This window comes from Salvelinus namaycush, chromosome 27 (assembly GCF_016432855.1).
Source record: "Salvelinus namaycush isolate Seneca chromosome 27, SaNama_1.0, whole genome shotgun sequence".
Lineage (NCBI taxonomy): Eukaryota > Metazoa > Chordata > Actinopteri > Salmoniformes > Salmonidae > Salvelinus > Salvelinus namaycush.
The window spans coordinates 31,610,162-31,671,109 of NC_052333.1; the positions used below are offsets into that span (position 1 = coordinate 31,610,162).

Consider the following 60,948-nt stretch of genomic DNA (forward strand, 5'->3'; position numbering starts at 1 on the left):
TAGCTAGCAAGCTAGCCAACGTTAGCCAGTTAGCTTGGGTGCCCGACTGCTGTTGTTGGACAGAACGCTCGGATCAACCCTTAAAGAGATGGGTGGGGCTAAAGCTTGAGAGGGTGTGAATGATGCTGAATAGGTGTAAACAAAGAAGAGCTCTTCAATAGGTGCACCAAAACAGTCAAAGGCCATTTTCTCAAAAGTGAGGTTACAAGTTTATCAACTTTCAAAGCAGAATTACATTCCCATTGTTCCTCAACTGTAGTGTATGATAAACCATTTTCTAGCTCAGAGACCTGTATCCAATGTAAAAATAAAAAAGAACACAATTTCAAATTTGCTACATAAGACTGAACCGAACCAGTCGGTCACAATTGTCCTCTTTGGCATTCGCTGGTCTCACGTAGCCAAACCTTCAAAATCAAGTCATTGTCACGCATGGTTCTCGACAAGACTAGTTTCTCGCAGATGACAATAGGGGAAAAATGCTAATGTTTGATCATGTTAGATAAGCAGCTCTTGAAATGTGCCTTTTTTTCTCCTGACTGTCTGCCACTGCCCACTGGATGTCCTCTAAATGCACTCCAGGTTGCACTGTGTCGAACCGTGTCTTTCATGGTTGAGCTGCTCATCAGCTGCACAACACACACACTCTTGTACACACACCTGCACACGCACGTATGTGCACATAAATGCGCGTGCACACACAAATGGGGAAATATGTAAACACACTGAGCCAAACACAGTGATCCACCCACACACCCACACCTACCCACACCCACCCACACACACACACACACCCACACCCACACACACACTGAGGCATTCATCTGACCCCACCAAACCCTGGAAAGACACTGATCCCCCCATCACCTCTCCCCCTCCCCACACACATCTAGACCTCCCCTTACCCTCCAGACAGCAGATCCTCCAAAGGCCAGAGTGGGTGAGGGCACCAGGGTCTTTCTTGTCCTTGTTGTTGGGGTCATCCTGGGAGGAGTTGGCCGTGCTGTTGCAGATGAAGGCCCGTGCGTACAGCCAGTAGTCCGTCCCAATGGCCACCGCCATCAGGGAAAAGGCTGCAAACGCCCCCAAAGTGGTGAGGACAACCTGGATCCCCTTCTCCCACCACACCATGACTGGGCCGGAGAGAGGGAGGAGAGAGAGGGATTGAGAAAGAGAAGAACTGGTGAAATGGAAAAGACGCCTGAAAAGCTACAAATCAAGAGTATCCTCTTGAACGGTGTGGGTTTGTCTGTGTTTCAAAGGAAACAAACCGATATACCGCAATTGACCCGTTATTGACCTGGATGTCCAAAACCTGGTGTGTCGATTTCAATTCAATAAGACTTCATTAATCCCAGAGGGACAATTACAAAAGCATTGTCAGTGCTTTGTCTCTCTGATGACTTGTAATTGTTTTAATACAAAAGCCCTTTGAGAAGGGCAAAAACCGAAAACTTCAGTATAACTGTCTAGTCTAGTTACAGAATAATTACTTGGGTAAATCATATTGTTTCCTTTTGAATCCAGGCATCTGTTAAGCGTGTCTTTGGTTAAGTGTTAACGTTAAGTGTGTGTGTGCGCGCGTGTGTGTGTGTTTGGTGAAGTGTGTTTCCAGTGAAATGTGTGTTACCTTGGGGCATGCCTCTGCCTTTTGCCTCCATGTCTGCAGCTTGCTGTTCCTCGTCAGTGAAGAGTGCGCATTCAGAGTCCCCTCTGTCCAAGCCGCATCCATAGACCGCTCTTCCTCTCTCGTTTCCTCTCTTCTCTTCTCGTTCCCCTGTCTCTCTCTCTCTCTGCTCCCGTGTTCCTCCCCTTCTCACTACCTCCGTCTCTATGTGAACGTGGATCCACAACTCGAGGTTCCGTCCCTCTTCTCAGTAAGTGGCCGTGGCATGGGTCTCAGCGTTGCTCCTGTGGGGTGAAGAATAAGAAGAAAAAAGAAAAGGATTTAATAAATTCATGTGATGTGAGAGGGAAGCCAAGTAAAATGGTCTTTCTTAACCTTACAAAAAGATGAATCATTAATACAACTTGGTTTGTACATTATGCGATGGACCAACCCGAAAGGAAAGCGGCTGATCCGTTTCCACATTTCACCTAGAGAGAGACAGAGGGATATATAAAGCAAGAGGGAACAGGAAAGAAGCGAGAGAGTGTGCTCTATTCCATTGCCATGGCAACAGTAAATTCCAAAGTCTAGGATGGAACAGAACACGGCGAGTGAGAAGCGAGTGGGGGGTGAGGGGCAGCTGGAACAGCTGAGGGGATTTTGCCGCGATTAAACCGAATATAAATACTGATGCTGAAGACCTCAATATAATATATATTTTTTAAAAGAGTGAGTCATTTCAAAGCCATGATAAAACACGTAGAATCCTAGTGTACTGTTCAATTAAGGAAGTAATCAAGCGCATTCAGATGATGACAAGCACTTCAGTATCATTATGTAGTTGAGCTAACATATGCTGTGTGTGAGCATCTTCGGTACACATCATGGGCATTAATATGGAGTTGTTCCCCCCTTTGCTGCTATAACAGCCTCCACTCTTCTGGGAAGGCTTTCCACTAGATGTTTGAACATTACTGCGGGGACTTGATCCCATTCAGCAACAAGAGCATTAGTGAGGTCGGGCACTGATATTGGGTGATTAGGCCTGGTTCGGCGTTCCAATTGATCCCAAATATGGTTTCAATGGGGTTGAGGTCAAGGCTCTGTGCAGGCCAGTTACAATTGACCGGGGCACCTCTAGCAGGGCAGAAACTTGACAAACGTATTTGTTGGAAAGTCACTGAGCTTTTCAGTATGGGCCATTCTACTGCCAATGTTCGTCTATGGAGATTGCATGGCTGTGTGCTCAATTTTATACACCTGTCAGCAATGGTGTGGCTGAAATAGCCGTATCCATTAATTTGAAGAGGTGTCCACATACTTTTCGTTCATCATAAGATGCAAACGTACATACAGAATGATTCATGAGCAGCAAATACAGTTATTTTTACAGTAATTACCTAAAATGCTACTTTTTTCTATATTAAATTATGTGATGGATGCATCATTAATCAAATGATTCAGTGTACTGCAGTAGGAACCTTGTAATGATAAAATCACAGCCCAAAAGTTAGGTGATAGTCATCAAACAGTGGTTTATGACTCACGATTTCTACCCGTTTCAAGAAGAAAAGTTAGTTCAATCCATAACTGAACCTACTGAAACGGGTTTAAATTACACACAAAGATGATTTTCCTCCATATCAAAACCATTAGAAGGTTTTTGTTTCTATAGTTGTTTGGGTACGTACTGTTCAGAAAGCAAGTAACCTAGATGGACAGATATGGAGGAGTTTTGCCATCGGCAACACATCAACACAGAATTATGATAAAGGAAGAGATCGAGTTCACGGACAAACCAGAACCACATACTGAAATGCATGAATGTACAGCTTTGGGGTACATTCATGGCATTAAATGATGGGTGATTGGGGAGATTCTGTAAGACTATAACAATGCAGAGTGAACAGAAAGTATGGGTTAAACAACAAGAGGATAACCTCGATATTAGTTGCACTTCTCCACATTGTGCACACAGAGACACACATACACGCAGAAGCACACACAGAGATACACACTTTCCTTATCTTTGGTCTGAATCCTGAAATGTCCCCTGATTTGCACACTGTATGTAAAGTGTATTGTCAGTAAAGAAGAACTGTGCGGCAAAAGTTGAGGAGAGGCAAGTAGCTCGGGAATACTTACTGTGTGTATGCGCGTGTGTGCATGAGTGCGTATTTGCGTGTGTGCATGAAATCATAAAGCAGAACTATTGCATTGATAAGGCTATCGCTATCTGCAAAAGTTAATGCACAACACCCTGGTTAAGCAAACTACCTTCATGGTCATTAACCAATTGCTGCTGAAGGGCTAAGAAAATGTGTTGTATACTGAAGCATCATAGAAAGCAGAAGCAAAACCATTGAATTTATTAACTGATGAATGTACATGGACAAAGACAACCTACAAGTGGAGGTCTGTCTAAATGTACCGCTTCCTCTGTCTTCTAGGCTGAGATCAATTCCATCTATTTATTATCATCTACAACTTGTGAGACCAGCAGCGAGAGAGAGAGAGAGAGATGCCAGGTTAAGAAACCTGACAAAATCTGATTTAAAAAAATCTGATTTAAAATAAGATGTTGAGTTATTAACAGCATAGCTGGCATTGTACCGAGTAGCCTACATTTCTGTGTAAACATGAAATAAATAACTAATTTCAATGCAATATTGTTTTTTTTAAAACATGTAGGATAATTACAGTATGTGCATTTCGATATGTAGGCTAATATTGCGAAAATGAATACTAGGCTAATTATGTACCTGGACCTGCTCTGCAGACTTAAAACGCACATCCCTCTTTTCATCATGCAAATATAAAATAACTTTCGGGAAGCATATCATATACATATTGCATACAATCTTTATTCTGCTTAATGTCTTACCTGTAATTCTTGAACTTCTGCAGTGGTTACGGTGGACGGACTCTGTATGCGAGGCATGTGCAAGACGTGAGAATGAATGGTAAATATTGCTAGGATGAACGTCGAGGGATGTGGTGGGAGTTGGAGGGGGGTGTGAGGGGGGGGGGGGGGGGGGGGGGCAGTGAGAGAAAAGGGTGTTTTTGAATAAAAGGTCAAATCAGACGTTTAATTCCTTAATTATGTCATCCATTATAATAAACATTATTGCATAAATGAATAGGCTATGATTTTTAAAATTATTATTGGATAATTTATCAAGGTTTATTAGGGAGGGGTTATAGCCTATGAATGTAATCTCAAGTGGCTTTATTAGGCCTACATGAACCATCTTATGACGGTATAAATGTCAGCCATTTTGGTCCTGGAGCTGTTACGCCATGCCTTGCAATGCTGTGATAAGATACTGTCTAAAATAATGAATTTGAAGAATTTATCTGCACTGTATGCCTATGTTTGTTAGCTAGCCTGACAGTTTTAGAGATATAACTTTTTCTAATTAACTGCCAATATGCCAACATTCCAATAAAACAATGCAGTCAATCCACAGCCATACACTGGATGAAATGAGTTGATGATAGGATTTAGACAAGTTGTAACTGCAACAAGTATTATATTGTATCATATAATAGCACTCACAGTTTTACAAGAAAATATAAATTGAGACATTTATGGTCTGTTTGCATATATGTTACAGGCTATTTATACAGAAAATTGGTAAAAACCTGTATAAACTGTATCTATAAGTATATGAAAATATTGTAGGTTAACAATCATTCTATTACACAATATCTGATATATCACATGCCTTACTTTGATGTTCCTGCATAAGTAAATTTAGGATTATGCCTCTACTGCCATTCATTCCAATTAGAACAATGGCTGCCATTTCTGGCCGCTCTAGTAATATAATAGGATATCTATGTATCCACCTCATTTACGAACATTGCTATGGGCAAAGCCAAACAACGGAAGTGACGGATTCGACTTCTGCTTTACTTCCCTACTGCAGCGCTGGTGGCAAACTTGCCAGAGTAAATCATTTGAAAGAGTCCATTTATAGAGTATACAAGTCAAGTAAACAAATATAAATGTGAGTGTACAGGTGTAATTTTCTATGTATTTCGTTCAAGTTCGCTAACGTCAGCTAGACTTACTAGTAGGCTAGTTCTGTTGTGTCAGAGTTAAGGCCTGAGCCATCCACCAAGTCAATAACTACAACGATAACTCTAATGATAACCTATAGGCTACATAACTATAAAACGTTGGTGAGCATCCACACTGGAGGAAAGTTTCTCATGTAGCTACAGTCCTACATATGTCAATCAACTGATCAAACGCACAGCTTCTCTAACACACAGATACTGAGATACTGGTTCAGACCGTTCAGTGCTTTCAGGGTGTATTCATTGTCATAGTGACAACTGCAAATAATAGTTAAATGTACATGTAGGCCTAATGAAAATATAGTAACTCGTATTTAAATGGCGCAATTCAACAACAAACGCCCATTAGCCCGCGCATCTTTTACAGCATGTATTTGCCTCGTTGCTCAAGTGGTTTGCAAGTCATTTCCGACATGCATTTTCTATGCTGTAGGCCTGTTATAAATTCAGCAATTAGCAAGAGCAAGCCTGCTTCTTTCCCCGAATAGGCTATTAGCTATTTATTAAAACATATTTTAATAAATGTCCTATATCGTTTGTAGCCGATAGCTTTTCCTGGGATTTCACGAGAAGAGGAATTGCCTATTGTGGAGAGGCTTGCGTAGTCTATAGCCTGTTGCGCACGGTAGCAGCTGGAAGAGAGAGGCTAATGATGTGACCCCGAAGTAAAAAGCGAAATATTAGCTATATATTAGGCTATTCATTAGTTAAATATTAGGACTATAGGCTAAATATTTACCTGGCAAAGTGCAAGAAAAATAAATTAACAGATTATGAAATGAAATTCCTCCAGGCTGCCCTCTGCCTGGGCACGCAAAGCTCCACTATTGATAAGGCCTATGTTTTTAGACAATTATTATCAAGTGAATACACAATTACTGTTCATAGGCTGTAAACTGCAGTGATGTATTGGGTACTTTTAATAACCACGCACACATCCTGTTTTGTTTCATGATGAAAAAGTGCATAGGCCTCATTATGCAACTATTTGGATCAGTTTGGGTCTATTCTCGTTAGTTTAGAAGGTCCAGGAAGGTACATTAGCAGGCCACTCATGGGGAAGGTCTATTTTGTCAGGATGTAACCCGGTGTTAAGATAGGCCTACTATAGGAACATATAGGTTTCTCCTCTCCAACTCTCAGCCCGTTAATGCTGTAGCCTATTTTACATTCAGCAAGCAAGAACAAGCTTGCATCTCTCCTCCTATAGGCTAGTAGGCTAAAGAAATCGAAATAAGTGTCCAACAAGCTTTTGTAGTGTGCCTTTTCCTGGAACTCCACACGATTTAAAAGGGATAACCATGGCAGCGGGGAGGCCAGGTGCATAATTGCACTACAGAACAATGAAGACAGACAGGCTGGAGATGTAACATATAGCCTATGTTAGAAGCGTATGCATATTAGCCCATTATTCATAAACTCAATGTTAGGCTTCATACCGCAGTGAATATATCCAGTCAATTTACAAAGAGAAAGAAGTTAAGTTGATCATAGGTAGTTCATGTGAGTACAAAACTCTAGGCTGTAAACTGCAGTGCCTATGTTGTTTGAATAACCGCTCAAAAGCCTGGCGTTTTGAATGCATGTTCATTTCGAATTAACTGCATCTAGCCTGCCTGATTGGGCAACCATTTGCATCAGCAGTGGAGTACAGTACTCAAGTAAAAATACTTTAAAGTACTAATTTAAGTCGTTTTGGAGGGGTATCTGTACTTCACTTTACTATTTATATTTTTTACAACTTTTACTTTCATTTCACTACATTCCTAAAGAAAATAATGTACATTTTACTCCATACATTTCCCTTGACACCCAAAAGTACTCATTACATTTTGAATTCTTAGCAGGACAGGAAATTGGTCTAATTCGCGCACTTATCAACAGAACAAATGGTCATCCCTACTGCCTCTGATCTGGCAACTAACTAAACACAAATGCATAGTTTTGGAGTGTGCCCCTGGCTATCCATACATTTTCAAAACAAGAAAATTGTGCCTTCTGCTTTGCTTTATTTAAGGAATTTGAAATGATTTATACTTTTAATACTTAAGTATATTTAGAACCAAATACTTTTAGACTTTACTCAAGTAGTATTTTACTGGGTGACTTTCACTTTCAGTTGCAGCGATGAGACAAGACTGTAACTAGTACCAATTGGATACCATGAAATTAGGGGATAAAAATAATAATGTTTTTTCTTTATCCTTGTTATAGTTAAGGAAACTAAGCAGCACATTCTCCCATTAAAAAAATTAAGTCATCAATAATATTAACAATTATAAAACTATGAATATCTTTCCATAATTTCTATACAGGTAGACAATGCCAAAATAAATGCAAAACTGTTTCTGGATGCTCAACACAAAAAGTACAGTTAATATTCATGTATTTTTTTAGTTTCTTCAGGTAATGATTCGCAGGGTAATACGTCATGGATCATTCTGAAAGAGACCTCTTTGACCTTGTTAACAAGCAGGTATTTGTGTGGTAATATAACCAGACTTTTCCCCAACAAATATCATTGATGAATGTATTCCAGTAAGTTGTGACATAAGGAATGGAAACAATGTCCCTTTGAAATAAAGTATGTATAGATCTGTTGTTCTGAGGGAGCAAGAAGAAACACATTTTTCCTATTGGAGTGTCAACTGGACTAAGCGAGGGTAGGTCAGGAAGGTGAGGTCTGGTTACACCTCTAAACAACATGAGAGTTCCAGATGGAATAGCATCAAAGACTATGGTGAACTCTAGGTGTAACAGGGCTATTGTAGAGATAAAAATTCCTCATAATTGAGTATGTCACGCCCTGACCGTAGAGATCCTTTTTATGTCTCTATTTTGGTTGGTCAGGGCGTGAGTTTGGGTGGGCAGTCTATGTCTGGTGTTCTATGTTGTCCTTGTTTTGTATTTCTATGTGTTTGGCCTGGTATGGTTCCTAATCAGAGGCAGCTGTCTATCGTTGTCTCTGATTGAGAACCATACTTAGGTAGCCTGTTCCCACCTGTGTTTGTGGGTGGTTATTTTCTGTTTAGTGTTTGTTGCACCTTTCAGAACTGTTCGTTGGTCGTTTTGTTGTTTATGTTCGCGTATTCATCTTAATTAAAAGTATTATGGATACGTACCACGCTGCACTTTGGTCCTCCTCTCCTTCTCCCGACGACAATCGTTACAGAGTAACAATCCTTCTGCATTAAAAAGTTGACTCACAAGCAGGCTATAATTATTAAACCATTTCTTAAAAAATAAATACTTTATTTCTATACAAAATATCCTTATTGTTCCAAATGAAATACCTATGCAGGGGAAAAATTATGTTTATATATTAACGACCACGCTAAGAATATTTTTCTATGAAAAGCAGGTCATTTTGTAGGAATCTTATCAATGTTATAGTTACAAAGTAACATAAAAATGAAGCCACCAAAACGGGTGAAGATATAATGAGAGATGAAATTCCAAATTGAAGTTGGATTCTTTAAGAAGTGTTTAGCCCAATTCATCTTAAAAGTATTCTTCAAAGTTGGAAAATCTAAAGAATTGTGACCACCATATTCATATGTGTTCATAACGACAGATTTCCTAATATAATGTGTATGACTTTTCCAGATGAAGTTGAAAAGCATCTGGTCAACCGCTTTACCTATTTTGTTGTCAAGATACAGGGACTGGGCTACATAAGTAAGTCTGGAGATACCTTCAGCTTTAGAAAGCAATACTACTCTACCTTTCAAGGATAAATCCCTCTGCAACCAACCAATGATTCAACCTCTTTTCTTTTTTTTTTCAATAATAGGTATGAAATTGAATGAGCATTTTTCCTGTTGATCCTTAGAAATGGTAAACCCAAGGTATGTTACTTATTCATTGACTGGAATATTGCATATAGAAGGTATCACACAGTCTTTAACAGCAAACAATTCACACTTATTAAAGTTTAGGCAAAGACAAGAAAATATTTATCACATCGACTGCTCTAGGAATCTGGTCAGCATCTTTCAAAAAGAGGGTTGTGTCATCTGCAAGCTGATTTATGACAATATCTGTCAGCAATAGAGATCCCTTTTATATCGCTGGATTTAACAAAACTTGTAAGAAGTTGGGTTGCAAGCAGGAAGAGGTAAGGCGAACTTGGGCAACCTTGCCTAATTCCTCTTTCCAAATCAAATCTAGGAGAAATGCCATGCTTCAATTTAATGGAACTGTTCCCATTCATATAAAGTTTTAATAGTACTACAAAATAATTCCCCAACAGTAGGCAAAGTTATGAGGGTGAAAGGGACCAAATTATTACTGTGAGGCACATGGGCTACTACTAACTACTAACATGTACACTTGGTATTACGTTCTTAGCTACAGTATACATATCTCCCTGGTATGTTACATCATTTATGCAGCAGCATACAATACATTTTTGGACGCACCTTGTTGTGCTGTGCTCACTTGAACTAGAAGGTGGATCGGCTGTTCTTGTGGGCCATGTTTGTCATCAAACGTTGTCATCAAAGTCTGGCATTCTCTGGATTTATGATGCTTTCAGAACAACTGGGAACTCGGAAAAAAACAAGGTCAAATCACGACGTCAGTGATCTTCAGGTCGGAGCTCTAGAAAGAGGCCCGATATTCCAAGTTGTAATTCCGAATTGGATGACCGTTCAAAGCAAATTTTCCCAGTCGAAGCTCATTTTTTCCATAGGTCATTTTTTTCAGAACTCACTGAAGTCTGAGATTTCCCAGTTCCGAGTTTCCAGTTGTTTTGAACGAGGCATAAATCATGCTGGATTGACAGCATGGCCAATGTATTCAACTTTTTCTGGCCCATGGTGTTGAATGTTTATCTTTTTAAGCTTGGAAAAGAAACCTTTAAACCCAGACCTGGACCACACACCCATTCCACTGAATAGCAGGCTAGTGATTGCTTTGCAACGCTTGCAGTTAGCCACTGATTCCTTCCAATCCACTCATTGTTGAATTTGTGATTTCCAACTTCCTGTGTAATGTTTATGTCCAATGGCCGATGAGCACCAATAGGTTTTCTTTATAATTTCTCTTCATATGGATTGAAAAGGATTTGCCAGTAGATTGTCGATGTGATGCATGATGACAACTGCTTGTCTAGTTTGCTAGCTAAGATTTTGAAAGTATGATGTTGACATGATCAGTCCAATCAAAGCTATGGTAGATATAACATGATTTGACTTCATTTTATTTGTGGCCAATGACCTTGAGACTTCTTGGATGGGCACTTCTAATGTAACTCTATGGCCGCACCCGAGGGGCTTGAATTTTTTTAGCTCTACCTGTAGATCTTGCGGTGATGTAGTGTCCCCATGAGTGACAGAACACTAAGCTAATCACGGCGCAACTAGAGAGCATTACCAACCCATACGCTCCGTATTTTTTGCTGGCTTCCCCACCACCACAGAAAAAACTGAGCTGAAACACCTGCATTTTGGAGCTGCCTTACTCAAGAAAACAAAAAAGAGACCATGTTTGTATGCAGCTTTATTAACTCAATGATGATTTTTTTTGCCTTGTTTGGAAACTGATATGTGACACGTATTAATGCCAAAATAACAGGCAAAACAGGCAACAACAAAAAACATATATACAGTACCGGTCAAAAGTTTGGACACACCTACTCATTCAACTCATGTAGTAACCAAAATAGTGCTAAACAAATCAAAATATATTTTAGATTTGAGATTCTTCAAAGTAGCCACCCTTTGCCTTGATGACAGCTTTGCACACTCTTTTTTTGCTAAACAGGTCACCACTGTTAATATCACAATCCTTGGTAATATGGTGTATTTTGTCACAATGTATCAGCTAACAGAAACATGCTAATGCAGGGATTTCTAGTTGCGTGGATATTAATTATGATCATGCGCGAGCACGGAGGAGGTTGGATCCATAGTTTCAGCATTTGACTTACGTGTTTTAAAAGAGTTCCAAAATGAGGTGGATAGGATCTCTGTGATACAGAAGACATGGGCTGTGTCCATTCGCAGATATAGGCTATCATCAACAGTTCATGGTATTGGCTTCAGTTTGTACAACGTTTGAAAGAAGTTTGACTGCGCAATCTGAAGTGATTTATAGCCTATGGTGGGTCAATTAATGAAGTCAATTGAGAGAAAAATTGCTATTCAGCCCGACATAAGTCGTGTAACACTTAACTGTGACAATGCATTGAATTCACCCTACGGTCTTTGTAAGCCTACTCATAGAATTTGAATTATATTTCTATGGGCATAAAACATATTACGAGCCTGAAATAGCTGTTCACTGCAAACTTGAATGACTTTCCTTTGTATTTCCAGTATATCCAAAGGTGATTCTGTATAGGTAATGTGTCATCTGTACTCTCCCATCACACACACACACACACACACACACACACAAGCGGACTTGTGAGCTGGTCATCATTTATTTTTTTTATATTCCAGCATCCGAACAGTGCACTGTGCACCCACCAACCTTCCTTCAATTCGCATGGCTGAAACAATCTCACGGAGAAAGCATCTGAGCGAGTGAAACAGCACCCCTGTGTCTTACTATATGTAGCCCACGTACCTGATGCTGTCTGGCCAAAAAGAGTATGGCCTTCACTCGCTCGGATGCTTTCCCCGTGAGATCATCCAATTATTTTGGATGAACGTGCAAAGGTAACCTACTCTTCGAAGTGATTTGACAATCAGATGAAAAGGTCACGACTGGTTGTGTTCATGGAACGTTAAAAGGTAATACGTTCTTACAGTTAAATTACATCTTTACTATAAAAACCCATGGGGGCCGCAGACTGGCCTCTGCCTGGGGCCTCCAAATCACGAACTCCACCCACCGCTGTACAGACACACACACACACACACACACAGTCTTGTACAGCTAACCTTGTGGGGACCCACAATTCAGTCCCATTCAAAATCCTGTTTTTCCTAACCCTAAACCGTACTCCTACCCTAATCCTAACCCTAACCTTAACCCAAAATCCTAACACTAGCTCCTAACCCTAAACGTAATTGTAACCCTAAAACCCTAAAACTAATTCTAACCTTAACCCTAAATTCCCTAGAAATATTTGATCTCCCCAGTTGGTCAAATTTTTGTTTGGTACTATTCTTGTGGAGACTTCTGGTCCACACAGTACACACACACACACACACACACGTGTAACAGTATAACTTTAAACCGTCCCCTCGCCCCGACACCGGCGCGAACCAGGGACCCCCGACCTCGGGCGCGAACCAGGGACCCTCTGCACACATCAACAACAGTCACCCACGAAGCATCGTTACCCATCGCTCCACAAAAGCCGCGGCCCTTGCAGAGCAAGGGGCAACACTACTTCCAGGTTTCAGAGCAAGTGACGTAACTGATTGAAACGCTAGTAGCGCGTACCCGCTAACTAGCTAGCCATTTCACATCCGTTACACACGCAAAACATCGTAACACCCATTAACACCATTACACACACACACACACACACACACACTTGGTACTGCTACATTTCTTATGGCTTTAAATAAGCAGAGCTTTGGATTAAACACAATAGCAGGGGGCATTACCAAGATACTGAGCATGTCAGTCTCCAGTCCTGCTATTCGTTCTCTACACCAGTGTGCAAACAGGATTTCTTCTCAATATAGTTTAGCCATGTTGATCTTTTCAGCTCTAAAAGTTCCTGACATCAGCGGTAGGTGTGTGTGTGTGTGTGTGATTTTGTGTGTGCTTGTGTGTGTGTGATTGTGTGTGCCAGACATCTGACCACAAACATTAAGCACACACAGATTTACCTCTAGGATTTATTCATTAGTTGTAGAACAATGACGTTAGTCAGCTACCCACAGGCATCGATCCAATAACAAATAGTATCTCAGGTATGAACAATCTCTTCAGATTCATTAGTGCATTGCTTAGCAAAAAGAAAATGTCCTTATTGTCATTATTACCATTACATCGTTGATTTGGTGGTAAATATGGGTAATATATTTACACTGATAATAATAGTTACAACAATAAGAATTATATAATAATCTTAATAATAATTAATAGCTTGGATCTCTGCTACTGTTGTTAGGCACAGTTCATTTTAAAAAGCTCAAAGACAGGTTCTAAGAGAGCGCCTTAACAAAAGAAGAAAGTCATCGAGAATGAGTGAAAAACGAGGCCTGCAAAGAGAAGAGACAGGTAGAACAAGTCTGCCCCACATTACATTAATGGGGATTTGAGAGACAAACCAAGACAAATGATCAATAAAGTTCAAAAGGTGGGATCCCGGGGATGGGAAGCAAGAGGAGAAACAAGTGAAGGCAATAAAAGGAGCTTGAGGAAATCAATGAATCTCACTTTAGCTACAGAAAACCACAATCGTCCTCAACTTCAATAACATTCACGGTCTAGTCAAGACATGGCTCTCTGAAAGGAAACCTCAATTTAGCAGAGTATTATAACGAGGAAAAACAACAGAGGATAATATTTCATTGACAACATAAATGTTATACAATTCTTATAGCTACCCCTTTCACCTCTCTCTCGCTCTCCCTCTCTCTCTTAATCAACCTCTCACACCAAATCATAATAGGCCTACTATATTTTACACTATAGAGTTAATACAACTACACCACTACACTATTCTACCTATTATGATTACAGAACAAGCTACAAATATTATTTTGTTATAATTTTCCCTCCAGCAGGAGCCAGTCCTGTTTGATAATGCATTCATATATTTTACTCTATACTATATTATAGGCTGTACATCGCTGTCCCGGGTCCCAAACAAACGAATGCTACCACTCATCACACGTGTATGTGCATCTGCTACATAAAAAACAATATAGATATTAAAAAAAACATTTGATCACGTTTTCTGATTGCATGAGAAGATATGGAATTCAGAAAAACAACCACATCATATTAGGAAAACAATTGGAATGCAATTCAATGTCTCAAATTGAAATGCATGCACATTGATCGGGAATTAGTTCACTATTTGTAGGCAGACATTGCAAGACTTTGTTATAAGTCGTTCTTCTATCCCCCAAGTCCGGAATTGCTAGCGTTTCGCTAGAAAAATGAGCATGTCATGACACAAAAGACAAAGTTCAACCTCGATGTAGAGCAATCAGACTCACTGCAAAAGCACTAGGTGGTGCTACAGAGACCCATTGGTCATGTTTTGCTCTCGTTCAGACCTTAATTCACTAACGGACGCTATTGTGAAATTCACTGAGTGTACAAAACATTAAGAACACCTGCTCTATCCATGACATAGACTGACCAGGTGAATCCAGGTGAAAGCGATGATCCTTTGTTGATTATCACTTGTTAAATCCACCTCAATCAGTGTAGATGAAAGGGCGGAGACAGGTTAAAGAAGGATTTTTAAGCCTTGAGATAATTTAGACAGGGATTGTGTATGTGTGCCATTCAGAGGTTGAACGGGCAAGACAAAAGATGTACTGCATGTGCCTTTGAACGGGGTATGGTAGTAGGTTTATCCCACGCTCGACAGTTTCCTGTGTGTATCAAGAATGGTCCACCACCCAAAGGACATCCAGCCAACTAGACCCAACTGTGGGAAGCGTTGGAGTCAACATGGGTCAGCATCCCTGTGGAATGCTTTCGACACCTTGTAGAGTCCATGCCCCGACGAATTGAGGAGGGAGGAGAGGTTTCTAATGTTTGGTACACTCAGTGTTTATTTCTGTGCTTTATATTAGACATTGTTAAACTCTTATCAACCTCTCACTTTCTTTCTCTCGCATCCTCTATGGTTTTATTATATGTTCATATATAGTTGCATTTACTTACATTATTATAATACAGATGTTTCTAAACATAGATAATGATAATGGTCACAATCTTTCTTTTGATATTAGTAGTAGAAATAGTAGTAGTAGTAATTGAAGTTATAGCAGGACTGTGGCAGCTGGTTTGTGTGTGTGTGTGTGTGTGTGTTGCATTTAGTATAAGGATACCAATAAACATCAGAATAGAATGTAAACATGTAGTGCAGTAGGTAGGCTACATAGGCAGCATCTATTATATACACCCAGTCACAGTCAGAAGGAGAAAAGTAAACATTTCAAAATAAACACAGTCTTTACTTCATCAATCTACTCCATCGCTGTATGGAAAGCTCTTTTGGTAACTATGAATAGAAGGAAGTTACTCTACCGGTAAGCAGCCATGTGCTACAGAATATGAACACTCAAGCTAATTAGCAATCAAATGAGGATCATACGTCTCATGGAATCTGCAAATAGGCTCTCATTCTTCGTAGTAAAATGGGTGCTTTTTTTTATATTCTCAGTCGTAAATATTTGTAAATGATGGGAAGTTATGGATTTTCTTTGTTACCATGACATTTTAGTCAAAAACATAAAACAACAATTCAAGTGTTTTTTTATGGATGCTGAAGCCTATGACCTGGACATTTATACACACAAAAGAAAAGATGCTATCTAGAACCTAAAGGGTTTTTCGGCTGTCCCCATTGGAGAAGAACCCTTTTTCGTTCCAGGTAGAACCCTTTTCGTTCCAGCTAGACCCCTTTTAGAATCACAGAGGATTCTACATGGAACCAAAAAGGGTTTTACCTGGAACCAAAATGGGTTGTCCTATGGGGACAGCCGAAGAACCATTTTGGAACCCTTTTTCCCAAGAGTGTAAGGGTATTACAAGAATGCTACTGCAGAGAGGAATCTGAGATGTTACAGTATGTACAGTTAAGTCACAGAACCCTCTTGAATGATCTTCAGATGTCTCAGATTTCTGTCTTCGTACTCACAATTCTTGCCTCTAAAATACAAACAATGAATAAAATGATAGAACTAATCATACAGGAATACACATCTCATGAAAGACAAACATGGTTAAGATTTCAACATTTGTTTTTCCAGGACTTAGAGAAAGAAAAATGTCTATACAGTTTAAGTATAAATCTCTATGCATATACAATTTGTTCTTGATTCTTGTGTGTATTAGTGCTTGAAATGCATCGTATTCTTTTTCTTCTGAAACAGCATCACCCTTTCTTATAGACCCCCTCACCTCTCCTCCTCCCTCTTTTTCTTATTGTGTAAATGATGATCATACCCTCTCTCTCTCCCTCGTTTAAAATATCTGTCTTCATTTTAAGCACAGCATCAATTGTGAATCATCCTCCACCCATCTCGTTTTCTTTCCTTCGTTCATTCCCTTCTTTCTCTTGATCTCCTAAATATCCTTCCTTCCTCCCCTCTTCCATCTCTCCTCCCACACTTCTGTGTGTGCACGTGTGTGTGTGTGTTTGCATCTGTCTCTGTGTGTTGGACGTATGACAGAGCCAACCCCTGCTCTGTCTATCCCCCCCTCCCCTCCCTCCCTCATCCCTCACTCCCCCCTTCTAGCATGGCGAGGCACTCATGTGCATGTGTTGGTGGTATCGGGGAGGGGGCTGGGCAGAGGGGGGCATGGCCATGGGCATGGACTGGGGAGGGGGCCCGCTGGGGTGGGAGGACATGGTGTGGTGGCTGGAGTGGAGGGGGTGGGAGGACATGGAGTGGTGGGGGTAGGAGGAGGAGGAGGACTGCTGGTAGCTGGCGCCCGAGGAGGGGCCAGAGGATGGGGCCTGCTGCTGCTGCTGCTGCATGGAGCTGCCCTTGGGCGGCGGGGGCGTCTGGTTCAGCTGGATGGAGATGTCGCTGGAGACTTCAGACGCGCTGCGGCCCCTCTTTGGAGGAGGCCACGACTCGGGGTGAAGGTATTGGCCGCTGTAGTCGCTGCACTCGGACAGGCGGGGGCGGTAGAGGGATGGGTGGGGCCGGTACATCTCCTCCTCGGCGTAGCGCTTCATGAAGAGGTACACTGACATCACCCCGGCCCCCTGGGAGAGAGCAGCGCAAGTACACTATGAGATACTATGACTCATATTAATGCATGACATGAAACTGAAACACCGTCATAAAGAAGTCATAAGTGACACATTGGGCCATCATACATACATCAGGGACACTCTGAACCACAGCAAAAAGAAGGCTGACTAAAAATAAATCATATTATATAAAAATCACATAAGGTACTGGGCCATGAAATACAATAAATACTGGAACATTTAAAGGTCCAATCCAGCCATTTTTATCTCAATATCAAATTGTTTGTGGGTAACAATTAAGTACCTTACTGTGATTGTTTTCAATTAAAATGGTAAAAAAAAAAAAAGAACAAATACTTCTAAGCAAAGAGCCATTTCTCAAGCAACAATTTTGCTAGGACTGTCTGGGAGTGGTCTGAGTGGGGAGGGGATTACTGAGAACAACTTTCTTTCTGATTGGTATATCAACAAATGTATCACCTAGTGATGTCACCAGGCAGGCCAAAACTCCATCCCACCCAAACAGGCTGAAATTGCATGCGGTCTTTTCATACAGTCCATACAGTAAAAGGGCATTGTAATCATTTTCACAATTTAACAGTATTATTCCAACCTCACAGTGTGGAAATATACATATAACATAGGGAAATCTCGTTTTTGACTGCACTGGGCCTTTAATAAAGCACAATAGCCCTCAATTCAACAGGATGTAATATAGCATCCTGAAAGATCTATAAAAAAATGTTTGAATCAATATAAAATATAAAACATTTTAATAATATTACATGCATACGTTATTTTCAACTGTGGAATATATTATATGATGCACAAACCTCTTAGTGCCTTAGCAACCTACCCTGCAATGCACCGAAGAGACAATAATGCTCAGACTCAACCAAACCGCTCCTCCGTGTAATAACTCATTATCAAAAATGCATTCATCTTGCGCCAATCATTTACACCTCATCCACTATTCATCGCTGACATCTTGATACAACATCCTTGAAACTTGAGCACAACGGCGCTGGCGCTAAGCGCTATTCCCTCTCCTCTTCCTCCTGCCGCCGCAGAGGGGCTGGAGAAAAAGAAAAGCCCTCTAGCGAACTGTATATTCATGTGACGACAGCAGCGTTTCAAGCTGCTGCTGTGACAGAGCTGTCACCCTAATGTGTCCGCTATTAACATTTATGAATATTGACGCGAGATGGGGGGGGCGGGGGGGAGATCCTAACAGTGAAGTACTGCGCTAGATGTTGGTTAGCAGTTAGCAGAGGTTAGTAGTTAGTGGTAGGGCGCTACGCTGGCAGGCGGACGGGTGTGCTGACCTCTTTGAGGAGGAAGGAGCTGGCAGCGAAGGCGAAGGACCAGCCGTAGTGGTAGTGGAAGAAGTGCTCGGGCTCACGTGGCCGGTTCATCACCTCGTCGTTGATGCTGCTGATGTAGAGGACCAGGCCCACCACCAGGCTCAGCCCTGAGAAGGGGGAGAGGAGGGTGATGGAGAGAAAAAAAGAGGGAGGGAAAGGGGGGAGAGAGAGGCAATGGAGAGGCATAGAAGCAGAGAAAGACATGGGAAGGAGTAGATGAAAGAGAGAGAGATGGAATGGAGAGTGAGAGAGAGGAGGGGAGAGAAAGGAGGAGGGAAGAAGAGGCGAGCCAGTGGAGGGTGAGAGAGGAAGAGGAGAGAGAGAATGGAGAGGAGTGTACAGGATTGGGAAGATTATATGAAACAGTGAGCGAGAGAGAAAGGGTATCGTAAATTAGAATGAGAGAGGGAGAAAAGGGTAGAGGAAAGAGAGAGGAAGGGAGGAGGGAAGGGACAAACGCCAGGGGCAAGAGTGGATGGGGGAGTGGGTCAGAGAGTGTGAACATGAAGGGGAGGGTGGGTGGTAGGGAGAGCGAGAGAGAGATTTGGAGACAGGAGGATACACAGTGGGCAAGATGGAGGGAGAGAGTTGGAGATGAAAAGAGTGTGTTTATATGAGTACATCTCTGACTGCTTGTTGCCTTGGCATCCAAATAGATCCTCTTGACATATGACATAAAGGGTGAGGCAGCTGGAAAGTGGGACAGTATGTGGCCTATAGTCACACCACTGGAATGGGATCAAAAACACCATATTTCGAGCCAAAGTCAGTAGTCTACTCAAAGGGCATAGGATACAGACAGGAGCTTTGAGGTAAACCCCACTGTTCTTGTTCTTTTATGAGAACATTATTTTATGAAAACAAGAATCATAAATTATAGATGGTAAAATGTGATTACGATACAGTGCAAATGACCAACCATTGCTACTACTACTACTACCACGGCTGTATTACACTAGACTAGCTAAATTAGTGTCACCACTGCAACAAAAAAAATCATAGTTTCTCAAATGTTTTCTCAGTTAAACTTCCAAAAGCCACCATTTTTGCTACGTGTTTCTGCCTTCACACGGAAAAGAGCTCGTATGGCTAAACATTTGAGCACATTTCCCCTGACGCATTAAAAAACAACAATAAAACAACTGAATAAGGTCCTCAAAACGTCCTCTTGAACCACATTTTAACGATTCATTATTTGGAATAAATTAGCCTCATTATACTAAATGGAAACCAAATCCCAACCACTGCCTGTGAATCTGCGATAAACAAGGACAACAGACAAGAGCAGTGGTGGAAGAGAAAGAAAACCTAATTAAAAGATGTGTCTGTGCTTTTCCCCAGCCGGCCAGCCTCGGCTGCTGCTGTCTCTGACCCTAAAATCCTCCTCCACCATTAAGCAGCACAACAGCCCCACTGCATAATCAACCCTGACCAGCACCACAACAACAACAACAGCAGGAGGAGATTCAGGCAGCAGGCTCGAGCAGGCAGCAGTAACAGCTGCAGCAGCGGCCAAAGCTCTTGGGAACCAGTGACCTGGCTTCCCCTTACTGTGTCAGCAGGGGGAGCTGTGTGGCTAGCTGCTGCTAGCTCCTCGCCTGCTTCCCTCTCGCCTGCTTCCCTCTCAGCAGCAGTCAGCCGTTCTGCGTGGGCGTGCTAGAAAACACTGTCCCTCTCTGAAGAAAGGCAGGCTGCACCGGAGCCAGTTTGAAGCGTCGTCCGTTCTGTTTCTTCAGAATGGTTTGGGTTAGGAGAATGTGTATGGAGAGCTGATCCTGAATCAGGATGTGAAAGCGTTTTGTTTGCGAGGACATTTTTAGTCATTTGTGTTGTGAAACGATGATGAAATTCTATTCTATGGCAACCACATTTTTTTTAATATTTTTTTTTTTATCCCATTTTCTCCCCAATTTTCGTGGTATCCAATCGCTAGTAATTACTATCTTGTCTCACCGCTACAACTACCGTACGGGCTCGGGAGAGACGAAGGTCGAAAGCCATGCGTCCTCCGAAACACAACCCAACCAAGCCTCCAACCCGGAAGCCAGCCGCACCAATGTGTCGGAGGAAACACCGTGTACCTGGCTCCCTTGGTTAGCGCGCACTGCGCCCGGCCCGCCACAGGAGTCGCTGGAGCGCGATGAGACAAGGATATCCCTACCGGCCAAGCCCTCCCTAACCCGGACGACGCTATGCCAATTGTGCGTCGCCCCACGGACCTCCCGGTCGCGGCCGGCTGCGACAGAGCCTGGGCGCGAACCCAGAGACTCTGGTGGCGCAGCTAGCACTGCGATGCAGTGCCCTAGACCACTGCGCCACCCGGGAGGCCCCCTGCAACCACATTTTTATAGAACAGACATTGAGAACAATGTCATGCAGAGAAACTAGAGAGCTCTCAGTTTGTTGAAATGGCTTCAGAATAACAGAATAATTTCTCAAGTCCAGTTGATTTCTCAAGTCGTTTTTGAGACCCATTACCTAAAGCTGTCGTGGTTTTACAATATTTTAAGTTTTATTTATAAAAAAAAATTCTAAACCCACAGCCCAGAAAGTTTCCCGTTTCAAGTTGTATAAGTCGTATGTACAGGATACACATGGTCTACACCGTCCAACGAAAGGCTTACTTGCAGGTTCCTTCTCGACAATGTAACAACAACAAGAAATAATAAAAGACAAGAATACGAACATAAAGTAAATGGCTCAGTAGAAAATCATAAACAGAAAATACCTTTCATCGAGTTAACTACTAGAAAAGCACAGCGTACTCAATTTGCGCCTGAAACGGTGAAATCGTTCATCGCTGCAGGTCAGTGACATGTAATAAGGACAAGATAGGCACATAACTGTTTTGTCAGCAGCATCTCATGCTAGGCTAGCATCTGTGAGCAAGACATGCAATACCCCCCAAATAGAAACTGATGTAATCTTATAGACAACTGAGGATCAGGATAAATTGTTAGCAAAGCCACTAAATCAAAAACCAATCAGGAGGGTTCCAGACCCAGATCACACAGAACCTATTTTACATACCATTGGCAGCTTTCATCAACCAATAAGTATCTTGAATACTGAATATCATTAAAACAACAGCCAATGGGAAACTTTTATGTGGCACCTTACCTGAGAGGATGAAGAAGATTCCAGAGATGAAGGCCAGGATGGTGCGCTGGGGCCGGATGTGTCCGATGTTACTGATGACGAAGGCGGTGAAGACGAAAAGCAGCGAAACCATGGGGAACGGTGTGGCCGTCCGTACCATCTCTGATGAGGGAAACAGGTCAAGAGAAAAACAGAAGAAGAGGGAAAGATATATTGAGATAAGGAGGGAGAGTTAAGTTCAACACTAAAAAAAATATGAATTATAAAAATATTCAACATATAAAAAATATTCAACATTTCTTACATCGTTTTAATCCAAGTGTCAGTGTCCCACTGGGATAATTAAGCCGCGTTCAGTGAAAAAAGCTTTATGTTACACGTGTCCTCTATTTATGACTAATTAAGTTAATAAATACAATACCAGTCAAAAGTTTGGGCACACCTACTCATTCAATGGTTTTTCTTTATATTTACTATTTTCTACATTGTAGAATAATAGTGAAGACATTAAAACTATGAAATAACATATATGGAATATTGTAGTAACCAAAAAAGGGTTAAACAATTCTAAATATATTTTAGATTTGAGAATCTTCAAAGTAGCCACCCTTTGCCTTGATGACAGCTTTGCACACTCTTGGCATTCTCTCAACCAGCTTCACCTGGAATGCTTTTCCAACAGTCTTGAAGGAGTTCCCACATATGCTGAGCACTTCTTGGCTGATTTTCCTTCACTCTGCAGCCCAACTCATCCCAAACCATCTTACTTGGGTGAGATTCTCAAATATAAAATATATTTGGATTTGTTTAACACTTTTCTTGTTTACTACATGATTCCATACGTGTTATTTCATAGTTTTGATTTCTTCACTATTATTCTACAATGTAGAAAATAGTAAAAAAGAAAGAAAGACCCTTGAATGAGTAGGTGTGTCTAAACCTTTGACCGGTACTGTAAATGAATGCACAGTACATAACACATGGAGAAAAAAACATGAATGGTCTAAATTGTTATATAAGTGTATGAACGATTTGTAACTGTTATGTTTTAGCTGTTACGCAAACCAATAACTAAGGCTACGTGTCTTTATGTCTGTCTGCTTGCGCTGCAATTATTTGTTGCCTTGTCTATTTGTCTATTCAGTAGTGCTATGTTACTTGTATTGTAGTCTGACACTTTTTCTTCTAACTGGGTTTTCCTGTTATACTTTGCTACCCGTGCTGCCTACTTTGTTTCTCATGCTATTCCCTGTTCCTACAATGTTTTGCACTGTTGCCATAGATCTCCTATCATGTAGTGTTGCGATGTCTCCATTGTCGTGATGTGCTTTGTTTGTCTCTGCCTATTTTGTGCCTGGTGCTGTTGTTGTCTGCGCTTAACAGTGTTTGTGCCATGTTGAGTTGTTGCCATAGGAACTCTCATTGTATAGTATGGTGGTATCTCTCCTGCTTTATTTCCACTGTCTGTCTGCTGATGTATCTGTGCTGTTGCCAAGTGTCTGCCAGGCCGTCATTGTAAATAATCATTTGCTTTTAATTGACCTGCCTTGGAACATAAGGTTAAAGAAAAATGAAAAGTGTCATGAGTGAACACTTGAATTATACAGAAAAAAATCTTCTTCCCTTCCTTTCTTACATGACTATAAAGTCTTTATGAAGTAGTTACAGAGGTTGACTTGAATTAAGGTTGGGAGCAATTTTGTACAGAAATAAATACTTTATGTAATACTAGCCCCCACCATTCTAAATTCAATTATTTTACTTGTCAATCACGAAGAAAGGAAATCATACAAAATAAGGATTAAGTAACATTCATTCCCAAGAACACATTTCCTGTATCAGTTTATCATTCCCTACAGGTTGTTATGCCTGCAGCCAGCTGTACAAAACAATATACTGTAGTAAAGGTAATGTCCTTTGTCGTAGCGTGTCAGGTCCCATTGTAGTCTATATAGTCCACTTTTGGGCCACAATGTTCTACGCTTTACAAGGTTTTCCAGGTTTTCTTATCTTGAATAATTTAAATAGTTCTTAAATAAAGAAAAGGGAACTTCAGCAGTGTTCAACACAGGTTTTAAATAAAAGAGGTTGGGAACTATTTTGCCTCACCATGTTTCCTGGATAGAGCCATAAGGTGCATAAAGCAATGTCACAATGACATGCAGGGGTTATTTTCCTGCACGTTTCTCGCTGTTGTCACTTACTTAGTATATTTGCAGTGTTTTCGGTCACGATGTCGATCTCAGCTTCAGTGGTGAAGTATTCCGATGCTACACATCTCCCCTTTTCAGGTCCTGAGAGAGAGACAGAGACAGATGAGCAGAAGAGACACTTGGGGTGGAATAGAGAGTAAGTCGTTAACCTGGAATTTGTACAGAGAGCGGGACACCTAATCAGAGTGGCACAGAGGTGAACAGTCAGCGAGGAAAGCCACATTCCACACGACAGCAGCATCTTCCACCTTCCACCTTACGTACCAGGCACCAGCGCAAACAACGCCATTCTGCTGGAGGGCCACCAGTATAACTCTGGCTAAAGGAGTGTGTGTGTGTGTGTGTGTGTGTGTGTGTGTGTGTGTGTGTGTGTGTGTGTGTGTGTGTGTGTATTCTTCCTTAAGCGTTCCTTTCAACCTCAAGCGTTCCTTTCAATGCCTCTGAGTCATGGGTAACAATCATTGTCTTCCGTCAGATAGCGCGTCGATTCCGCATGCACTGATCTGTCCAATAAAAAGTATCGTCGGACTGCAGTAACTACACGCTGCACCCAATACACCCCGCGCCATTGCCATGGAGCGTACTTGTAACAGTACGACGTCCATTAGCATTATGTCACTACATGCATTATGTCCAGTGGTGGTCGGTGCCGTTTAAGATGTGGGAGGACAATTTTTGTTTTTCATGAGCATGGCCTTATTTATATTACAGCATATTGGATGACTGTCATTCATATTCCATTCACTCAGTTCAATGTAACATGGATAGGTTAAGGCTACTACTACATGATACTCAAATTTCCCCTCTACCCATCATGAGGTTTCTACAACCTAGCCTATGAATGAAAGTTTACAATGTAGGTCAAGAGTCGAGAGAAAAATGTGAGGTGACAGGCATTGACACATGGACAGGTCTCCAGTGACACATTCAATACCGCCACTCTAGCCGGCATCTAGCTAATTTAGGGTGTAATTATTAGTTTAACAGTTGCAAACAAGAGTTTGCGTTTAAGAAACGTTTTTCAACAGAATCGCCCATGATCACACGTAACACAGTTCACTTTCATAGCAGCCATGTTGTATTACTGCTCGCATCTAAGCGCTCTACATCTCTCACCTTTTCTCTTCGCTTGTGGGATTCAATGCACAACACATCAGCTGTACGTGACCAGGCAAAAAAAACATTTCCAAGCCAAACCATATCATAACCGCTACTCACAGCCTACATCGTTTTTACCATATTAGCTAAAGTAACATCATTGTCAACATAACTAATAGAACTAACGCGTTACAATCATGCACTAACGTTACAGTTACAGTGTACAGTCAGTAAGCAGTTTAGCACTTACGCCGGCAGGCCAAGGTGGCATTAAATTAGTAAAACCAAAAGCTTCCTTGATTTTGAAAAGTTCCAGTGTTGTGTTGGATAGTCATAGCCAGCTAGCTAACATAGCATACCTCTGTTTGAGCAGGGTGTTTGAGTAGGCTAAACTACCTAGCTGCATTTGCTAACTAAGTAAGTGAAACTGAAAGCGATTTTTTATAAATTAAATATCTCTCTCTCTCTCTTGCTTCTTCTTCATTTTGGAAGATGGTCCTCCCCTTCCTCCTCTGAGGATCCTCCACTGATTACGTCACTACATGCACACTAGCTGGCTAGCTAGTACACACTAGCTAGCTTGTACACATATCTGTTGGAGCCAGACCCTTTTGAACCCAACTCTCACATGGCACTACTTGGTAGGTGTGGTGTGTAATCAATCGTCACTACGCGCCATGCCCCACATGCCCCCCCCCCCCAGTCTGCGGTCCGCAGATAGACCCTCCTCAATCTGTCTCGTATCTCGCAAAGGGTAATCCGGCTACAATGGGCTGCCATAGAATTATAAAGTATAAGCAGTGATATGGACATAATGACGAGATGCTTTTATCTCCTCTCCAATAATGGGGTTTGTTGTCCACAAAGCAGAACGGCAGGCTGTCAAGCTCTCGCCTATTAAATTTGGATTGGTGGATACACCTCGTTACTTTAATTATTTTGCGAATAGTCGATGAGGGGTGTTGACGTCAACTGCCTGTATTCAACGGAGAGTGAGATGCTAATCTCATGAATATGCATAGACCTTCTTGAATTTCAACAGGGACAACTCTGATATTAAGGGTTTGCCGGGATGTCACGTGCATCACACTTATATCATTACACTCGTAACAACCTAAGCATTACAAAACGTATATTAGTTCAAACAAGCCTCACATGTCAAAATAGCAATTCATGTCTATCTTGACTAAATTCGACACACTCTCATTGCCCCTCATATAATAATTAAGGATCTGCTTAACATGGGCATATTTTGGCCAGATAGAGGGCTCTCGCTTCGCCTCACTCTCTGATATTACCTAGGTGACATTGCCTAATGAATCCTATTTCACCCTAAAATAGGCCAAATTATTATAAGCTGAAAAAAATTGTTGTGTAATTGAGTTTTTTTTCTGAGGAAGTCTTAATAGCTAATTTGTACATCTAGCTAAGATGTTTGGTGCATGACAGAACAGTATTTCTGGAGTTTGACAATGTGTGCACAACAACTAACTTAAATTTGTCCATGGCATTAGCTTAGCTAACGTTGCTCGAAGCCAGTCACTTCGTATGAAAATAATAGGAAGCTAACCTAGTCCACACATTCAATGTGGAACATCAAATGCTTTCTCCATTAGCTAGCTAGCAAGCTACTTTAGCAACATTATTTTATCACAATGAATGAATTTTGAAGAAGCAGCTAGCACTGCCTGATTTGCCGTGAGACCGTAGCCTCCCCGTCAGCTCTTCTGCTGCTGCACTCGCTGACCTCAACTTAATGATCACCAAGAAACATGCTGATCTACGGACTGATTTCTGATAACACACCCTCTTAATTTTGGGGCAGCATGTCTACAACTCCAGGGCAAACTAGGCAAGCTGTTTAAAAGTCAGTAAAGGCAGAGAGAGCTAGCTAGCTTACCATTATCTTAGTAAGCTGGGATACAATTGCAACAAGTTGGGTAAACAGCTCATCATGTCATGGCCACCGATGTGGTTGCCACCACTTTGTTTTAATTTTCTCGCAAATTGAATTGCAAAGTATTAAATCCCGTCACTACGTGTGATATAATTTAGCTAGCTATTCTGCCTATTTCATAGAGCGCAGTGACATTAAAAAAGCGGATGCTCAGGAATACTACAATTTTAAGATGAGTTCCACGTCCTCCAAGACAGATCGGTTGACGGAGGTCTTGCTATTTGCCACAGCCACCAAGTCATAATTATGGCTAAACCCGCCTATTTCTATAATTGATCTTGTTTAAGTCCAGGTAGCCCTATCAGATACAGTTGAAGTCAGAAGTTTACATACACTTTGGTTGGAGTCATTAAAACTTGTTTTTCAACCACTCCACAAATTTTAACAAACTATAGTTTTGGCAAGTCGGTTAGGACATCTACTTTGTGCATGACACAAGTAATTTTTCCAACAATTGTTTACAGACAGATTATTTCACTTATAATTCACTGTATCACAATTCTAGTGTGTCAGAAGTTTACATACACTAAGTTGACTGTGTCTTTAAACAGCTTGGAAAATTCCAGAAAAGTATGTCAAGGCTTTAGAAGCTTCTGAAAGGCTAATTGACATCATTTGAGTCAATTGGAGGTGTACATTTGGAGATATTTCAAGGCCTACCTTCAAACTCAGTGCCTCTTTGCTTGACATCATGGGAAAATCAAAAGAAATCAGCCAAGCCTTCAGAAAAAAATGGTAGACCTCCACAAGTCAGGTTCATCCTTGGGAGCAATTTCCAAACGCCTGAAGGTACCACGTTCATCTGTACAAACAATAGTACGCAAGTATAAACACCATGGGACCACGCAGCCGTCATACTGCTCAGGAAGGAGACGCATTCTGTCTCCTAGAGATGAACGTACTTTGGTGCGAAAAGTGCAAATCAATCCCAGAACAACAGCAAAGGACCTTGTGAAGATGCTGGAGGAAACGGGTACAAAAGTATCGATATCCACAGTAAAACAAGTCCTATATCGACATAACCTGAAAGGCCGCTCAGCAAGGAAGAAGCCACTGCTCCAAAACCGCCATAAAAAAGCCAGACTACGTTTTCTTTTTAAGATCATACTTTTTGGAGAACTATCCTCTGGTCTGATGAAACAAAAATAGAACTGTTTGACCATAATGACCATCGTTCTGTTTGGAAGAAAAAGGGGGACGCTTGCAAGCCGAAGAACACCATCCCAACCGTGAAGCATGGGGTGGCAGCATCATGTTGTGGGGGTGCATTGCTGCAGAAGGGACTGGTGCACTTCACAAAATATATAGCATCATGAGGAAGTAAAATTATGTGGGTATATTGAAGCAACATCTCAAGACATCAGTCAGGAAGTTAAAGCTTGGTCGCAAATGGGTCTTCCAAATGGACAATGACACCAAGCATACTTCCAAAGTTGTGAAAAAATGGCTTAAGGACAACAAAGTCAAGGTGTTGGAGTGGCCATCACAAAGCCCTGACCTCAATCCTAGAGAAAATATGTAGGCAGAACTGAAAAAGCGTGTGTGAGCAAGGAGGCCTACAAACCTGACTCAGTTACACCAGCTCTGTCAGGAGGAATGCGCCAAAATTCACCCAACTTATTGTGGGAAGCTTGTGGAAGGCTAACCAAAAGGTTTGACCCAAGTTAAACAATTTAAAGGCAATGCTACCAAATACTAATTGAGTGTATGTAAACTTCTGACCCACTGGGAATGTGATGAAGGAAATAAAAGCTGAAATAAATAATTCTCTCTACTTTTATTCTGACATTTCACATTCTTAAAACCTCTTTGGGCTAGGTGGGACGCTAGCGCCCCATCTCGACAAGATCCGGTGAAATTGCAGAGCGCGGAATTCTAAATACAAAAATCGTAATATTAAACATTCATGAAAATACAAGTGTCATACATAATTTAAAAGTGTAACTTCTTGTTAATCCAGCCGCTTTGTCAGATTTCAAAAAGGCTTTACGGCGAAAGCATACCATGCGATTATCTGAGGACAGCGCCCCGCATACAAAAGCATTAAAAACATTTTCCAAACCAGCAGAGGCGTCACAAAAGTCAGAAATAGAGATAAAATAAATCACTTACCTTTGAAGATCTTCCTCTGTTTGCAATCTCAAGGGTCCCAGCTACACAACAAATGGTATTTTTGTTTGATAAAGTCCTTCTTTATATCCCCAAAAAGTCAGTTTAGTTGGCACGTTTGATTCAGTTATCCACCCATTCCACTAGTTCAACTTGCATACAAAGGAATCCCAAAAGTTACCAATAAACTTTGTCCAAACAAATTAAACAATGTTTCTAATCAATCCTCAGGTACCTTAGTATGTAAATAAATGATAACATTTAAGACAGAATGTAGTATTTTCAATACCGGAGATAAATAACGAGGTGCGTGCCTTCATCCATGCGCGCCACAAGACTACAGTCAAAATGAGAGCAACCTTGAAAAACTACAACTACTAATTAATTTTTCAAAAAACAAGCCTGAAACCCTTTCTAAAGACTGTTGACATCTAGTGGAAGCCATAGGAACTGCAATCTGGGAGGATTTCCTTTGAATTTCCCATAGACAAGCATTTCAATGGGTGCTGACCTCAAAAAAGAAAAATTACGGATGGATTTTCCTCGGGTTTTCGCCTGCCATAACAGTTCTGTTATACTCACAGACATTATTTTAACAGTTGTAGAAACTTCAGAGTGTTGTCTATCTAATACTACCAATTATATGCATATCCTAGCTTCTGGGCCTGAGTAACAGGCAGTTTACTTTAGGCACGTCAGTCATCCGAACTTCCGAATACTGCTCCCTAGCCTTAAGAAGTTTTAAACTGAAATTGCAACCAACTTTCTATGGTTTGTTTAAAAATAGCAATATTTTTGAGATTTTTTTCAAATAACCAAAAGTGAGAGGTTGTAATCTGAATAAGTGGAAAAAGGCCATTCTTGAACATGGGGTGAGACATTCTTACTAATCTGCTATAGAACCTGTTCGGATTTAAGTATAACTTTTGAATGATGGAAGCCTTTAGTGAGAGGTCTAATGCTTCAATATTTAATCTATTTTTGCTAAATTTCTATTAAAACGTATTGTAATGAGATAATTTCTTTCTTTCGGGATATGAAAACCGAGTATGTCCACTTTACCGTCAGACCGTTTTATTGGTAAAGTACACGGTAATGTAAAGGTTGTCTTTTTTTTGTGATCCAATACATAATATAGTACACTTATCATAATTTGGTTGTAATCCAGAGAGGTTAGAAAAAGTATTTAGATCATCTATGAGCCTGTGGGAGGATGCAAATTGTGGATTTAAAAGAAAACATGAATCATCAGCGTACAATGACACCTTTGTTTCTAATTCCTGGATTTCTAGGCCCTTGATGTTATTGTTGGATCTGATTTTAATAGGTAACATTTCGATGGCCATAGTAGATAGGTATGCCGATAGTGGACAACATTGTTTTACTCCTCTTGACAGTTTAAAAATGACTGAGAAGTAGCCATTATTTACTATTTTACACCTAAGGTTACTATATATAATGTTAACCCATTGTATAAGAGATTCTCCAAACTTGAAATATTCCGGGCATTTAATATAAATTCCAGACATACTTTATCAAAAGCCATTTCAAAGTCAGCTATGAATACCATACCTTGTTTGACAGATTTTTCATAGCGTTCTATTGTTACCAGTACTTGTCTGATATTATCTACAATGTATCATCCGTATAAAAAACCTGACTGATTAGGATGAATAATATCCTACAATACCCTTTTAATTCTAAGCGCTATGAACTTTGCTAGAATTGTTGCATCACAACACTGAAGAGTAAGGGTCCTCCAATTTTTTTAATGGACTGGATCTTTATATTTACCACTTGGGTCCTGTTTCAGTAATAATGAAATCAGACTTTCTTGTTGAGTATCTGATAATCTACAATTTTTATCCGTACAACAGAGCATAATTTGCTAATCGAGAGGTGCCGGAACCAAAAGTGAGCTCGAGAGGGGGGTGGGGGAGTTCTGAGGTACCAGAAGCATTACATGCATATGATTTCATTTGCATAGTGCCATAGAGCAGCAGAGTATTGGCATTTTCAGAAGTTGCACACATGGGGTCTGGGAAAAACTTGGCTTTTTATAAATGCATTTCATGCTATTCTACATCATATGGCAGAATCTTTGGCGGAATCTTTTTTAATACCGCACAAATGATCGAAATGGAAGGCTACTTTGACACTGACAAACTGAGATCAATAAAAAACGACCTTGTCTTTAATCCATCAATAGCCTAGGCCTAGGTGTGTGGAGACATATTGTAGGCTACAATATGAAGAGGACATTTTAGTCTTAAAAATGCCAGTTGCACTGATTTACCCAATGATGCGCAGCTCACTCGCTGTTGATGGCCGATGCGTGCATGCCAAAAGTCTCACTCCTTGTTTTATTTTTGTAATATTTGTGTTGTGGAAAAATGACCAGGCAGGAGACGGGAGTACAGTTAGTTTTCGTTTAGTCAAAACCTCTCGTGCTCTACAGTTCCCGGGCACACTAGTGCGCATGTGCATTTCCTATTAGGTGTAGTAACGTAACACTGTCGTAATACATCACTGCTTAGTAACAGCATAGTAACTAATATAAACAGATGTAGATCCCAGATACTACACTCCTCCCCCATAGTGTTTAACTCCCAGAGAACAAGGTAAATATGTTAGGGAACTACTAATGCAATATCTGAACAATGCATTCTTAACATTTTCAACTACTGGGTTGAAGCAGACTTTTCAGAGCCCAGCACAAATCCAGGGGATTATTCTGCCCCGAAGATGGAGTTTGTGTCCTAATAACTAACCCAGGTAATGTCCTTTTTCTTTCCTTTTATCTAGGACATATTAAAGTGTTTGTTTGTTTTACTGTCTGTTACCTTAACCAGCTCAACTCACAGGTCAAGCTTTTGAGGTGCCCTTCGCTGTCGAATAGGATATCTCCGCTCCTCCTGGGCTTCCGGTGGTGGGCCAGGTTCGGGTGGAAGGTCAAGCTCTGTCTCTCCCGTACGTCCACAGTCAGGAGAATAGTCCTGGGGGTCGTTATTGTTCTCTCGGCGTGTCTCTGCTGGGGCGTTGGACCGTAGCAGATGATCCACATGAACGTTGACCTGGCGATGACCAATTTGGACTTGGTAAGTCAAAGGTCCTTTGCGTTGCAAGATCACACCTGAGTTCCACAGGCTCTTGGGGTGTCTGAAATCACGTACCATCACCCTCTCTCCCTCTTTGAATTCTCTGACAGTCTTTGAGTGTCTGTCATGAGCTTTCTTCTGCTGTAGCTGGTGCTTTGCCACAGTGCTTGACAAGTCTGGTTTCAACAATGTCAGGCGGGTACGTGGTTGGCGTCTCAGAAACAGTTCAGCTGGTGTACATTCCGTTACTGTGTGTGGTGTGTTACGGTAAGTAAACAGGAACCGGGGAAGCCTTTGGTGGGTGGGCACAGACTGAACCTCGAGTCTAGTCCAGGCCTTCTTAAAGGTTTGCACGGCTCTCTCCGCTGCTCCGTTTGATGCCGGATGGTAAGGTGGTGACAGGATGTGCCTTACTCCATTGTTCTTGAGAAACATTTCAAAATCGTTTGACGTGAAAGGAGGGCCATTGTCCGATACGAGCTCCTTGACTAGTCCAAAGGATGCGAACAGGTGTCTGAGAAGATTGATGGTCTTCTCAGCTTTGGTCAGTTGAGTAGGGAACACTTCCATCCACTTGGAATGGACATCGACGACAACAAGGAAATATTGCTTGTCAATCTCGGCGTAATCCACATGGATGCGTTCCCAAGGTGTCGCAGCCCAGGACCATGGATGAAGAGCTGCAGCAGCAGGCTTGTTGCGAACAGCTTCACAAGGTGAGCAGTGGCCTACATGCTGTTGAATGTCCTGATCCAGTCCAGGCCACCACAGATAACTGCGAGCGAGTGCTTTCATTCGAGTGATCCCTGGATGTCCCTCATGCAGGTCAGATAGCAGTCTCCTCTGGAATTTGTGAGGTACCACCACCCTTGATCCCCACAGAACACATCCTTGATCAGTGGACAACTGTTCTTTCTTGTCGATGAATGGACGAAGGTTATCGTCATTTACGAAGGTTGGCCAACCTCCTAATGTTAAGTCCAAGACTTTGGAAAGCACTGGATCTTTCCTTGTTTCCTCTGCTATGTCTGAAGCAGATATGGGCAGTTCGTCAATGAGAGAGATCTGGAAGACTGCTCTATCATCTTCACTGTCGGAGTCACTATTGCATGGTAGTCTTGATAGTGCATCTGCATTTGCGTGATCACTGGATCGTCTGTACTCAATCTCGTAGTCGTAGGCTAACAATATCAGAGCCCAACGTTGCATTCGAAGTGCAGCAAGGGTTGGTATAGCTGATTTTGGTCCAAGGATGGCCAACAGAGGCTTGTGTTCTGTCAGCAGTTGGAACTTCCTTCCGTACAGGTATTTGTGAAACTTCTTCACTCCGAATATTATGCTCAGCGCTTCCTTCTCAATTTGAGCATAATTTTTCTCACTTGGTGACAGAGTCCGTGATGCAAATGCAATAGGGTGTTCTTCACCTGACGATAGAACATGTGAGATGACGGCTCCTACTCCGTATGGAGATGCATCACACGCGAGTCTCAGCTTCATCTCTGTGTTGTAGTGGGCAAGCCACTTGCTCTTTAGCAGACGCTGTTTGCAAGTCTTGAATGCTTCTTCGCATTGTGGGGACCAATTCCACTTTGTATCGGCCTGCAGCAGTTGGTGAAGCGGATGCAACAATGTGGACAAGTTTGCTACAAACTTTCCGTAATAGTTCAGGAGCCCCAAAAATGACCTCAGCTCTGAGATATTTGTGGGTGCTGGTGCGTTTACGATTGCTTCCACCTTGCTGTTGGTTGGGTGCAGGCCTTGTGCATCAATCTTGTATCCGAGATACTCCACTGAGTCCTGGAGAAACTCACACTTGCTGCGTTTCATTCTCACTCCGTATTTCTCCAGTCTTGACATCACTTTGTCCAGCACTACAAGGTGCTCTCCAATGGTTGGTGCTGACACGAGGATGTCGTCCATGAAGCACACAACGTTGTCTATACCGTCCAAGATCTGATCCATTGTGTGTTGGAATATCGCTGGAGCTGTCGAGATTCCGTAGGCCAAGCGATTGAATCTGAATAGCCCCTTGTGTGTATTGATGGTCAGATACTGTTCTGACTCCGGATCCAGCTTCAGTTGCTGATAAGCGAATGCCAGGTCCAGCTTACTGAAAACCTTCCCACCAGCTAGAGTGGCAAACAGATCTTCAGCGTTTGGTAGTGGATATTCCTCTGGTAGTATGCAGCGATTTACTGTGACCTTGTAGTCACCGCACATTCTGACGGTCTTGTCTTTCTTTGGGACTACAACAATCGGAGCGGCCCAGTCGCTCCTCGCTACTTTCGTGATTATGTTATTCTTCTGTAGGCGGTCCAGTTCCTTCTCTACTGCTTCCTTAAGAGCATAGGGAACTGGACATGGTTTGTGAAAGATAGGCTTGGTTCCTTCTTGCACTCTGACTTTTGCTGTGAAGTCTTGTATTTCGCCGTAGCCATCTTTGAAAAGTTCTTTGTGCTTCTCCAGCATGTTAGTGAGTGTAGCCTGACTCACTGGTTTGTCCTTTCTCAGACTGAAGATTTCTCCCCAGTTCAACTTGATCTTTTGTAGCCAGTTTCTGCCTAGCAAGGCTGATTTTTCTCCTTTAACAATGACAAGCGGTAGCGTCCACTCCTTCCCCTCATACCGGACTGGTACCTGGATCTGCCCTAACACAGGAATAGTGTCACCAGTGTATGAAGAAAGGCAGATGGACGCTGGCTGAAGAGGGCACTCTTTCAGTTTTTCTTTGTAGAGTCTCTCTGGAACCAGAGATACAGACGCTCCGGAGTCCAGCTGCATTTTTACCGGTTTTCCCGCTAACTCCATGTTGAGATAGATTCCATATTTTTGTTGTTGAGCTGTGTACACTGTGAACAGTTCCAATACTGTTTCAGTTGTACCTTCCTCTTCTTGTGCTGCGTCTGACACTTTGTGCGCTCTTGCTGTGCGTTTTGAGGCTTTACACACTTTCTGTAAATGTCCAACCTTTCCACAATTGTGGCACTTTACATTTTGGAATCGACATTCACTGTGCTGATGATTATCTCCCCCACATCTGTAGTAACTTGGCTTAGACCTTTGAGATGTGGGCTGCTTTGTTCTTGTGTAACCTTGAGGACGGGACTGAGAAAAGTGTGACTTTTGTGAGCCTTTTTCACCACGTGCATCACTGACCTTGTGAACACCTTTCTGACGTTCTGCATATCCCGATAGCTCAATAGTATCCCTGTGGGCAAGCTCGAGTCCAAGTGCGATATCACAGGCTTTCCGAAAGGTCAGGTCCTTCTCTGACAGAAGCCTTCTGTGATATGATTCACCTGTGAGACCACATACAAACTTGTCTCGAAGAGCATCATCAAGAAATTGTGCAAACTCACATGTACTTGCCAGCCTTTTCAAAGCAAGGATGTAGTCAGCCACGGTTTCCCCTTGACTCTGGTGACGTTGGTAAAATCTGAAACGTTCTGCAATGAGAATTGGCTTAGGCTTGAAATGCCTTGAAAGAGTTTCAGTCAGTTCTGCATAGTTCAACTCCACTGCTTTTATTGGTTCAATGAGACCTTTCAGCAATCCATACTCAGTTGGACCCAAAACACTGAGAAATACGTCTGCTTTCTTTTCATCTTTGATTTCATTTGCAGCCAGCCAACGCTCAAAACGCTCCAAATAGGAATCAAAATCCTCTTTTGTAGCCTCAAACTCTGGTACTCGACCAATGGTTGCCATTTTCACAGTTAATTGTTCAGTTTCCTTATTCCTTGTATTCTTTAATTGTCCTCTAATTCTTCACTTCAGAAGTTTCTGCAATTACTTCGTTCACTGCACTCATTTGTAATAATGTACACACCGTGTTACGTTCCTTCTTCCTTTTTTTTTTCTTCTTGACAATATTTCTCCACTGAGATCGCCTAATTTCAATGGGTTCAATTAGTTTTTTTTATTTATTTAACCACCAGAGGGCAGTGTCGCTATTCTGGACTCCAATAGTCTCGCTACTTGGCAGCTCCTGAACACTGTACCTGCTAGCAGTGCTTAGCCTTTTTTTACTGGCGAAAGAAAATAAAAAATAACTGACGAATTACATAATTATTTTGAGTTTCATTACTCACGCAACATTCTCCCCTTCAAGCAATGTCCGTTAAAGAAGTTTAATCACCTCGTCGCCACTGTAATATTTGTGTTGTGGAGAAATGACCAGGCAGGAGACGGGAGTACAGTTAGTTTTCGTTTAGTCAAAACCTCTCGTGCTCTACAGTTCCCGGCACACTAGTGCACATGTGCATTTCCTATTAGGTGTAGTAACGTAACACTGTCGTAATACATCACTGCTTAGTAACAGCATAGTAACTAATATAAACAGATGTAGATCCCAGATACTACAATTTTGTATAACAATATTTGGAAGTTGATCAACTATTTTGGTAGCCTACAGCATAGAGTCTTTTCAGCAGTAGCCTTTTGCTTTCCAACCTGTGTTTTCCCTTGATTGTATTTTAAATATTGCGAAAAGCCTGTTTTGTCTGCATGCTGTTTGTGTCACTGACAGATTTGCCGCACGTTCCCGACTGTAGGCTATTCCTTGTTATTGGTCTACAATCCACAGCTAGACTATTTTTAAAATAAGCTATGTATCCTCTGTGGCTAAATTATAGTCCTTCTCGTGGTGTAGTAGGCTATTCTGAATGATTCCGTTACTTTCTGAACAGACAGCAGTTATTCTAGAACTTTGGCAAATGTATTTCAATTTATTAGGGGTGCTGCAGTTCCTTGATTCTATGATTCTATAAGGAAATAAATGATGATGTCAACGCTGGAGGATGAGAGTTACAGGTTCATGTCTATCAGGGCAGAGAGGGAGAGATCATAGAAAGTGAATCTCATTTTAGTTATGTAAGAGATACAGGCACGCTTCTCACACAATCACAGCCACGCACTGGTCTCACACATAGGCCTACAGTAGGATACAATGCCTGTGCAGAAAATCTACTTTTTAACATTACGTTTTTTTGTGGGGGCAGGAGAATTAATGAAGAGGCAACTTGAATGAACAATTATTTTTCATGCCACAAGAGTTGCCGGATCCGACCAAATAGCTTCTTGAACAAAACAGTCCAAAACGGAGAGGTGCCAGGATCCGGCTCAAATTAAGCACTAATTGAATTATTTTATAAGCCATAAAACGCCCTCTCCCTATCCACTCACGATACAACGTGTATCGATTGACTTGCGTTGTTATTGTTCGCGGCTTGTGTCTATTTAATATCGATGGATATTTCACGTTCTCCTGTCAGACGAGTAACAACATGAATTGGTGCATGAGTCAGAAATAATGAAGTGCGACTCGAGTTTTGCCATCAGCTCAGTGGAGTTCTCTGCTGCTGTTTCTCTCTCTCTGAGACTAACCAACAGATGCAGGCACCATCAGTCCAGTAAAGAAACAATTGATATTTTACCAGTGTGAACCAGTGTGACCGCACGTTTTGAAATATAATTTTAAAACTGTTTGAGAAGAACATTGGCAAGGCAATTCAAGAATAGCCTACTGCACAAACCTCATTGTTACATAACTTTTAAATTTTTAATAGGTTAATGTTGCAAATGCTTACGTCAGAAAAGGTTGGTGACCACAGGGCTAGGGCATCACGAAGATATTCCCTACGCTGGATTGATGGCAGATTTTAGGAACTGAAAATTGAATATGTTGGGGCTGCCCGTTGTGGGGGCTGCACACTGCGTTAATTCGGCCATTCTGTGGCTCTGGGGGGATTTTCCGAGTGCGGGCTGAACTGAAATGTGACGCTTCGCATTGGATCCGATCGTGGATCTGGTGACATTTCTAAGAAGCTCCGGAGACAGGATTTCTTTGGAGGGGTGGATTGTGGATTTTGCTCAATGGGAAAGTTCATTTCTTGATCTTAGAATCAATGTTGTCACAGTTGCTTCTTGTTGAAGCGTATGGGTATTGGCTAGTAAATATCCTAAACCTAGCCAGCTAGACAGATAGCCGCAAGTTAAAACCAGAGAGAGAGGGAGGAGAGAATTCACTTTCTGTTTCATCTGCTGCTGGCTTGCTAATGTTCACTCAGATACGTTTTTCCACATGTAATTGATGAAATTAAATGTTTATTCTACAAAGATAGTAATAAATATGTTGTGAATATTGTAGAACAATCCTCTCAGCTGTTTTCCATTAAAAAAAAGTGCACACCAGTTTACCATGTACAGTAGGCTACAATCAATATGTTCCTCCACCGCGTGAGTCAGAAATTGTGATCTTGCGTTCAGAGCTTTCCAGCGGTCTTCGTGGTTTTATATGCAGGGAGCATAAATTGTACAATTCTATACTAACAAATACTTTTTCAAGCTGGAACCCATGTATATTAGTTCATATACAGCACCAACTAAATACATACAGTTGAAGTCGGAAGTTTACATACACCTTAGCCAAATACATTTAAACTCAGTTTTTCACAATTCCTGGCATTTAATCCTTGCAAAAAGCCCTGTTTTAGGTCAGTTAGGATCACCACTTTATTTTAATCCACCAGAAACGACATAACAAATATTCCAACAAATATTATGGTTAAACTCAAATATACTAATTGATAAAATTGGTCTAATCTTTGTAAATTATATCATAAATAGGACTGGTGGAGTTATGTCACACACGCAGCTAACAAAAATATATGGAAATGTCTGCTCGTCTCAAAATGACAACCAATTGCAACATTACTGCAAAAATGGAAGAGGCAAGTGGAAGGGGGAGAAAGTAAGGAACTTGTCTCTTGGCCATGCATTAAAGACCAAAATTGGCTTAAGAAATTTTTGATAAATAAAAAAGTATTCCAGTTTCATTTAAGGACCAAAAATTGACAGCTGTGCCTTTGTTTAGTACTGTCCATACTTAGCTTGTTTTTCGTCGCAGATTCAGGAATGGCTGAAGAATTGCAACATTTACCTGGAGTTAACTCTGCAAATAGTACTGCTAGGTGATTTAAAAAGTAATAGTCAATCGGTTAATAATATAATAATACTCTTAGCAAAAATGGTAATCTTTCATTTACAATATGTAGAATCTATGAGAATAGAAAGGTTCAGAAATGTTGTGAAACACCACAGCACAGTTGAAAAAATATATGGCAAATAGGAATCAAAACTGGTTGGTGTTCAAAGATAGACAGGAGGGGTTGATGGTAGCTGAAAGATGGGGTTAAAACAAACAAAATAAAACTATTGTAAACTACACTGTGTCTGTAAAATGTATATAGTGTGTATAAGCTGGAAGTTGAAGCCTAAGAGTAGTTGTGCATTAGTTTACTCCAGTTAGGGGAGAACTAATCATGGCGCCGACAGAGATGTTCGCCTCACTTCGCGTTCTTAGGAAACTATGCAGTATTTCGTTTTTTTATGTATTATTTCTTACACTGTTACCCCAGGAAATCTTAAGTCTTATTACATACAGCCGGGAAGAACTACGTCAATTCACCAACATTACAACCAGGAATACAACTTTCCTGAAGCGGATCCTCTGTTTGGACCACCACCCAGGGAAATGGATCGGATCCCAGTAGGCGACCCAAAACAACGGCGCCGCAGAAGGGGCAGACGGAGAGGTCTTCTGGTCAGGCTCTGTAGACTGGCACATCGCTCACCGCTCCCGAGTATACTACTCGCCAATGTCCAGTCTCTTGACAACAAGGTAGACAAAATTCGAGCAAGGGTTGCCTTCCAGAGAGACATCAGAGATTGTAACATTCTCTGTTTCACAGAAACATGGCTCTCTCGGGATACGTTATCAGAGTCGGTACAGCCACCCGGTTTCTTCACGCATCACGCTGACAGAAACAAACATCTCTCTGGTAAGAAGAAGGACTTAAGATTTCCTGGGGTAACCGTGTATGCCTTATGATTAACGAGTTGTGGTGTGATCATAACAACATACAGGAACTCAAGTCCTTTTGTTCACCTGACCTAGAATTCCTTACAATCAAATGCCAACCGCATTATCTACCAAGAAAATTCTCTTCAATTATAATCACAACTGTTAATCCCCCCCAAGCAGACACCTCGACAGCCCTGAAAGAACTTCATTGGACTCTATGTAAACTGGAAACCACATATCCTGAGGCTGCATTTATTGTAGCTGGGGATTTTAACAAAGCTAATCTGAAAACAAGGCTCCCTAAATTTTATCAGCATATCGAATGCGCGACCCGGGCTGGCAGCATTCTGGATCATTGCTACTCTAACTTCCGCGACGCATACAAAGCCCACCCTCGCCCTCCTTTCGGCAAATCTGACCACGACTCCATTTTGTTGCTCCCAGCCTATAGACAGAAACTAAAACAGGAAACACCCGTGCTCAGGTCTGTTCAACGCTGGTCCGACCAATCTGATTCCACACTTCAAGATTGCTTCAATCACGTGGACTGGGATATGTTCCGGATACCCTCAGACAACAACATCGATGTATAAGCTGATTCGGTGAGCAAGTTTATTAGCAAGTGCATCGGTGATGTTGTACCCACGGTGACTATTAAAACCTTCCCCAACCAGAAACCGTGGATTGATGGCAGCATTCGCCCAAAACTGAAAGCACGAACCACTGTTTCATGGCAAGGCAACCGGAAACATGACCGAATACAAACAGTGTAGCTATTCCCTCCGCAAGGCAATCAAACAAGCTAAGCGTCAGTATAGAGACAAAGTAGAGTCGCAATTCAATGGCTCAGACACGAGACATATGTGACAGGGTCTACAGTCAATCACGGATTACAAAAATAAAACCAGCCCTGTCTTTGTTCACTTTGAGGACAATACAGTGCCACTGACACGGCCGCTACCAAAACCCGTGGTCTCTCCTTCACCACAGCCAACGTGAGTGAAACATTTAAACGTGTTAACCCTCGCAAGGCTGCCGGCCCAGACGGCATCCCTAGCCGCGTCCTCAGAGCATGCGCAGACCAGCTGGCTGGTGTGTTTACGGACATATTCAATCAATCCCTATCCCAGTCTGCTGTTCCCACATGCTTCAAGAGGGCCACCATTGGTCCTCTTCCCAAGAAAGCTAAGGTAACTGAGCTAAATGACTATCGCCCCGTAGCACTCCCTTCCGTCATCATGAAGTGCTTTGAGAGACTAGTCAAGGATCATATCACCTCCACCCTACCTGACACCCTAGACCCACTCCAATTTGCTTATCGCCCCAATAGGTCCACAGACGACGCAATCGCAATCACACTGCACACTGCCCTAACCCATCTGGACAAGAGGAATACCTATGTAAGAATGCTGTTCATCGATTACAGCTAAGCATTTAACACCATAGTACCCTCCAAACTCGTCATTAAGCTCGAGACCCTGGGTCTCGACCCCGCCCTGTGCAACTGGGTCCTGGACTTTCTGATGGGCAGCCCCCAGGTGGTGAGGGTAGGAAACAACATCTCCACCCCGCTGATCCTCAACACTGGGGCTCCACAAGGGTGCGTTCTCAGCCCTCTCCTGTACTCCCTCTTCACCCAGGACTGCGTGGCCAAGCACGCCTCCAACTCAATCATCAAGTTTTCAGACGACACTACAGTGGTAGGCTTGATTACCAACAACGACGAGACGTCCTACAGGGAGGAGGTGAGGGCCCTCGGAGTGTGGTGTCAGGATAATAACCTAAGGAGATGATTGTGGGCTTCAGGAAACAGCAGAGGGAGCACCCCCCTATCCACATCGACGGGACAGTAGTGGAGAAGGTGGAAAGTTTTAAGTTCCTCGGCGTACACATCACAGACCAACTGAAATGGTCCACCCACACAGACAGCGTGGTGAAGAAGGCGCAACAGCGCCTCTTCAACCTCAGGAGGCTGAAGAAATTTGGCTTGTCACCGAAAACCCTCACAAACTTTTACAGATGCACAACCGAGAGCATCCTGTCGTACTGTATCACCGCCTGGTACGGCAACTGCTCCGCCCACAACTGTAAGGCGCTCCAGAGGGTAGTGAGGTCTGCACAACGCATCACCGGGGGTAAACTACATGCCCTCCAGGACACCTACACCACCTGATGTCACAGGAAGGCCAACAAGATCATCAAGGACAACAACCACCCGAGCCACTGCCTGTTCAACCCGCTATCATCCAGAAGGCGGAGTCAGTACAGGTGCATCAAAGCTGGGACCGAGAGACTGAAAAACAGCTTCTATCTCAAGGCCATCAGACTGTTAAACAGCCATCACCAACATTGAGTGGCTGCTGCCAACATACTGACTCAAATCTCTAGCCACTTTTCTAATTAAAAATTGGATGTAATAAATGTATCACTAGTCACTTTAAACAATGCCACTTTATATAATGTTTACATACCCTACATTACTTATCTCATATGTATATACTCTACTCTATACCATCTACTGCATCTTGCCTATGCTGCATGGCCATTGATCGTCCATATATTTATATGTACATATTCTTATTCATTCCTTTACACTTGTGTGTATAAAGTAGTTGTGAAATTGTTAGATTACTTGTTAGATATTACTGTACGGTCGGAACGAGAAGCACAAGCATTTCGCTACACTCACATTAACATCTGCTAACCATGTGTATGTGACCAAAAATATTTGATTTGATTTGATTTGACACTAGGGTTAGGGGAAAATAATATAGGAAAATGTATTACGAAAAAGGTATATATATATTTACAAACAATGATGTGGGGGATTGGAAATGATGCAGACAATTAAGCTGATGGAAGCCACAATCCATCTGCAATATATATATATATAATAAGTAAGCAATGTGTTGAATAAAGTGTTGACAGTGCTGAATAAAATCTTAAACATGAACTCACTCATAAAAACAGCAGCTCTTTGCTGTATTTGTCAGTCTTTCTCTCTAGTGATGTTTTTTAAAGATTTGAGATCTCACACAGTAGAGTTGACTATCGACTTCGCTGTGGGCTCGTGAAAGCTGCAGACCAATGACATTCCGTATTTTCTGCAGACACTGGGATCTGAGCTATCTGATTGACCAGCGGTAGGCCAATCTGTGCACTTCATTTGGTCTCAGTGTCTGCCGGGTTGGTGCGGTTTGTACTTTCAGACGCAATAACATGGTTAAAAATCCATGGCACCTGAATCACGTGCTGCTACCGCAAACAACACAAAACGAATAAAAAATAGGAAAGGAAGGGTATCGTTGGGCTTTTTACAGAAGTGTTTTGGCGATTGACTAAGAAAGCCTTGGAGACCACTGCCCTAGTCCATTTAGAATAAAATTGTACTGATGTCGCATCAACACGCGCAGATCCCTCCGACAAGTCATCCACGCACATAGTCTTGGCACCAGCCATAGGGCTCTACACAGTAACAGTGACCTCTGGCGTAGCCAAAACTACTCTTTCCCAAAAGCTTGTACTAAACTTAGCAAAAAATAAACGTTCTCTCACTGTCAACTGTGTTTATTTTCAGCAAACTTAACATGTGTAAATATTTGTATGAACACAATAAGATTCATCAACTGAGACATAAACTGAACACGTTCCACAGACATGTGACTAACAGAAATGGAACAATGTGTCCCTGAACAAAGGGGGGTCAAAATCAAAAGTAACAGTTAGTATCTGGTGTGGCCACCAGCTGCATTAATAAGTACTGCAGTGCATCTCCTCCTCATGGACTGCACCAGATTTGCCAGTTCTTGCTGTGAAATGTTACCCTACTCTTCCACCAAGGCACCTGCAAGTTCCCAGGCAATTCTGGGGGGATTGGCCCTAGCCCTCACCCTCCGATCCAACAGGTCCCAGACGTACTCAATGGGATTGAGATCCGGGCTCTTTGCTGGCCATGGCAGAACACTGACATTCCTGTCTTGCAGGAAATCACGCACAGAACGAGCAGTATGGCTGGTGGCATTGTCATGCTGGAGGGTCATGTCAGGATGAGCCTGCAGGAAGGGTACCACATGAGGGAGGAGGATGTCTTCCCTGTAACGCACAACGTTGAGATTGCCTGCAATGACAACAAGCTCTGTCCGATGATGCTGTGACACACCGCCCCAGACCATGACGGACCCTCCACCTCCAAATCGGTCCCGCTCCAGAGTACTCATTCCTTCGACGATAAACGCAAATCCGACCATCAGCCCTGGTAAGACAAAACCGCGACTAGTCAGCGAAGAGCACCTTTTGCCAGTCCTGTCTGGTCCAGCGACGGTGGGTTTGTGCCCATAGGCGACGTTGTTGCCGGTGATGTCTGGTGAGGACCTGCCTTACAACAGGCCTACAAGCCCTCAGTCCAGCCTCTCTCAGCCTATTGCGGACAGTCTGAACACTGATGGAGGGATTGTGCGTTCCCGTTGTAACTCGTTGCCATCCTGTACCTGTCGCGCAGGTGTGATGTTCGGATGTACCGATCCTGTGCAGGTGTTGCTACACGTGGTCTGCCACTGAGAGGACGATCAGCTGTCCGTCCTGTCTCCCTGTAGCGCTGTCTTAGGCGTCTCACAGTACGGACATTGCAATTTATTGCCCTGGCCACATCTGCAGTCCTCATGCCTCCTTGCAGCATGCCTAAGGCACATTCACACAGATGAGTAGGGATCCTGGGCATCTTTCTTTGGTGTTTTTCAGAGTCAATAGAAAGGCCTCTTTAGTGTCCTAAGTTTTCATAACTGTGACCTTAATTGCCTACCGTCTGTAAGCTGTTAGTGTCTTAACAACCGTTCCACAGGTGCATGTTCATTAATTGTTTATAGTTCATTGAACAAGCATGGGAAACAGTGTTTAAACCCTTTACAATGAAGATCTGTGAAGTTATTTGGATTTTTACTAATTATCTTTGAAAGACAGGGGCCTAAAAAAGGGATGTTTATTTTTTTGCTGAGTTTATGTATAGTATGATAGCACCAGCAGTTAGCTACCAACAGCTGGCAGACATGTTAACATTTGGTTAGTTTTATCAGTGTTATTTAGATGGAAGTCGTGAGCTAAATGCAGTAGCTCTATAGCTAGATAACGTTAGCATAGAGGTATAGTAGCTCTTTCACTTACCCGGTTCACTTCCATGCTCACTGAAGCCTGTGATAATGCTCGGGTGATAAAGCACGCTCAAATCCGCCCGCCTCATTCTTACAAATTTTGCCCACTTTTTACAACGTTTTTCAATCCCTGTGTGACCATGATCTGCTTTAGAGAAAACGTCATTACAATACTATAGCAATTGATTTAAGAGTTTTTAATTCGAGTTTTGTTTGGGTGCCCTTAGTTACTATTCTTCGTCTCGGGTCTAACAGCGCCCGTGCCAATATATCCTCCAAAACAGTGGCTTCTCGGGACTTATCACTTAATTATACACTGAGTATACAAAACATTAGGAATGCCTTCCTAATATTGAGTTACACACCCTTTTGCCCTCAGAACAGCCTCAATTGGTTGGGACATTGACTCAATGTGTTAAAAGCGTTCCAAAGAGCAGGTTTCTTTATGCTTTGTATACTCAGTGTATTACTCTTTAAATACACAATATAAGTATACAGTGCATTCAGAAAGGATTCAGACCCCTTGACTTTTTCCACATTTTGTTACGTTACAGTCTTATTCTAAAATGTATTAAATCAATGTTTTCCTCATCAATCTACACACAATATCGCATAATGACAAAGCAAAAACAGGTTAAGAAATTTTAGCAAATGTATTAAATAAAAAACTGAAATACCTTATTTGTACAAGTATTCAGACCCTTTGCTATGAGACTCGAAATTGAGCTCAGGTGCATCCTGTTTCCATTGATCATCCTTGAGATGTCTACAATTTGATTGGAGTCCACCTGTGGTAATTTCAATTGATTGGACATGATTTGGAAAGGCACACACCTGTTTATATAATGTCCCACAATTGACAGTGCATGTCAGAGCAAAAAACAAGTCATGATGCCAAAGGAATTGTCCGTAGAGCTCTGAGACAGGATTGTGTCGAGGCACAGATCTGGGGAAGGGTATCAAAAAAATGTCTGCAGCATTGAAGGTCCCCAAGAACACAGTGGCATCCATCATTCTTACATGAAAGAAGTTTGGAACCACCAAGACTCTTCCAAACTGAGAAATTGGGGTAGAAGGGCCTTGGTCAGGGAGGTGACCAAGAACCCGATGGTCACTCTAATAGAGCTCCAGAGTTCCTCTGTGGAGATGGGAGAACCTTCCAGAAGGACAATCATCTCTGAAGCACTCCACCAATCAGGCCTTTACGGTAGAGTGGCCAGACGGAAGCCACTCCTCAGTAAAAGGCAAATGACAGCCTGCTTGTGATGAGTGATGAAGCTTAAAAATCATTATTTAACCCGTCTCCTCCCCTTCATCTACACTGATTGAAGTGGATTTAACAAGTGACATCAATAATGGATCATAGCTTTCACCTGGATTCACCTGGTCAGTCTATGTCATGGAAAGAGCAGGTGTTCCTAATGTTTTGTACGCTCAGCCTATATCTATAGCTATAGCTAGAACGATTGTATATGGTGTGGTATAAATGTTTAGCAGTGTATATTAACCACACTGCTAGCATTATGCTTAACCCTAACCTTAAATTAAGACCAAAAAGCAAATTTTTGTTTTTTATACATTTTTACGATATAGCCAATTTTGACTTTGTGGCTTTGGTAACTAGTGACAACCATTGAGGGATGAGCGCCGTGTATGAGTGATGCGATCTGACGCAAGACAAAGGGGTAACAATAAAACACGTGCATATGTTTTGTTTGTGTGTGTGTGTGTGTGACAGAACGAAATGTGAAATATAGCCTATGTTTATTCCAGTACCTGCCACAAAGCATTACAGTAAGGTACGTGTAGCTGTGTGTGCCTCTGTACATATGAACTACTGTTTATACGTGTTGCTTTCCTCACGTGAAACCTGCCACAAAGCATTATGTGTACTATACGTTCATGCGTGCTTCTGTACATATAAACTAAATGTGTCTATTCCAGTATACCTGCCACGAAGCAGACCCTCCACATGCCGGAGTGCAGGGCCATCCTGACCTCCATGCTCTGGTTCTGCTGCAGAATGACGCCCTCCTCCATCAGCAGCCAGTAGTCTGTGGACACAGCCACGCCCACCAGGAGCAGGCCGCACGCCCCAAACACCGAGGACAGGAGTGTGAGTGCCCGCGTGCTGAACATGCTCATCTGAGGAAGGGAGGAGAGAGGATAAGAAAGAAGAGAGAGGAGGTGAGCGGACAGGTGAGGTTTGGGGTCGAGTCTATTTCAGTTCAGCTAATTCGGCAGATGAATGGAAAGCCTGGTTGAAATGGAGTTGGCCTCTCCCCTGGTGGGTTTTCTCATCAAAATAACTCAACAGAGATGATTTTACAGTAGAGGAACCACTTGGTTAGTTTTATCACTTGGTTAGTTTTAGAGGAAGAGAAAGCTTCTCCACATGACTGAATGATCACTTTTATCACAATGCTTCACGTTTCAGTGAAGATAATTAACCAAAGAACAGTTTTCTGTCTTCAACTCATCTTCAAAGAGCAAAGACAGAGGAAAGTGTAGGATTATCTGCCAGTGTCTTTGGATACATAACGGTGATTACTGGTACATATGCTGCACATACTAACCTGGTTAAACCATGCTGAATGTTGCAGTCAGTCTGGTTTAACTACCCCCTGGGCACACACTGGTTGAATCAACGTTGTTTCCACACCATTTGGACGGAATTACGTTGAACCAACATGGAATAGACGTCGAATTGACGTCTGCGTGCAGCGGGTAGTCTATAGGTAGCATAAGCGGTGAATACATAAGCAGTGCTAAAAATGCAACACATGACTGCACAGCCCGCTATGCCAGTGAATGGAACGACCTCACCACCACAGAGCAGCGTGCTGCAAATTACAGGTGAGGCTCCTCCACTGACGACAGTGTGGCTTTACCCACTCAACCATTTCACCGGTGAGAAGGAAGAAAAAAGAAAAACCTGCACGAGGGAAAGAGGAGGAGAGCAGGAGAGCAGGAGAGGAGGAAAGGAGGAGAGCGACTGTGGTGCCGAAACCAATGACCTCATCACTGATCTGAGATGCAGCACTGCACATTCACGAATGTCACAATGGATTTTTCTCACTCATGATGACTCACCAGTTACAAATATTTGATATGGTAAGAAGCAGCACCCGTTCTATCTCCCTCGCGTGAACATAGTCTACCCAGACCTTCAGAAATCCGTTGAATAAACATTGTCAACTCAAGAAGACAGTGACCGAGGGTAAAGGGAGGACTGTGTACGTGTCAAGATTCCCTCACAAGATTCCCTCAAGGCAACCACCGATGATTGGATAGAGGAGGAGGTGGCAAGGAGGTGAAACAGTTAGCATCTGTTGTGCTCGGTAGTTGTGTACTTGAGTCTGCAAGGTCAAACAGAATGTGAAGACGAGGAACGCCGTCGAATTTGAATGGGAGCTGAGAAGAGGCTTCTTTATAAACAGTGTTGACTGTGAGTGCTAGACATGGCAGCCAGAGAGAGGGAAAACACCAGTCTCAAACAGATACTATGACAATTTGTAGTAAAATCTCCTTCACACTACTGAGCAACCGAACTAAGCCAAACCAACCTACAGTGCATTCGGAAAGTATTCAGATGCCTTGACCTTTTCCAAATGTTGTTACATTACAGCCTTATCCTAATGGATAAAAATACTGCATAATGACAGAACAAAAACAGGTTTTTATACATTTTCAAAACTGAAATATCACATTTACATAAGTATTCAGACCTTTTACTCAGTACTTTGTTGAAGCACCTTTGGCAGCGAATACAGCCTCGAGTCTTCCTGGGTATGACGCTACAAGCTTGGCACACCTGTATTTGGGGAGTTTCTTCCATTCTTCTCTGCAGATCCTCTCAAGCTCTGCCAGGTTGGATGGGGAGCGTCACTGCACAGCTATTTTCAGGTCTCTCCAGAGATGTTCGATCAGGTTCAAGTCTGTGCTCTGGCTGGACCACTCAAGGACATTCAGAGACTTGTTTTCCGCACACTCCTGCGTTGTCTTGGCTGTGTGCTTAGGGTCATTGTTACTGTTGGAAGGTGAACATTCACCCCAATCTGAGGTCCTGAGTGCTCTGGAGCAGGGTTTCATCAAGGATCTCTCTGTACTTTGCTCTGTTCATCTTTCCCTTGATCCTGACTAGTCTCCCAGTCCCTGCCGCTGAAAAAAATCCCCACAGCATGATGCTGCTACCAGCATGCTTCACCTTAGGGATGGTGCCAGGTTTCCTCCAGATGTGACGCTTGACATTCAGGCCAAAGAGTTCAATCTTGGTTTCATCATAGCAGAGAATCTTGTCTCTCATGGTCTGAGAGTCCTTTAGGTGGCTTTTGGCAAACTCCTAGCGGGCTGTCATGTGCCTTTTACTGAGGAGTGGCTTCCGCCACACTACCATAAAGGCCTGATTGGTGGAGTGCCGCAAGGTTCTCCCATCTCCACAGAGGAACTCTAGAGCTCTGTCAGAGTAACCATCGGGCCCTTCTCCATGAATTGCTCAGTTTGGCCGGGCAGACAGCTCTAGGACGAGTCTTGGGGATTCCAAACTTCTTCCATTTGAGAACGATGGAGGCCACTGTGTTCTTGGGGACCTTCAATGCTGCAGAAATGTTTTGGTACCCTTCCCCAGATCAGTGCCTCGACACAATCCTGCCTCGGAACTCTACGGACAATTCCTTCGACCTCAAGGCTTGATTTTTGCTCTGACATGCATTGTCAACTGTGGGACTTATATAGACAGGTGTGTGCCTTTCCAAATCATGTCCAATCAATTGAATTTACCACAGGTGGACTCCAATCAAGTTGTAGAAACATCTCAAGGATGATCAATGGAAACAGGATGCACCTGAGCTCAATTTCGAGTCTCATAGCAAAGGGTCTGAATACTTATGTAAATAAGGTTTTTCTGTTTTTTATTTTCAATAAATTTGCAAAAAAATCTAAGAACTGGTTTTCACTTTGTCATAATGGGGTATTGTGTGTAGATTTATGAGGAAAAACATTCATTTAAGATATTTTAGAATATGGCTATAACGTAACAAAATGTGGAAAAAGACAAGGGTCTGAATACTTATGGAATGCACTGTATACACAGTTGTTGGAACCGTTCTGAAAAGGGCAACGTAAAAAATTAAATATCCAAGCCTGCACAGTTTGGTTGGGTTCGGCACGATGTGTGGAAAGGGTAATTGATACCATCTGGCCTTACGGATGGACAAAAGTAAGAGTAAGAGGCATGGATCGTGGACCGGGTCAATCCCTCATGGATCATTCATTATGGGCTCTCACATTTTGAAGCGGGGAAAGAGATGAGAAAGAACAATTCCCTTGATTCTTCATTCCCTTGAAACACTCTGGGCTTCAGTAACATGAAGAGACCTATGTTTCTCTAAGATGGGGCATTGGGGTGGATGAGATTCCCTTTGTAGTTAAAGCCTACAGAATAAACCACAATTCCCATGCTGCACCCTCAGCTAGGCTCCATTACGGCTGGGCAATTTGGACATTCATCTATATTGCAATGAATTGCCTGAATTGATGTGATAATGACAAATAGAATGATAAGTTTATAACATGAATTTGCACCACAGTTTTTTTATTATCCTTTAAACTACTGCTACTAGTTTGATGGTTGGTCAAATCAATTGTCCCATTAAAAATGACCAATATTAGCAAACGTATTTCATGTTAAAATGTCTCTTGTATAGGCTACTTATCGTATTGATCAGCAAAAAGCATGCGATAAGTGATCGGTATGGTCGGTGTCGATTATTTTTAGTCTATCGTCCCAGCTCTAGGCTCCACCACTTTGTGTTGGGACTGGGAGAGCTTAGGTTTCTGGGAGGAAATGTACGGAATGCCACTTGAATGGGGGGGATGAATAGTGAATGGTGGTTTATGTTATAGCATGAAGGGGGGAGGGAATCCATGAAGGGATAAATAAAAGAAGGGATCAGTAGAGGGAGAGTTTGGAGAGAGAGAGAGAAATAGAGAGAAGCTTCAAAGGAAAAATGTTTGAGGTCAGTGAGAGTGTGGATCTGTCCACTAGTATGGTGCTGAAATAACAGAATAATAGAAAGCTTAAAACTAAGAGAGAGAGAGAGAGAGAGAGAGAGATAGCAAGAGAGAGAGAGAGAGAGAGAGAGAGAGAGAGAGGCTGGCTAAGGGGGAATATGTTTGAGGTCATGGTTAGAGTGTGGAGCTGTCCATGAGTGAGGTGCTGAAATACCAGAAAACTAGATAGCGTAAAACCAAGGACACTATTAGCCTATAGTCTCATGTATGGGTCCGAGCACACTACTGTAATGGGTCAGCTCTTTTTTGTAGCTTAAATAACAAACGTCACACTTAATTAATTAGATAGGTTTATTCATTAAGGTAGTAATGTTGGGTTATTAGCATACAGGTGATAAGTATGTAATAATATTAATATTTTTGAATAATTGAGACCTTCCACCAGTGAGGAATGGAGTCTGGGAATAGGCACTTTACTTGAGGTATTGTGCCCTGCATCATGCAGCATATAGGGCTGTCACAAGAGTAGCATTATCCATTATCTTAACATGTCATGATGGGACATTAGCAGCGAATCCAATGTCAGCCTGCATGAAAACATTGGTGTCGAAAATGTCCCCACGTGTCATGACAATGTAATTCAATGTAACTCGTAATTCTAATGAGCGTGTTATGACATACATGTAGGTACAGTCCAATGGGACTAGGCTTCTCTCAACGAAATGTAGCAGATCCAGCGACTTTCAAGGACACACAGCCGTTTATGGAATCCAATACGGAGAAATACTTGGAACACTACGGAGAGTCACAGCGCTTCATTGTGCATTGTCTCCCTAGAACAGCATTGAATTAAACATCGTGGGACAGTGTGATGGAAAGAAGAAGGGATGGATGGATAAGGCAATCTGGACCGATCATGGGTCAAGTGGACAAAGACAACTGCTGAGTGGTACAGAAACTACAACTCCCAAGGCACCGGGACCAGCCCCACAGTTGATATTCCCAGCTAAGTGGCCAATGAAGGCTCAGGAAGTGTGTCGTTTTCTGTTGAGGCGGCAATATGTTCCACTGTCAGCAGGCTCGGCCAACTGGCATGAAGAACGCAGTATTTAAAGCAGGGACGGGAAAGTAGGTCTGACATCAGCTTCTTGAATGAGAAAAACCATGCACAGGAGAAAGTACATGAAAAGCGCAGTAACGTACAGAGTGCAGTACATTGTATGAATGTACAGAGTGTAGTACATTGGAATCCATGAATGATACAGAGATAATGAACATCAAATGTGCTCAATGGGGGAAGAAGATCAACTGTAGGGAGAGAGTGATGGAGAGGGGGGCGGGGAGGAGACATGTCTGGGTGGGGACATGTCTAGGGAAAGACCTTGGCCCCAAAAAATGTAGGAGCATCCAAGAGCTCTGACTGAACCTACACATGCCTGTACAAAGCCCACTATTCTTACAGTGACGGGCACCAACCACCATTCACAAATACATCCAGGATCTATAAACGGCCATGTCTGTTTTCTTTAGCGTTATATGCAGAGGCATTGAAAGCTATTAAAACTGACTGATAGAGACAGGGATAACCCATCCGAGCATTTAAACTGGACACCCAGAGCCACACTTTCCCCCCCCCCTCTCTTTCCTCCTGTCACCCCCCCCCCCCCCCCCCCCCCCCCCCCAATCAAAAACTCGACACACACACACACACACACACAATTTTAAACATGCACATGGACCCAGATACAGAACAACTAGGCTACTGCAGCACACATCATATACCATCACCTTCCCCTCAGGTTTCCCCAAGTAACAGGCGTTACTTTTAGTCTCCCATACCAACTACATACCAAAATTGTCGTGATTCCCATTCTCTTCACACATCCACACAGAGCTTTACCACACAATACAGTGCGCTGTTGCACTGCAATGAACAACGCTCACCAGTGGCAAAAGCGACACGGAAATTATTCTAATCATCAAGACATGTCATGGGAAGGAAATATTCATGAAGGTAACATTCTCAGAGCCCGCCACACGCACATCTTGCGGGGAGCGAGAGAGAGAGAGAGAGAGACCCAAGGCAGTATATTATAGAATGACAGACTGCTTTTTCAGAATTTCAAACCCAAATGTCAGTCGCATGCATTTCTTGTGTGTATTCAGCCAGACTAAATAGATGCAGCAAATGTTACAGACAGACTGACTGTAGCCCACAACACACTGACAGACGGACATCATCATGAAACGTGTGAACTGCTATAACCCAAAATGAAAACTATGATGATGTACGATGAGACATTTTTCAAGACGGTTTATGAAACGAATGGTCATTTGTATAGCGTAATGATGACATATAAGCAACAGGCACTACTCACTCTTTCCGACCGTCCAAATTAATGGTGCAGCCGTCGAAAGATCCGCGCGCTAGGGAGCCTTGACGGATTGTGCAATTTTCCTTTTACACCCCCCCCCCCCCCCCCCACCCTCTCTCTCTCCCTCCCTCCTTCTCTCACTCTCTCTCTTGTGTTTCCCCGTATCGCCCCCTCTCCTCTCTCTCTCTCTCTCTCTCTCTCTCCCTCTCTCTCTCTGACTCTCTCTCGTGTGTTTCCCCGTATCGCCCCTTGCTCCTCTCTCTCTCTTTTGCCACCCTCCTTTCACTCACTCTCTATTTCAGCACTGCGGAGAATAGGTTGAATGGGCTATACCGAGGAACGCGCAGAAGATGCGTTGAAGCGCGGGGGAAAGCGCCACACAGATCGAGGGACAGAAAGACCGCGGAGAGTTGCGAGCGAAGACGTGCTACTTTTGCAAGGAGACAGACAAAATCCTACGACACAGAAGCAGGCAGGGACACGCAGTTGGGTTGGCTATCGCACTCACGCAAGCACGAGCCCGCATGCAACAAGCAACACGTACACACACATTGCATTCAACGTGGTATGGAGAGGGTAATGAGGACAATGATTGTTCTACCAGGCTCGCGCAACAACACAGTGCTAATTGGAAACATTGCATTGGTTCATCCAATTAATGTAACATTTGAATTGAAACAGAGAAAGAACAGGGAAGCATATAGAAACTGCTCCTGAGTTAGAGTGAAAGGATGTTCAATACAAAATGTTTTTTTACGCAGAGGAGTGATCAGAGACAATATATGTATGGTTTTGAATCATATGTCAATACTATTTCATGCTCACAAATATACTGAAAAAAATATAGAAACGCAGGATGTAACAATTTCAATGATTTTACTGAGTTACAGTTCATATAAGGAAATCAGTCAATTGAAATAAATTAATTAGGCCCTAATCTATGGATTTCACATGACTGGGCAGGGGTGCAGCCATGGGTGGGCCTGTGAGGGTAAAGGCCCAGCCACTTGGGAGCCAGGCCCACCCACTGGGGAGCCAGGCCCAGCCAATCAGAATGAGTTTTTCCCCACAAATGGGCTTTTTTACAGACAGAAATACTCCTCAGGACCGCCCCTCCCGCTTTTCAGATGACCCTGCAGGTGAAGAAGCCACATGTGGAGGTCCTGGGCATGCGTGGTTACACGTGGTCTTTGGTTGTGAGGCCGGTTGGGAAGTACTGCAAAATTCTCTAAAACGACATTGGAGGCGGCTTATGGTAGAGAAATGCATTCTCAGGCAACAGCTCTGGTGGACATTCCTGCAGTCAACATGCCAATTGCACGCTCCCTCAAAACTTGAGTCATCTGTGGCGTTGTGTGACAAAACTGCACATTTTAGATTGGCCTTTTATTGTCCCCAGCACAAGGTGCACCTGTGTAATGATCATGCCATGCAGGTGCTTCTACACCTGCATTGCTTGCTGTTTGGGGTTTTAGGCTGGGTTTCTGTACAGCACTTTGAGATATCAGCTGATCTAAGAAGGGCTATATAAATAAATAAATACAAATAAAATCATCTTCTTGGTATGCCACACCTGTCAGGTGGATGGATGATCTTGGCGAAGGAGAAATGCAAACATAACAGGGATGCAAACAAATTCGTGTACAAAATTTGAGAGAAATAAGTTTGTTGTGTGCATGGAACGTTTCTGGGCTCTTTTATTTCAGCTCATGAAACATGGAACCAACACTTTACATGTTGCCTTTATATTTGTCTTCAGTGTATATTTGATGCATACTTAAAATGGCAAGTGAGTGAGCCGCGCTAGCTTGCAGTGTGAGCTGAAGTTGTATAAGGGAAGGGGAGGAGGGATTGGCAGTAGGAGCTCAGTTCAGGCTGCTGCTCCACCGCATGACGTACACCGCTCTGCTTCTATGCCTACAGCCAACTGCACAGCCGCACACACGCACGCCCACACACACACACTGGGTATACCAGACTTCGTGGTCATCCAGATGTATAAATCGCCATGGTGTGTGTGTGTGTGTGTGTTCATGCTTGCATGCGCCCATTCATGCCCGAGTAACCACAATAACCTTAACAGACTGATAGGAATGGCTGTGAGTCACAGAGGTGTGTGCTCAGCATTGGACTCTATCCCTTTCCAAACCACACACAACCACACACAGGACCGACTGTACCGCCTGTCCTGCATAATAGACTGAAAGGTCACAAAGTAGAACAGAGATTATTTTATTGATGGGAGAAAGTAGACCTTTCAACCCTATGGATGCTATCACCATAGCTGTCAATCATGGTCCGATCTGATGCTATTTGACATTTAGTAAAGTTTCCATTGAGTTGCATGAGAAATTAGCCCTTAGCTATTTCCAGGTTCTCTGTGGCTTATATTTAAGCAATGAGGCCAGGGGAGGTGTGGTATATGGCCAATGTACCACGGTTAAGGGCTGTTCTTATTGGCCATATACCACAAACCCCTGGGGTGCCGTATTGTTATTATAAACTGGTTACAAACGTAATTAGAACAGTAAAAATACATGTTTTGTCATACCTGTGGTATATGGTCTCATATACCACAGCTTTCAGCCAATCAGCATTCAGGGCTCGAACCACCCAGTTTATAATAATGGGTAACTCCCTGTTTGCTGTTCTTGAGTTTAACTGTTTACTGCTATGTATTAGAACAAGGGGATTGGGAACTGCAGAACTTGCCTGGTCACAGAACTGTTTGTGCTCTCATCTCAACTCCTAAGGTGACAATGACCAAAGGATTTGGCAAAACAGCACAAACAGATCTTGGACCAGGCTAGTAGAATCATCAAGCACTGGGGGAAAAAAGCAGAAAATCTGAGATGACAAAATAGGATTCAAAAACCAGAGAAAAACTCTATATGTTTCTGAATTAGACATGTTAAAAAGAAGCCTTCATTTGAATAGACTCCCCTTAAGAGAGGAGCATGTGGGCTATATTGACCCAAACACCCCAAGCCAGCTCATGGAACACCAACAACACTAAGAGGACAGGCATATTCTTTTAATCGCTCATCATCCCTCCCTCTTTCTTCCCCTTTGTATTTATTTTTGGTCTCCCCCCGTCTCCCCCCCTCCTCCTTTCTCTATTTTTTTCAGTCTATTTTTAGATGCATGCTAGGGAAATCCAATGCATGAATAGTGATATAAATAGCATGCTGTACATTGACCGCCACACATGAAATAAAAGGTAACACGATCATAACCATGTTATCATATGTCATAGCAACTGATATAACTTGTCATAACCTGTCATAATATGGTCATAACACTGTCATGACCCATATGTTTACACCTGTTGTGACATTGGTGTGTTCTTTTATGGCTGGTTATAACACATTCATAAGAGTGTCAAAACCCACATTCATTAAATGATTTTTTTCCCTGCCAAGAAGTTTCCATAAGTTTGAAAGTTTGCTTCTTAAGCCCTTTGCTGTTGTTGTAATGGATTCTTTACAGTCATGTAAAACATTATGACCATCCTGTGTCACTTAACTTGGACTAAGATAAAACGCTTTATGACACGTTCAAGTAGCATTATGACTCTCATAATCATATAAGCCAGATAGGCCTATCACGTGCATGCCTTTATGTCAGTCATCAGTCACAAAGAGGGTGTCTTGTTCTGCTCCTAAAATATGCTCCTGTTTTCATCCCAGTCATTGGGGCGGGTGCATGTCTGATCATTTAATATGGTCATGTTCAGAAAATGCTACAATAACATAAACGTACTGGTGACAAGTAGGCTATGGTGTAATGGAACGTTTTGCCTTGTGTGGTAGGTTTTGACACTCTTATGTAGGTGTCATAACCAGCCATAGGATAACTACCATGGTAGGTTTTGACACTCTTATGTAGGTGTCATAACCAGCCATAGGATAACTACCATGGTAGGTTTTGACACTCTTATGTAGGTGTCATAACCAGCCATAGAATAACTACCATGGTAGGTTTTGACACTCTTATGTAGGTGTCATAACCAGCCATAGAATAACTACCATGGTAGGTTTTGTGGGTTTTGACACTCTTATGTAGGTGTCATAACTATCCATAAATAACACAATATATGTCATGTCACAACAGGTCTAAAAATGTGTGTCATGACAGTGTTATGACCATATTATGACAAGCTATGTCAGCTGTTATGACATATTATGACATGGTTATGACCGCTGGGTGTCAAGTAAGGTGTTACCAAATAAACATGTAGGAAACATAGAAACCTGCTTAGAATTTCAGGTCAATGTTGATACTTGAACCTATGCCAATGAATATGTCCAGTATGGCATGATAAAGAAAACAGAGCTATAACAGGAGTGTTACAATGTAATTCTGCCTACGGCTATGTATATGAAGACGTGTTTTCCGTGTGTTTGTTTTGGGGGGGTGCGTCCTGTTGAAAATTCCCACTCTCCTTATAAAGATTGTCTTGAATATTTCCATTATCTTGTTGCTGTGACAACCATGACTTCAAAGAAATTCCTGTCAGAAGAAAAAGGTGGGGTGGGAGAGGGAGAGAAGGAGAGAGAAAAATGTGTTCAGCAAAAAAAATAGCGGAGGGGGTTTGACAGTGAGCTGTGAGTTCGTGATGGGGAGGGAGGTGGAGAGGAGAGGGAAGCAGTTGAGGTGCAGTCTACGGAGAGAAAGGGGGAGGGGGATGAGCGTGTCCAAACAAAGTGGTGGGAAATGTGGATGGGATACAAACACTGAAATTAACAAGCAGAGAGAGATATACATCAACAGTAATGTCTACACCGCAGCTACCTGTATGTACCCACAGAGAGGGAGAGAGATAGAGGGGGGCTTGGTGGGAGGGAGCGAGAGAGGTGAGGGAGAGAGGTAGGGCAGTTTCATTCTGACTTTTAGATCGAAATTTAGAAGGACAGGGAGAAGGAAGAAAGTGGTGGGGAGGGAGGGAGGGACGAGGAGGAAGGATTGGGTTACTGAAAAAAAGACAGGTTTTGCTGTTTCAACCATTACTAAACGGAGTGGTCAGCATCTTATGACTGCAGACTGAGGAAGAGGGGAGGACAGAGGAGGTGCGATAGAGAAAGAGTGGGAGCAGAAGAGAGAAAATAGGGAGGAGACCGGGTCAAATTGGAGGAGTGAGAGATGGAGGAATGCAGTAAAGGAATGAAGCTTGGAATAAGAGATGGGAAGAGGTAAGGGAGGATGAGGGGTTGAATGAGAGGAAGACCAGAATGATGAGGAGAACGAAAAGGTGGAACAGTGGCTGGTAAGGAAGAGAGAAGAAACGAAAGATTGGGAAAATGGAGGAGGGAATTAGGGAATCATTGGGGGGGGGGGGGGGGGGGTTGAGAAATTTGTCAAGGATTCAAAAGACGCATTAAGACTTGGCGCCATCTCTGTTGAAGTGTGCCTGAATAATTTCTTTAGGCTTTTAAAGCAATAACACACTGTATAAAATGAGGCAAATTCCACCAAATATCGCAGCACGAAAGCAATAACAGTGTTCATCCTCTTAATTTGGTCCCACTGTATAAGATAATGAACAAGTGTTGGTCCCATGTTTCACGAGCTGAAATAAAAGATTCCAGAAATGTTCCATATGCACAAAAAGCTTATTTTTCTCAAATTTTGTGAAGTTTTGAGGGAGCGTGCAATTGTCATACTGATTGGAGGAATGTTCACCAGAGCTGTTGCCAGATAATTTAATGTTAATTTCTCTACCATAAGCCACCTTCAACTGTCACGCTTTTCGTCGGGAGAAGGAGAAGGTGCAGCGTTGTAAGTGTTCATTATTTTAATTAAACAACTGAACACTGAACAAAACAACAAAAACGACAAACGAACAGTCCTGTAAGGTGAACACACAAAACAGAAAACAACCACCCACAAACACAGGTGGGAACAGGCTACCTAAGTATGGTTCTCAATCAGAGACAACGATAGACAGCTGCCTCTGATTGGGAACCATACTAGGCCAAACACATAGAAATACAAAATAAGGACAACATAGAACACCAGACATAGAATGACCAACCAAAATAGAGACATAAAAAGGATCTCTACGGTCAGGGCGTGACAGTACCCCCCCCCCCCCCCCCCCAAAGGTGCGGACTCCGGCCGCAAAACCTGAACCTATAGGGGAGGGTCTGGGTGGGCATTTCACCGCGGTGGCGGCCCTGGTGCGGGACGTGGGACAAGGACAACATAGAACACCAGACATAGAATGCCCACCCAAACTCACGCCCTGACCAACCAAAATAGAGACATAGAACTCTACGGTCAGGGCGTGACCGTCGTTTTAGAGAACGTTTTAGAGAACGTCGTTTTAGAGAGTTTGGCAATATGTCCAACCGGCCTCATGACCTCAGACCATGAGTATGGCGTTGTGTGGGCGAGAGGTTTGCTGATGTCAACGTTGTAAACAGAGTGCCCCATGGTGGCGATGGGGTTATGGTATGGGTATTCATAAGTTACGGACAATGAACACAATTGCATTTTATCGATGGCAATTTGAGTGCACAGAGATACCGTGACGAGATCCTGAGGCCCATTGTCGTGCCATTCATCCGCCGCCATCACCTCATGTTTCAGCATGATAATGCACAGCCTGTGTTGCAAGTATCTGTACACAAATCCTGGAAGTTGAAAATGTCCCCAGTTCTTCCATTGACCCATTGAGCATGTTTGGGTGCTCTGGATTGACTTGTACGACAGCGTGTTCCAATTCCCGCCAATATCCAGCAACTTCGCACAGCCATTGAAGAGGAGTGGTACAACATTCCACAGGCGACGATCAACAGCCTGACCAACTCTATGCAAAGGAGATGTGTTACGCTGCATGAGGCAAATGGTGGTCACACCAGATACTGACTGGTTTTCTCATCCACGCCCCTACCTTTTTTAAAAGATATCTGTGACCAACAGATGCGTATCTGTATTCCCAGTCATGTGAAATCCATAGATTAGGGACAAATAAATGTATTTCAATGGACTGATTTCCTTATATGAACTGTAACTCAGTAACATCTTTGAAATTGTTGCATGTTGTGTTTCTATTTTCGTT

The 60,948-nt window shown here is 42.5% G+C and overlaps 2 protein-coding genes across 2 annotated transcripts in view; both read right to left on the reverse strand.

Moving 5' to 3' along the window:
* LOC120022068 (voltage-dependent calcium channel gamma-4 subunit-like) overlaps positions 1-1,131 on the reverse strand; it is a 12,298-nt gene extending 11,167 nt beyond the window's left edge. Inside the window, exon 1 of the mRNA XM_038965871.1 lies at positions 906-1,131. Coding sequence (XP_038821799.1) covers positions 906-1,131 — 226 coding nt within the window. The remainder of the gene's footprint in view (positions 1-905) is intronic.
* Positions 1,132-17,084: 15,953 nt separating this feature from the next.
* LOC120022725 (voltage-dependent calcium channel gamma-7 subunit-like) lies at positions 17,085-47,643 on the reverse strand. The gene is made up of 5 exons (XM_038966714.1): positions 47,448-47,643; positions 24,220-24,309; positions 22,037-22,177; positions 18,878-19,023; positions 17,085-17,564 (listed from the first exon to the last, which is right to left on the reverse strand). The coding sequence occupies exons 1-5, from the start codon at positions 47,641-47,643 to the stop codon at positions 17,085-17,087; spliced, it is 1,053 nt and encodes a 350-aa protein (XP_038822642.1).
* Positions 47,644-60,948: the final 13,305 nt, after the last annotated feature.

Excerpts from the sequence above, each read along its gene's own strand:
- LOC120022725 (XM_038966714.1), bottom strand. The coding sequence starts at position 47,643 with ATGAGCATGTTCAGCACGCGGGCACTCACACTCCTGTCCTCGGTGTTT. Across the intron at positions 22,178-24,219 it reads AAACACTGCAAATATACTAA|AGATGGTACGGACGGCCACA; the intron begins GTAAGTGACAAC and ends TTCCCTCATCAG. Across the intron at positions 19,024-22,036 it reads AATCTTCTTCATCCTCTCAG|GGCTGAGCCTGGTGGTGGGC; the intron begins GTAAGGTGCCAC and ends CCCCCTTCTCAG.